The sequence below is a fragment of the Anomaloglossus baeobatrachus genome, chromosome 12 (assembly GCF_048569485.1).
Source record: "Anomaloglossus baeobatrachus isolate aAnoBae1 chromosome 12, aAnoBae1.hap1, whole genome shotgun sequence".
NCBI lineage: Eukaryota > Metazoa > Chordata > Amphibia > Anura > Aromobatidae > Anomaloglossus > Anomaloglossus baeobatrachus.
In genome coordinates this window covers 100,002,858-100,074,946 of record NC_134364.1, presented here as the reverse complement: position 1 = coordinate 100,074,946, position 72,089 = coordinate 100,002,858, and the positions used below count along the sequence as shown (strand labels likewise).

The following is a 72,089-nucleotide window of genomic DNA, read 5'->3' as shown; positions in this document are numbered from 1 at the left end:
AAAATTTTCCTCCAAAGCACTTCGTAAAAGCTTGTGGAACTCTTCAAATGTACAGCGGGTGAAATAAGTGTTGAACACCAATTTTCTAGGTAAATATATTTTTAAAGGTGCTTTTGACATGAAATTCTCACCAGATGTCGATGACAACCCATCCATTCCACACAGACAAAGAAATCAAACCATAGATGTCCATAAATTAACATACATCTGATAAAGAGAAATGAATTGGAAAAAAATATTAAACACATGAAGAAAGAAGTGCAAAAAGGCATGAAAAGTCACGACACCAGCTAAAATCTATCAGTAATTAGAAACTATCCTGCCACATAGTGAAAATTAGTATTCGAGCAGGGCCCTCATTCCTACTGTAGCTGTTGAATTATGTGCCATTTTGTTTTGTATTTGTCTATACAACCCCCACCGGATTGTAAAGTGCTGCGGAATATGTTGGCTCTATATAAATAAACTTTATTATTATTATTATTAGCTTTTTCAACTGATAACCTATAAAAAGGTGTCTCATTACCAAGGTGCCACACAAGAAACATCTCATGATGGGTAAAACCAGTGAGCTGTGCTAAGACCTTTGCAACATTATTGTTGCAAAGCATACTGATGGCATTGGTTACAGAATTATTTATAATTCCTTAGCTCCTCAAGGGTCAAGTGAGCACTGTTTGGGCCATAATCTGGAAGTAGAAAAAACATAATTTCTCCATGAACCATCTACAACCACAAGCTTCCCACAAGTTTTCAGACAGAGAAGTGAAAAGTATTATCAGAAAAGTTGTCCAAGAGCTAAGGGCCACCTGTGGAGAGCTACATGAAGACCTGGAATCAGCAGGTACAATTGTTTCAAAGAAAACAAAAAGTAATGCACCCACCATCCATGGCCTGTATGCACGCTCAGCTCACAAGACTCCACTGCTGAACAAAAAGCAGTTTCAAGAGAATTTAAAGTTGAAAGTAAATAACATTTAGACAAGCCTGTGAAAAACTGGGAGAATATAGTCTGGTCAGAAGAGACCAAAATTGAATTCTCTGAATGCCATAATGCACACTTGAAAACATCAACCACAGTGAAGTGTGGTGGTGGGAACATCATGGTGTGGGGCTGTTTTTCAGCAGACGGCACTGGTAAACTTTATATGATTAAAAGAAGGATGAATGGACAAATGTACCGAGACATTCTTGATAAAAATCTGCTGCCATCTACCAGGATGATGAACATGAAACAAGGGTGGACATTTCAGCAAGACAATGACCCCAAACACACAACCAAGAAAACTCTCAACTGGTTTCAGAGAAAGGAAATAAAACTGGTAGAATGGCGGAGCCGATCACCGCAACTGAATCCAGTGGAAAATCTATGTAATCAACTAAAGCTCTGAGTTCATAGAAAGAGCCGGGACCTGCAGGATGTGAGGAGTGTTTCTGCTAACAATGGACCAAAATCACACCTTAGCAATGCAGGCGACTCCATACAGGAGGCATCTTGAAGCTTTATCACCAACAAAGACTTTTGCAGGAAGTATTAAATACATTTCAATAAGCGTGTTCAATACTTTTTCCCTATGTAATTTCTCATTATTACACACAACTTATTTTATGGACATCTATGGTTTAATTTCATTCCCTGTGTGGATTGAATGGGTTGTTACTGACATCTGGTGAGACCTTCATGTCAATAGCTAATTTAAAAATATATTAATTTGGAAAATTGGTGATGTCTTCAATACTTATTTTACCACACTTTCTTGTTCATATGAAGTATTCGAATTTTTTTACTTTATGAGGTTTTGACAAATGCCTGATGGAAAGACGTGTACGTCACTCACTTCTTATCCTTAAAGAAACAACTGTAAACTAGGTGCTGTCAAATCAAATGCTTGTAAAGTACACTTGAAGGGAAAAAAAACTTTTCCTAAACTCTTTAAAACCTCTTCAAAACTGCTTTGGGAAATAAAATCTCCTCCAAAAATTCTCTAAGGCGGGCTTTGCACACTATGACATCGCAGGTGCGATGTCGGTGGGGTCAAATTGAAAGTGACGCACATCCGGCATCGCATGTGACATCGTAGTGTGTAAAGCCTAGATGATACGATTAACGAGCGCAAAATCGTCGTAATCGTATCATCGGTGCAGCGTCGGCGTAATCCATAATTACGCTGACGCGATGGTCCGATGTTGTTCCTCGCTCCTGCGGCAGCACACATCGCTGTGTGTGAAGTCGCAGCAGCGAGGAACATCTCCAACCTGCGTCACCGCCGCTTCCGTAGGATATGCGGAAGGAAGGAGGTGGGCGGGATGTTTACATCCCGCACATCTCCGCCCCTCCGCCGCTATTGGCCGCCTGCCGTGTGACGTCGCTATGACGCCGCACGACCCGCCCCCTTAGGAAGGAGGCGGGTCACCGGCCAGAGCGGCGGTTGCAGGGCAGGTGAGTGCATGTGAAGCTGGCGTAGCGATAATTTTCGCTACGCCAGCTATCACACGATATCGTACCTGCGACGGGGGCGGGGACTATCACGTGCGACATCGCAGCATCGGCTTGCGATGTCGCAACGTGCAAAGCCCGCCTAAGGCTACCACAGAGTTTCCCAGATGAAGCCACTGTTGCCGGTTGTTTCCCTGAGATGTCCTTGTCGTTCTTGTGGCATCTATGACAATGATGACTTTATCTCTACACCATTAACTATAGAGAGCATGTGGCTTCACAACAAAAGCCACCTGAAGAATGAGTATGTAACGTCTTTTAAATGTTTCAGGGTTGTTATGGGGCAATGCTTTTTCCGGGTGAAATAAGCCTAAAAAGGACATTATGTGCCCATATTCTAAGGATCTGTGCACAAGGAGGTTTTCTGCTCAGTTATCGGAGCAAAAACTGAGTGGAAACTGAACGTCTTTGTAGGAGTTTTGAAATTTGAAGTAGGATTTGGTGAGTTTTTTCCAAAAGGTACTTGAAAAACTCCTTGCACGGACCCCGGTCCGTAAGGCTCCTTGATCCTTCGCCAAAAAGCCCCCGAGTACATTCATAACTTCGGGTAAAGGGTGCGACACTTACTGGTTTCTGCAGACCAGTGTCCATGGCCCCACTGATTGTCCCCATCATAGACAAAATAGTAAAACACACAACACCCAAGTTCTCTTGGCAATCCAAACTTGTCCAGTTTATTCCTCACACCGCTATGACAGACATGACCTCACTTCTCACAGTTCTGCTGTTTTTGTTATTGTTGCATACTCTCTCTCTCTCTCAATCTATCCCTGCTATCTTGGATCTCATCCTCAAGCTGCGAGGGCACTTGTGTTTTTGTGCCCCCTCTTCCTCACACTCATCCGCTTTTGGGCTCTGACGGCTCCCTAATCATACGACTTCCCTGAGCCCGCCGGGGTGAGCTGAAGGATCTGGACCTCTCAAGGTTACCTCAGGGTTTCCTGACTTGCTCTGACACTGTAGCTGTTACGAATCGGCGCCGCCATACCCGCAAGCAGCCTGCTGCGGTTCCAGTTGCGCTCAGGCGCCGGCTGCCGTTTTTGGCCGTGCCTCGGGTCATCCAGCTGGCTGCTTGCACCTCCACGTCTAAGTGTGCAGAGGCGGCTAGTTCTCATGCGTGTGCTGATTTACCCCAGCCGGAGCCTAAGTCCAGTGTTTCGCCTAGTGAGCATGCTCAGCCTGACTGTGCCATTTCTGAGTCTAAGTCCTCGGTTCGGGCTACTGAGCATGCTCCTACACTTAGTGCGAAAAGCCTCTTTGCACAGGTACTTGGACTGCGTCGTGTGTTGTGCCTACTGAGCATGCTCAGGCTGATAGTCTGATTTCTGAGACTGTTGTCCAGGCTACTGAGCATGCTCAGGCACTTAGTGCATTGGAGGCATGTCCGTGAGGTGGTAGACCCTGATAGGCCAGAGGGCATCAGGTGTCCTGATGATGTGGCCACTCCGGACTGGCTCGCGGAGGCCCGGCCCTATGACACGACACCTCACCATTGGTCGTCAGACGATGACTGGTGAAGTGTTTGGGGCGTAGCTGCCATGAGGTCATCAGTGACATGGCTGTTCAGGATAGGCTGCTTGTGACGTCACTGATGACATGACACTCTGCTGTTGGACCCTGGAGGTGCCATTGTGGTCCACCCTGGGTTTGGGGCGGACCCAGGTTATAAAAGGGGCTGGAGACAACATGGAGGTGCGCAGTCTTCACATTTGCTCAGTCACAGCACACCTCCATGTTAGAGCCTCATTGCGGCATAAGCCTATGTTGGGAAGCGGTAGGTAGGGTTAGGCAAACGGTGCCTGTCACGCCAAGATTCGTGGCTCAGCACATCAGGGTCAGGCGCCGTGCTTCCCTCCTGCCGCTCCAGTCTTTCTGTAGCAGCCCAGTGGTGTTAACTGGGCTGCGGCTGCTGCGCCTCCTGTCCGATTGTGCCCCCTACGCACACAGACAACGCACCTGCTGCGCCACCGGTCCGGTTGTGCCTTTTACGCGCACGGACAGCGTACCCCAGGACCCCTGTGGAGTTAACAGGGTGTTCCTTATCCTCCTCGGCTTCCTGGTCAACGCTACTGGTGTAACCATCTGGCCTGACGTGTCCTTCACACACGTGGCCAGTCGAGAGGTGACCAGAAACGCTAATCGGAGGACCGCTCGGCCTGACGTGTCCTACACACATGGCTGACAGGGCGCTTTCGTGGCGGTCTTCTGCTCAACGCTATCGGTCACCACCCGGCCTGACGTGTTCCCTGCACACGTGGTTGGTGCAGCGCAAGGTGCACCAGAACGCTAACCGGGTTGTTATCCGGTCTGACGTGTCCCTACACATGTGACCGGTTCCCAGATTCCCTGGGTTATCTCAAAGCCATCCAGCTCTATAGTCTCCGCCTAACCCTCAGGTGCCAGCAGCTCCTTTGTCATCTGGAGCATGGTGGGCCCCGACTGACGATTAGGATATATACCCCCTGGTCCTAATCTGCCAGTCCCCCCGTAACAGTAGCCACATCTTCTCTTACTCAATCCCTATCCAGATCTGGCACCTCAAGAGAGGTGCACCACGAGCTAACCCACTTTCCATCTATGACTTCTCCTCTACCTTTTACTTAACCCTATACTATCTTATTTGTAATCTACCGCTGCTCTGGCTAGACTGCTTGGTGGCACCCAATGGCAAATGGCCCAGGCTCTACTACATCAAGAATCTACACTCCGCTAGACGTTTTTACATATAACATACCTTGACATCTTTCACTGTACAGGTAGACAACATATAGCATAAAATAGCTTAGGTATTCCACCACCTCTACACACAGCCACAGAAGCACCCCAAAAATGAATATAGTGCACAGCAATGTCAAAACAATATGGCTGTGTAGGTTGTCCGTCTAATGTTACTTCTTTTAACTGCTTCAGGGTTCGGACACCATAAAGCAGTTAACAGCATAGAGTGAAAGTCACCACTGACAGAACCGCTGCAAGAATGATGCCTAAACCACCTCAAGAAAATAGCTACTGGTGGTTTTACTGAAGCAGCTTTGCACGGGAAAACTCGGCGGCTGCGATATCAAAACAATATTTGTGTCCACATGTTCTATCCTAAGTCATTCTTTTAAAAAGAAAAGAGCAGCTTCACCTGTGAAAACTTGGCAACTCGGCACCCTTCTTTTGGTGGCTTCTGGTAGGAAACCGCCCGTTCTCTGTACTTACCAATTTGAAGATTGTACTCTAGGAGCACCATGGAAGTTATGGTATTAGTGAAATTTTGCTAGGGTCAAAATCGCATCACTGCCAATTAATACCGGAGTAGGTATAAATCTAATCATGGACCTTTAAGCTGAAGGCGTAAGATATATAACGAAGCTTACCTCCTCCAGTTCAACGTTCAATCGAATGTCAAAGCAGAGACTATCAATGTAGTGAAGCCAAGTTTCAAGCTTGCCTTAAGGTGAAGAGACTTCTTACAACTTACCTTCTTGAAGGTGAAGAAATATCACGGAAAATAATAAGAAACGATCCATGTTATTCCGTATTAAAGTGCAGATGAGTTTTGCGTCTTTCACTTCTTAGAATTGACTAGACACATTGTTAGTTTCAGTCTGATTTGCTCATGTTCCATCCTCCACGACCTGAGGCTATAAAAAAAACCATCAGACATTGACGATAATAATTTGACCACCACCTCAAGAAAGGAGAAACAGGTGGAGTTTCTACTTCAGTGCAGCATAGTCACATTATGAAGTTATGAAGTGACCGTCATAGGGTTATTTCCTCAACAATTAGGCACAGTTCAGTTAATTACATTTTGTCAGTGGTACCTGGGACAGTTGTTGACTCTTCTGGAAGTCTTGAGGTATTCCTTTCTTCATTGAGCTTCCTTCATGTTGCAAGAGAGGTGGCAAGTAATTAGAGATGAGTCATTTGATTTGCAGGACCCTGGTCCAATAGCCCGGTGAGTATCCAATGGCCACTGAAGGAGAGCTTCACAAACTGCCTCCTATCTGCCGGCGTCTCCAGCTACTGGCACAGACTGGCTAATCGAAAGTAGAACTAGAGTTGCCAACAGGTCGGAAGAAGTTTGCAGGGCTCCTGTCTAGTGGCAATGAAATACTGATGTGGCCTCTGGTCCAGGGTCCTGCAAATTAATTAATTCATCTCTACAAGTAACGGTTCTAAATGTGGACAATAAGGCCACAATGGTAAATATGAACAGTCCAAATTAGTGGGTCCTGTGGTTATGACGTCCCCTATAGTGTTCCGCAGACAACCGTATGCGGTCTTTGTGGTATACACCAACAACATCAACTCATTCTGGGTGACCCAAAGCCTAAAGCTGGTCATTCATAATAGTGTCACACCAGAGCATACAGCCACTCAATATGGAGGGTAAACACCAGGGTAACAGTGGAAATAGTATCATAAGAAGTATCATGGCGGCACAGTGGCTTAGTGGTTAGCACTACAGTCTTGTAGCACTCGGGTCCTGGGTTCAAATCCCACCAAGGACACCATCTGCAAGGAGATTGTATGTTCTCACCGTGTTTGCGTGGGTTTCCTCTGGGCTCTCCAGTTTCCTCCCACACTTCAAAAGACATACAGATAGGGACTTTAGATTTTAAGCCCCAATGGGGACAGCATTCCTGATGTATGTAAAGTGATGCGGAATATGTTAGCACTATATAAAAATAAAGATTTGATTTCTGATAAGAAGGCCCTGGTGATATGGAGAGGGTACACCTCCTGCAGCTCACTTGAGTCTGTACCCTAACATCCATTTATGGGTCCTTGCCCCCGTTGTTGTTACATGCCTAGGCCCTCACTTGCCCTGAGCTCACCCTGGCTAGTGAGAAGGCCGGCAAGAACACTTGTCTCACCACTGCAATAATACAACACAAGGTAAGGCAGATATGGGGAAAGTAGACACAAAAAGGAAAACACTCCAAGCTCCTCCAATACAGCTAAACACAACAGCTGCAATAGTCACAACTCCTCAGCTTCTTCCAGAGACAAGCTGCTTCCAAAGTTGTCAGCACAGAATGAGAATCCCACATCAGATGGTAAGACATGTTACATTTTATATGCAAGGGAAGTGTCATAAAAGAGCTCAAAGCTACAAAGGACAGCCACACAGGTAAGAGTCCTAAACCCTGCATCACTAAAGGAAAGTAGATTCACTCAAATACAAGTTGTAGGCATGCACATAATAAGGCGTTGTGACCTTCTGGTCCCAGACTCGCCAGAGGTCTCTTCAAAACAAGACACACTCATGACAGTTGGATAGCTGTTGTTCACTTGTCTCTCAGTCACCAATTAAATTCCATGCATCTGATTCTTATTTCCTGATATCCAATCTGTATCTGAAGCAGCAATACACATTAGATGGTCCACTGATCTTGTCCAAATTAGCGGGCTTTACCAACTATTGTCAATCTGTATGATCGATTTTAGTTTTCAAGCTCACCAGTTGTAATCACTGTGTCCTCAGATCTTATTTCTACATGGACCTCTCTATTCTTGACATTGGAAGACTCGCTGTCCACTCTCCTTTAAAGGAGACTTTGCACGCACTCCACTTGGTTCAGGTCTCCAAATGATTCTTATCCAAATCTTTGTCTAGATTTACCATGACTTGCCGATAAACCTACCACAACTCAACCTCACTGCCTTTAGGAGAGCTCTCCCACAGTACGAGGACAATGGTCCACTTGAAAGACAACCATCCAACTATAATGTGCTAAATAGAGGAAAAAATACTGTATATTGCAGCATTTTTAATTAGGCCATTTACCAATCGTTATATGTAAAGTGTTGACTGTATTGAACGGGTTGGTATGATTAGAGGAATACAGAATATGTCCATGATATTTACTGATTTATAATGTTTATTTAAAAAAATTGTATGTGTATAGTGTGCTATTATTTTTTAGTAAATTTGTGTGAAAAAATTGACATTTACTTTTTAGCTTTTCTGTACAAATATGTACCAGTACATTATGCCTGTAAGGAAGCGTAAAGGGGGCTTTACACACAACGATATCGCTAGCGATCTCGTTAGCGATGTGACATGCCCAGATCATTGTTACGATTTGCCGAGATCTCTCATAGGTCGTTTTAGAGCAGTCACACGTACACATCTCACAAACGACGCAACATCGTTCAGCAATATTGTTACGAACCGGCGCCGCCATAGCCGCAAGCAGCCTGCTGCGGTTCCTGTTGCGCCCAGGCGCCGGCTGCCGTTCTTGGCCGTGCCTCGGGTCGTCCAGTTGGCTGCTCCTTCCACCACGTTTAAGTGTGGAGAGGCGGCTAGTGCGAATGCGCGCGCCGATTTACTCCAGCCAGAGTCTAAGCCCGGTATTTTGCCTACTGAGCATGCTCAGCCTGATTGTGTCATTTCTGAGACTAAGTCCTCAGTTCAGGCTACTGAGCATGCTCCCACAATTAACCCTAACAGCCTCTTTGCACAGGTACTTGGACTTCGTGCTGTGTCTAAGTTCTGGGATGTGCCTACTGAGCATGTTCAGGCACTTAGTGCATCAGAGGCTAGGTCCGGTAAGGACCTCACTGAGCATGTCCGTGAGGTGGCAGGCCCTGATAGGGCAGAGGGTGTCATGTGTCCTGATGACGTGGCCACTCCGGACTGGCTCGCAGAGGCCTGCCCCTATGATCTGGCACCTCACCATTGGTCGTCAGACGATGACTGGTGAAGTGTTTGGGGCGTGGCTGCCATGAGGTCATCAATGACGTGGCGGTTCCGGATAGGCCGCTGGTGAAGTCGCTGCTGACATGGCACTCTGCTATTGGACCTTGGTGGTTCCACCCTAGGTTTGGGGTGGACCCAGGTTATAAAAGGGGCTGGAGACAACATGGAGGTGCACAGTCTTCACTTAGAGTTCTTGGTGGCATAAGTTTTGTTGGAAGTGGTAGGTAGGGCTAGGCGAACGGTGCCTGTCACGCTAAGATTTGTGGCTCGGCACATAAGGGTCAGGCGCCGTGCTTCCTTGCTGCCGTTCCAGTTGTGCTATAGCAGTCCAGTGGCGTTAACTGGACTGCGGCTGCTGTGTCACCTGTCCGTTTGTGTCTCCTACGCACACGGACAGCATACCTGTTGCGTTACTTGTCCGGTTATGTTCTCTACGCACACGGACAGCATACCTGCTGCGTCACCTGTCCGGTTGTGCCCTCTACGCGCACGGACAGTGTATTCCAGAATCCCTGTGGAGTTAACAGGGTGTTCCTGGATTGGGTGTGTGAACCCTATTTCTCTCCTCGGCTTCCCAGTCAAATGCTACTGGTGTGACTACGTGGTCTGATGAGTCCTTCACACACGTGGCCAGTCGAGTGGTGACCAGAAATGCTAATCGAAAGACTGCTCAGCCTGACGTGTCTTACACACGTGGCCGACAGGGCGCTGTCGCAACGGTCTTCTCGGTCAACGCCCGGCCTGACGTGTTCCCTACACACGTGGTCGGAGTAGCGCCCGCTCCACCGGAACGCTAACTGGGTTGTCCTCCGGTTTGACAAGTCCCTACAGACGTGACCGGTTCCCAGGTCTCCTGGGTTATCTCGGAGTCATCAGCTCTATAGTCTCCGCCTAACTCACAGGGTGCCAGCAGCTCTATTGCCATCTGGAGCACAGTGGGCCCCGACTGGCGAATGGGATATATATCCCCTGGTCCTAATCTGCCGGTCCCCCCATAACAGATATATTGTTTGACCAAGGCGGTCGTGTGGATGTTGTTGGTTGTTGGCAGGGCGTCAAACGTAGCAATATGTCTGCTGCGTCTCAAACGACGAACAATATTTTGAAACTGAACGACGTGTCAATGATCAACGATTTTGACCCTATTTGCGATCGTTAGGAGTCGCATGTAGGTGTCACACGCAACGACGTCGCTAACAATGACGGAAGTGCGGCACGAAAACCGTGACCCCGACGAGTTATCGTCAGATAAATTGTAACGTGTAAAGCGGCCTTATTACATTTAGATCTTTAGGCACAGAAAATTCTCTTATACTTAACACTGCAGCTATTGGATTACTGCTAGAGATCTTAGAGGTTGTAAGTTTGGCTCCTGGACAGGACTAACCTGCAAAAGAATAAGAAATCAGGAAGGGGGCAAACACTTTTTCACACCACAGTATGTTGCTGTGTACATACAACTGTTTTTGTGGTGTTGACCAACTACACTAAGGGTGCTTTCACACATCCGTTTATGCCATCAGGCACAATCCGGTTAGTGCCTGATGCAACGGTTCCGGCACAGATTGTGGTAAAACTGATACAACGGATTCAGTAAAAAAAAACAGATCCTTTGTAGCAGTTTGTACCGAGAATCCAGCTGTGGCCGTGGGTAACCTGAGTGACATCACCGCTGACAGCGCGACTCACTTCAGCTGCTCGGTGGAGCTCACAGCGAGCGGCGGTGTTCTACGGCCGCTCCTGTCAGCTTCCGATGTAGCAGAGCTGAAAGCATCGTGGGACCTCGTGTGGATTAAGCCGGACCTGAAAGAGTATTTGGGGATTTTAATAAAATGGTGAAAGAGGGTGTTAATTTGTCTTTTATTTCAAATAAAGGATTTTTCGATGTGTTTGTGTTTTTTTACTTTCACTACAGTTTAGTGATGTGGGGTGTCTCATAGACACCTGCCATCAGTAAGCTAGGAATTACTGTCAGCTATGGGCTGCAATTAACTCCTTATTACCCAGATTGCCACCGCAGCAGGGCAGTTCAGGATGAGCAGGATAGAATCCCAGGACTGTCGCATCTAATGGATGCAGCATTTCCGAGCGGCTGCTGGCTGATATTTTTAGGCTAGGAGGCTCCCCGTAATGTGGGGCTCCCCATCCTGAGATTACCAGCCTTCAGCCGTGTGGCTTTACTTTGGCTGGTATCAAAATCGGGGGGGGGACCGCACGCCGTTTTTTTTTTTAAATTATGTATTTTTTTACTGTACTGCACAATATAGACCCGCCCACCGGCGGCTGTGATTGGTTGTAGTGAGACAGCCGTCACTCAGCGTAGGGGTGCATCTGACTGCAACCAATCATAGGCGCCGGTGGGCAGGGGAAGCAGTGAATATGAGATGGAATAATGAGTAGTCGGCATTTTCAAATGCAGGAGAAGCCGCCGGAGATTTGTGACAGCTGTGCAGCGCCATGCCGGTGATCGGTGAGTATGAGAGAGAGGTGAGATGAAGAGACCGACTGTCAGAGAGAGACCGACGGAGAGACTGACACGAACAGAGAGAGAGACTGACCGACAGAGAGAGACCGACCAACAGACAGAGAGAGACCGACATCGACAGAGAGAGAGATCGACAGAGACCGACCAACAGACAGAGAAAGAGAGATCGACATCAACAGAGAGAGAGAACAACATAAAGAGAGAGAGAGATTTTGTAACCAGAAAGGAATTTTAACACATCTAAGTATGCTCAGTTAAAAAAAACGGATCCGTCGGTGGAATGCATTTTTTTCCACATTATGACGGATCTGGCGCCCATAGGCTTTCATTTTACAGCACGCCGCCAGATCCGGCACAGTGCGGTTTTTTGCTGGTGACAAAAAACGTTCCCTTGTGCGTCCTTTCGGCAGCCGTTCACAGAAATTTCACTGGATCCGGCGCACACTGGATGAAACGCAAGTGCATCAGGCACTCTTGGTGACCCAAAGCTGGTCATTCATATTAATATCACGCCAGAGAGTACAGCCACTCAGAGTACAGCGCAACAACAGGGTAACAACAGGAATGGTATAGAAGGAAGACATTTAAATTGCAGCTTTCTTTCCAAATATCTACCAGTACATTTTGCCTGTAAAGAAGAAGAATACGATTTCGATCTTTGACATCCTTCTCGAGGTTGTGGGTTTGGATCTTGGGCAACCATTACTACAAAAAAACTAAAAGCTAGTGAGCATGTTTAGATGCTAGGAATGACTATGACATCATAATTCATATGACGAAGCCTCTCCTCTCTATGTCGCGGGCGGGGAGGAGGGTGTCAGCACTGCGCTCACCACAATGCTCGGGTCCAGCGGTTGCTGCTCTTTGGTGGCTCGAGCTGTGGGCCGGATCCCGGGGGTTCTCGAGCGGCACTCCTCGCCCGTGAGTGAAAGGGGGCTTGTTGGGTGTGGGGATTGTTTATTGTCCGTGACGCCACCCACGGTTGTGGTGATTTGTAGACACCACCGCTGCTCTGTATAGGGATCCCGGGAGCGATGGTATGGGGCAGCTGGATGTTAATCCTCCCCTCCGTGGGTAGGGAGTTGGTGGTCCCGGGACCCGGTGATGAGGTGGGTGATGCAGGGCTTGGTGGGATGCAGGGACGCGGGGGCAGCTCTGTGCCTTGCGGCACTGTGGTACTCACTCAGCCTGAGACGATGACACAGTTCTCGGTAAAACACACGGCTGGAAAGACGGTTCCCACGGACGGCTGCACTTGCTTTCCCCAGTAGGTGACAGTGACGGTCCCTCTGTCCTGCACCTATGTTGATGATGGTTGCGATGGGTTCCCACCGGTAACCCGCTCCCCGGCTTGGATATGGGCCGGAGGAGCCCTACTTTGCCCGCAGGCGCTGGCCCTGAGAAACTGGTGCCTTGGCGGTGGCGGTGTCTCTCCGTAACGGTCGGACTGTTGCCTTAAATCGGGACTTGGTTGTTTGGAGACAGACGTCCCCTTCACTGACAGATTTGGCAAATTATGGCGACTCCTAGCCTTGCCGGGGTCCGAGAGGCCCCTGCCCTGGTGCTGACTGTCCTTCGTATACTGCTCCAGACCGCCGGGCCACTACCCGTCCGCGGTCCTTCCAGCAACCTCCGAGCAGTCACCCCTGCGGACAATCACCGCCGTTTGCTGACCTTGCTGTCACTGTCCGGGCACACAGCCGGACTAACTTCAGGGTTTTCTACTCTCACTTTTTCTCCTTTTCTCCACTTCACTGTTTACTCCACTGCTTGTTTACTCCTCACTCAAGCCCTGCCTGGGCTAAACTTTAACTCCTCTCACTTCCTCCTCCAAACTCTATCTGCCTGGTTCCTCCCGCCTCCAGGGCTGTGAACTCCTCGGTGGGCGGAGCCAACCACCTGGCCCACCCCCTGGTGTGAACATCAGCCCCTGGAGGAAGGCAACAAGGATTTTAGGGTTAGCTTAGATGTGCCTAGCTGGGGTGTAGGGTGTGGTGGTGTGATGACCTGTGACCCCTGGCTTGCCCAGGGCGTCACATTTTCCCTTAGCAAAATGCAGACGGTCCACGGGCTGCCCGTCCAACACCGGTTTTATTTTCTGAAAAATATATAAAAGTAAAACGGTAAAATATATACATTTTTATTACATCTTCCCATAACGGGAGGCACTTTTCTTAAACGTTGCAAACGGTTTACGGTTACAGTTTCCGCTCTCTCCCACCCAAGCAACCTGGCCCTGATGCTGCCCCTAAAACCCAGGCAGCACCCCTTGACCCAAGTCCAGCACAAGTTACCCGAGCAGGATCTGTCCTTCCCCTCCAGAGGGTAGCCACCGGTCCCTGTGGTGGTTGGGCCCCAGCCGGCTCTACTGCGGGCCCTCCCTCCAACCTGCCTCTCCGGAGGCGGCAATGCGGAAAATGGTAACGGTAAACAACTATTTACATTCCACTAGCGTCTGTGGTTGCCCTGCAAGTTCACGGGCTTGTCCATGAGCAGTTCCTCATGCAAACTTTTTAAGCGGTCCCCACGGGGACAACAATGCCGGCAACGGCCGGTTCCCAATCACGGTGCAAATCAGGTTAACTTCACGGTTTCATCTTTGCTTATCATCATTTTAAACTTTTCAAACAAAACTCACACAGGTTTGGTCCCAACGGGGACGACTTTTAGGCGGAGGACCGCCGGCTTAGCAGTCCATCCTCAATCGCGGGGCTCCAGTGCCACCTTCACATGGTGCACCGCCGTGGACCCCGATGGTGGCTAGCTGCGGGTCATCTTCTTCCATATTCATGCGGGCATGCACATCCACTCTACACCCCTCTCGGGCATTGATCTCCCTGCGCAGCTGCTGTTGCCGTCGCTCCCAGCCGGGAGCACTTTCTGTTTGCTCCGGTTCAGCGTGTGCGGGGGGACGGGCCCAACCAGAGTCCCTCCGTGTCGGCTACGACCGGCACCTTCAGTAATGAGGGACCCCGCTGTGACATGGCCTGCTCTGCCTTCTGGCAGCTGCATCCCCGCCGTGCCTCCGGTGCATCTTTGCTGACGGCCTCAGCCTTCGGCTTCTTCCATTGAAGCGGATCAGGGTGGTCACGAGCTTCTGCTGCAGGTCGGTCCGCCGGGGCAGATTGGCAGGGTACCGCTACCGGTGGTGGTGGTAGCGGGCCTAGTGGCGGGGCAGCAGCAGCCAACACGGGTAGCGGGGGAGGTAGCAGGGAGAGCGGGTATGGACCGGGTCCCTCAGCCGCGATGACCGACCCACTAGGGGCACAGGGGCGTGGGTCACTTACCCTCCCTTCCAAGACTCCCTCCACCTCGCGTCTCCGTATGGCCGCCACCACTTCCGCCATGTCGGCCTCCCACTCCTCCATGAGGATCTGCATCTTGACCTGCAGACGGCTGCTTAGCTGGACGGTCCGGACTTCCACCCACGCTGCGGGGCCAGGCGCGGGGACCACGGTGTTGTCGGTCGGACTCAGCATCTTTAGCAGCGGCCCCTTCCAGGAACCAGTCAATGGCCGCAGGGTCCTGGCGTCCCTGCTTCTATAGCTGCGCTGACATGCAGCCAGCCGCCATCGCGTCCCCCTTAGCTCTTTCCGGCCCCTCCTCTATCGGGGCGGGGTTTTAGCCTTTGCGCCTCTGCTACTCGATAAGACGCTCGAGCGGGAACTTTTCGCGCCAAAGATGGCGACTTCTGAAATTTTTCAGCCGGATACCTCCGGCGGTCACAAGGCGCACCTCTACCCAACGGCAGAGCGGTAAGATCCTGTTCGTGACGCCAAGTTGTCGCGGGCGGGGAGGAGGGTGTCAGCACTGCGCTCACCCCACTGCTCAGGTCCAGCGGTTGCTGCTCTTTGATGGCTCGAGCTGTGGGCCGGATCCCGGGGGTTCTCGAGCGGCGCTCCTCGCCCGTGAGTGAAAGGGGGCTTGTTGGTGTGGGGATTGTTTATTGTCCATGACGCCACCCACGGTTGTGGTGATTTGTAGACACAACCGCTGCTCTGTATAGGGATCCCGGGAGCGATGGTATGGGGCAGCTGGATGTTAATCCTCCCCTCCGTGGGTAGGGGGTTGGTGGTCCCGGGGCCCGGTGATGAGGTGGGTGATGCAGGGCTTGGTGGGATGCAGGGACGCGGGGGCAGCTCTGTGCCTTGCGGCACTGTGGTACTCACTCAGCCTGAGACGATGACACAGTTCTCGGTAAAACACACGGCTGGAAAGACGGTTCCCACGGACGGCTGCACTTGCTTTCCCCAGTAGGTGACGGTGACGGTCCCTCTGTCCTGCACCTACAGTTAGGTCCAGAAATATTTGGACAGTGACACAATTTTCGCGAGTTGGGCTCTGCATGCCACCACATTGGATTTGAAATGAAACCTCTACAACAGAATTCAAGTGCAGATTGTAACGTTTAATTTGAAGGTTTGAACAAAAATATCTGATAGAAATTGTAGGAATTGTACACATTTCTTTACAAACACTCCACATTTTAGGAGGTCAAAAGTAATTGGACAAATAAACCAAACCCAAACAAAATATTTTTATTTTCAATATTTTGTTGCGAATCCTTTGGAGGCAATCACTGCCTTAAGTCTGGAACCCATGGACATCACCAAACGCTGGGTTTCCTCCTTCTTAATGCTTTGCCAGGCCTTTACAGCCGCAGCCTTCAGGTCTTGCTTGTTTGTGGGTCTTTCCGTCTTAAGTCTGGATTTGAGCAAGTGAAATGCATGCTCAATTGGGTTAAGATCTGGTGATTGACTTGGCCATTGCAGAATGTTCCACTTTTTTGTACTCATAAACTCCTGGGTAGCTTTGGCTGTATGCTTGGGGTCATTGTCCATCTGTACTATGAAGCGTCGTCCGATCAACTTTGCGTCATTTGGCTGAATCTGGGCTGAAAGTATATCCCGGTACACTTCAGAATTCATCCGGCTACTCTTGTCTGCTGTTATGTCATCAATAAACACAAGTGACCCAGTGCCATTGAAAGCCATGCATGCCCATGCCATCACGTTGCCTCCACCATGTTTTACAGAGGATGTGGTGTGCCTTGGATCATGTGCCGTTCCCTTTCTTCTCCATACTTTTTTCTTCCCATCATTCTGGTACAGGTTGATCTTTGTCTCATCTGTCCATAGAATACTTTTCCAGAACTGAGCTGGCTTCATGAGGTGTTTTTCAGCAAATTTAACTCTGGCCTGTCTATTTTTGGAATTGATGAATGGTTTGCATCTAGATGTGAACCCTTTGTATTTACTTTCATGGAGTCTTCTCTTTACTGTTGACTTAGAGACAGATACACCTACTTCACTGAGAGTGTTCTGGACTTCAGTTGATGTTGTGAACGGGTTCTTCTTCACCAAAGAAAGTATGCGGGGATCATCCACCACTGTTGTCATCCGTGGACGCCCAGGCCTTTTTGAGTTCCCAAGCTCACCAGTCAATTCCTTTTTTCTCAGAATGTACCCGACTGTTGATTTTGCTACTCCAAGCATGTCTGCTATCTCTCTGATGGATTTTATCTTTTTTTTCAGCCTCAGGATGTTCTGCTTCACCTCAATTGAGAGTTCCTTAGACCGCATGTTGTCTGGTCACAGCAACAGCTTCCAAATGCAAAACCACACACCTGTAATCAACCCCAGACCTTTTAACTACTTCATTGATTACAGGTTAACGAGGGAGACGCCTTCAGAGTTAATTGCAGCCCTTAGAGTCCTTTGTCCAATTACTTTTGGTCCCTTGAAAAAGAGGAGGCTATGCATTACAGAGCTATGATTCCTAAACCCTTTCTCCGATTTGGATGTGAAAACTCTCATATTGCAGCTGGGAGTGTGCACTTTCATCCCATATTATATATAATTGTATTTCTGAACATGTTTTTGTAAACAGCTAAAATAACAAAACTTGTGTCACTGTCCAAATATTTCTGGACCTAACTGTATGTTGATGATGGTTGCGATGGGTTCCCACCGGTAACCCGCTCCCCGGCTTGGATATGGGCCGGAGGAGCCCTACTTTGCCCGCAGGCGCTGGCCCTGAGAAACTGGTGCCCTGGCGGTGGCGGTGTCTCTCCGTAACGGTCGGACTGTTGCCTTCAATCGGGACTTGGTTGTTTGGAGACAGACGTCCCCTTCACTGACGGATTTGGCAAATTATGGCGACTCCTAGCCTTGCCGGGGTTCGAGAGGCCCCTGCCCTGGTGCTGACTGTCCTTCGTATACTGCTCCAGACCGCTGGGCCACTACCCGTCCGCGGTCCTTCCAGCAACCTCCGAGCAGTCACCCCTGCGGACAATCACCGCCGTTTGCTGACCTTGCTGTCACTGTCCGGGCACACAGCCGGACTAACTTCAGGCTTTTCTACTCTCACTTTTACTCCTTTTCTCCACTTCACTGTTTACTCCAATGCTTGTTTACTCCTCACTCAAGCCCTGCCTGGGCTAAACTTTAACTCCTCTCACTTCCTCCTCCAAACTCTATCTGCCTGGTTCCTCCCGCCTCCAGGGCTGTGAACTCCTCGGTGGGCGGAGCCAACCACCTGGCCCACCCCCTGGTGTGAACATCAGCCCCTGGAGGAAGGCAACAAGGATTTTAGGGTTAGCTTAGATGTGCCTAGCTGGGGTGTAGGGTGTGGTGGTGTGATGACCTGTGACCCCTGGCTTGCCCAGGGCGTCACATCTACATGTTACCGTACAGGATGTGTGATGTACTTGATATGTTGGGACCACCCTCTTCGGTGGGTCTCTGTGCAGCTGAACTGGCTGCCCATGCGGTATCACTTCCATGATGGGAGTGCTTATGTTGATGTTTGCTTTGTGTTTACTATATAGCTTTTTTGTATGATCCACGTTTAGTAATAGGGAAACAAGTATCATTTGTATAGTTTTCTGTCTCTTTAAATGTTGGACGGAAGTGCTGGGTGATGTGGCCGGAGGTGATGGGACAATACTGTTCTCCCTGCCGTGCGTTATAGCCTGGAAACACTACTGTAAAGACAGAAGATTTTGGTAAGTGCCATTACTGTTTCTCTTTTCTACTTATGGTTTATCCAATCTGTACCAATTCTCCCAAATGTTCTGCCCCCGTAGCTGACAGGAGACCACCAAGTGCTACCGGTGAAAAGGGAGAAACACCAATTAACCCTCGTAGCAATACTGTTTAGCTGCAAATAAAGTTAGTAAAGTGCAGGCAGGTAAGTAATAATCCACAGCCGCGTCCACGTCATCGGTAATCACTTGATTAATGGCAGACCTGGCAACTTTTCAGAACTGACTTCATTGAGAACTAGGAAGACGGCAAAAATAGCCATTCCTGTAGTCTGACGCAGGACTGCCAACTTTATTTGAGCAAAAATAATGTAGTAGATGTCACCTGCAGTCCCATGTAACACCACAGATTACATAGTGATAACTCTCCGAGTACAGATAATGTAGTATGTCACCTGCAGTCCTATGTAACATCACAGATAACACAGTGATAACTCTCCGAGTAAAGATAGTGTAGATGTGCCACCCCCGTGTAAGCAGCCGAGCTGCTCAGATACGGGTACGCTGTGGCTCGAGGGTCACCGGACCTGGGGCTCGTGCGGCCACTCAAATATAAGGGGGATGTTTACAGTGGAGTCGGTATGTAGTTCGTGACGCCACTGGTGGTGTACGGTAATTTAGGGAATACCGCCGCTGCAATTGGGAGTACCCGGGGTGATGAAGTGGGGCAGCAAGGTGTTGTAACCCTCCACGGGTAGGTGGGATGCCCCAGGACTCGGTGTGGGATGCCGTGGGGTGCAGGGGTCACTCTCGTACTCACTCAGTTCATAAGCAAAAACTGACAACCGGGTAAACCAAGTCTCTGGGTACCGCTGCCGCTGAGGGGACCTCGTCCAGGTCCTGTCCCCAAGTGGTGCTGCCTGGTGATCCGTGACCTGCCTCCTGGCACTTAGTTTGACTTTAACTTGATGGCCAGGTAGCATGGAACTAGCCGGGCCTCGCTCCCCAATGTGGCTAAGTGTGGGAGCTTGCTCTCCGGTCTCACGCTTGGGATTTTCTGGACCGTTTTGGATTTGGAAAGTCCTATTCCCCTCGTTGCGCTAATGCCCCGATTCTGGAGCGGGTGGGAATAGATCATAAAGGCTCAGTTCTCCTCAGGTGAATTGTCGGGTTGCCTGAAGCTACTCCCCGACCTAGAGTCCGTGTACCCCGTCGTGCCTTCGGTCCCGGACCAGTGATAGTGCTAGGCTGCTGGCTGTCCTCCTCGACAGGTTCGAGCACCTCGCCACAATCCTCTGCGACCGGGGGTCCGACTCCTCTAGGCCCAGACCATCGTCTGCAACCTAGAGCCCTCACAGCTCGAGGGCTACTTCCCAACCAGCCTCCTTCTACTCTCTAGCTCTACTCCACACTTACTGACTACACTCCTCCCCTCCCTGACCCCCTAGGTGGGCGACTCTATTCCACTCAAGCCATCCACTGGTGTGTCTGGTGGGTGTGGTGCAGGGTGTATCTAGGATCTGATTTGCTGTTGGAGGCAACACCATTTAGTTAGGGACCCAGAACCAAGAGGGAGGAGGCGGAATACTGCACGGGAGGGCAGCTTGTGCAGTACCCTGTGACGACCTGATAGTCCAGGGGCGTCACATAGATGTGACCTGCATTCCTATGTAACACCATAGATAACACAGTGATAACTCTCCGAGTACAGATAGTGTAGCTGTGACCTGCAGTCCTATGTAACACCACAGATAACACAGTGATATCTCTGAGTACAGATAATATAGTAGATGTCATCTGCAGTCCTATGTAACACCACAGATAACACAGTGATATCTCTTTGAGTACATGTGGCGCCCCTGAGGCTCAGTCGCCACAGGGTATTGCATCTGACTTAAGGTGCAATAATCATCCCGGGTAAGGAAGAGGTTAACCACTGGTTTTCACTTACATAACACACACACACACACAGCTCAGGTGCTTTCCCTCTGAAACTGGGCTAAAGGTGGTTACCATAACAACGGGTTTTTCCGAGTTTCATTGTTTCCTTGGAACCGGCGCTGTTCAGGGTGCAGATCCCTAGGGGGGAACGTACTCTATGTTGGACCACCAGAATCTGCCTGACAGGGGGATTCCATGTTTCTTTGGCCACCACAAGGTCCCGGAGCACAGTGGCACATTGGGTCCGGAGTCGTGATTGCAGTCAGGCCCCACAGCGGATTCGCGCCACCTGCACATGCGACAGGAACTGTAATACTACACCGGGGTCCCCAAGCACTTCAGGGCATGGGGATCCACACTAAAAAGCGCAAAGAGGAAGGGCCCACAGACTACCGCATCGGTTCTGACCTTTGACTTACAAAGGATCGTCTGGAGCTCAATCGCAGCAGAGACCGGTGCCTCCGGGCAGCCCACGAACTGTGAGTAAAAGACCTGGAACTGCATTTGCTGTGTTACTCCTTCATTGCTCGTGCCATCGCTTCGTGCTTCAGCGCCAGCGGCCACTACCACCTCCATCATCCTCCCTGGGGCCTAGCTTCACCTGCGGGAAGCTGAACTATCCTAGCTGTGACACTATCCGCCCCAGAAGACAGCAACCGCAGAGGCGGCTAATCCCTGGCCGTATACCTCAGGTGGCGTCACAAGACAACTCCCATCACCCATCCTCCATTTTTTAACCCTTTTTATTGTACACCTCAGGGCCACGAAGCCGGGCAGGGCCACCTGTGACATCCCAGACCCGACATCACCGACCCAGCGACGAGTAAAGTTAAACCCTTGCCCCGTGGGTACTGCAAAGTGATAATATAGTAGATGTCACCTGCAGTCCTATGTAACAGCACAGATATCACAGTAGTAACTTTCTGAGTACAGATAATGCAGTAGATGTCACCTGCAGCCCTACGTAACACGACAGATAACAGTGATATCTCTCTGAGTACAGATAGTGTAGTAGATGTCACCTGCAGTCCTATGTAACACAACAGATAACACAGTGATATCTCTCTGAGTACAGATAGTGTAGTAGATGTCACCTGCAGTCCTATGTAACACAACAGATAACACAGTGATATCTCTCTGAGTACAGATAATGTAGTAGATGTCACCTGCAGTCCTATTTTGTCATACCATGCCTGAGGAAGAGACCTGAGATGTCTCGAAAGCTTGCTTTATAACATTATATTTTATTTTAGTTGGCCATTAAAAGGTATCACAACTACAAAATTTTAATTTTGTTTCTCTCACTGAGAGCAATCAATCATTCTGCAGTCCTATGTAACACCACAGATAACACAGTGATAACTCCCTGAGTACAGATAATGTAGTAGATGTCACGAATAAACGACTAGTCTTTACACCCACTATATGGTCCGGCATTTTGTAATATCCATGTGATCCTCACCCTGCGAAATCTTCATATCTCCAGCTCTCATTATAGGAGGTGGCCCCCTAGTGGTACCATTGGATATAACGCCGAATTTAGCTCACTTATAGTTATCTGTATGGCTATTTTAATTTTAGCTTCTAAAATATATAAAAAAATATATTAAAATCAAAAACGAAGCTGTCAATTTTATACTCAAGAACGAGGAGCTCAGTCCACCATGACCCCTCAGAGCTGTCAGGCGGATCATGGATGACGACATAATGATGACTGTGAGGGACAGGACTTGGAAGCCAGATGCTGGTGGTGAGGTGGTGATGGTCTTACTGATACATAACACAGATTGTTACGAACCGGCACTGCCATAGCCGCAAGCAGCCTGCTGCGGTTCCTGTTGCGCCCAGGTGCCGGCTGCCGTTCTTGGCCGTGCCTCGGGTCGTCCAGTTGGCTGCTCCTTCCACCACGTCTAAGTGTGGAGAGGCAGCTAGTGCGCATACGTGCGCCGATTTACCCCAGCCAGAGTCTAAGACCGGTGTTTTGCCTAGTGAGCATGCTCAGCCTGATTGTGTTATGTCTGAGACTAAGTCCTCAGTTCAGGCTACTGAGCATGTGTGAAGCCCCACAGGTGTTGTGTCGGTGCATTACCTTCAGGGACTCCACGTAGCTGGATCTGGTCACAGGTAGGAGATCTTCTTCTTGTCGTGACGCCACTCTCAGTATTGCGGCCAGTAGGGACCGCCACTGCAGGTTGAGGGTCGCCTGGGGCTGATGGTATGTGCAGTTAGTTGGAATAGCCTCCTGAGAGTGAGGCAAGCCCCAGGGCCCGAGGTAGGTGCGTAGTACCACAAGGCGCAGAATAACTCCACACAGGCAGAATGTCTTTCAGGGTTTTTACTCACTTCAGGTGGCAGGGTGAGTAACCCGGGCGTAGCTGGGATGAACCAGGCGGGAACCAGGTGTCCTTCAGGCTGACTTGTGAGGGTGACTACTAACTCGCCTTCCTTAGCCCTTGGTGGTTTGGGGTGACCCCGACTTTGAGTCCCTATGGGGGTCACCCAGGGAAGTTGCTGAAGCCTCACTCCCCTTCGTTTGCCGTGTGCTTGTTGCCTGGGCCAGATCACTCCAGCTTCTTGCCTCCTGTGAGCTATGGGCCCTAACTGTGGCTACGTGGCTGCGGCTTTCGTGGTGTTGTGGCGTGGGCTTTGAGAGCCCCACACCGGCAGGTTTAGCAAAAGACAGCTGGATCTATCTCCGCTTCGGGATCTGCCGCCCGTTTGGGCCTGGTACTCTCTAGCAGTCTCCTTACTTCCCACTCCGTGCTCTCTCTTTAGCTGAAGATGGATTTCGGGTAGCCCTCCTAGTTGACCGTTCTCCCCCGTCAGTAGCCACTGCGCGGGCGCTGTTAGACAGCAACAGCCCCACAGGTCTGCTCCTCACTGAGCCCTAAGGAGTTCTGCTCTAACTGACTCACTGCCCCTCCTCTCCTGTTCTTGCCTACGCCACCTAGCAACCAGATTCTCTTACCACACCCCTTGAGAGGAGATGGAGGCTTTTGGCCCCCTCCACTATTCCAGTGAAGGTCAAGGCTTTTCCCCCTCCTGGGATCCCCAGGGGTCCTCTCATGGGTACATGTGTGAGAGCTGATTACTATGCGCCTGTGTTCCACACCCCGGTCAGCCTTCTGGATTACCTGTATTGTACTGTCCCCAGCATGGGTGCAGTACTCAGTGGTGCCTGACCAGGTCAGGGGCGCCACATTCCCCCTTAGTTATCACCAGCACGTCCTCGGGCTGCAAGACAACATTTTAAAAATGCATAAAACATTAAAACATGTAAAACATTTAAAAGCACCAGGTACCATACATCACCACCCTCCACCCACAAGTCCGTTAACCCACCCAAAACCCTTTCACGTTGGCCGCGGCTTCAGCCACTTCTGGCAGGATGTAGAGGCGGCTTACATGGGCTGGTGGTTTCAGGGTATACCTGGCCTGGTGGATCCGCGCCTTCAGCCTCTTCTGGCAGGATGTAGAGGCGGCCTCCACAGTTGGTGCTGACCAGGTACCCTCTTTGTGGTGGAGAGCCAGGCCCCATAAACAGGCATGCTCTCTGGTCGCAGGTGAGCCAAGGCCCTATATACGGACGGGCTCCTCCTGGTTGCAGACGAGCCAAGCCCCTAAACAGGCTGACTCTGTGGTGGTGGTGCCCTTTTGGTGTAACTATTTACACTGCGAGAGTTTGTGGCTATAGCCAGTTCATAGCCTTAAGGTTTATGGTTCTTCTCACAATAGTTTTTGTGGGCACATGCTTAAACGTAAACGTTGCAAAACAAACTTTTCAAAACTTTAACTTTCTAACTGCTGACTTCTTACTTTCCTTTACTCCTCCATTTCAGGGCTTTGGCCTGTTGGGCTGCGGCACCTGCTGCTTTCTTGCTCTTTGTCGTCGTCTGAGGTAGTTTCATCTGTAGGTTCCTTGTCTTTTCTTTCTTGATCTTCATCTGTTTCTTTATCTCTGTCTTTTCTTTCTTCTTTGGGACATGGTGCTACATCAAGCGCATACAATCCTCTTTCGCCTTCATGCATAGTGAATTGTACTGTATTTCCCATCTTTAAGTTTCTGCCAGGGTGTCCTCTAGGCAGATGAGCGTTCACATCTCTTCTGTTGACAAATATCCCTTCTTTGATACCAGGGGCTACAATGAATCCATATCCACTTTTCAAATTGAAATCCTCCACTACTCCTCTGCAAAGGGGTCCTCTGACCTGGGCTTTGGCTCTTCTCAGGAACCTTTTCTCCTGTAGGTCTCTGGCCGTGACTTCTCTCTGCTCTGGGGATTGTGGTGCAGGGAAAGACTGGGTTCTACTGCGGCGCTGTGTCTTGCGGGCTGGATTCTGCGAAGTGCAGCTTACAAGCTCCCAGGTGAGGCTTTGGGGCAGATCTTCTTCAGCAGACGGTGTCAGATCTTCTTCATCCCAGCGGGAATACGGCAGGATCTCTGGCTCGGGGCATGGATCCACTGCTGGTGGCTCCTGAGTCAGCTCCTCAGTTTCCTGGCCTCCTCTCCCCCTTAGTTCTTCTTGGCACTCCTTTGATGGCAGTGCTGGGGATGGGCTTTCTTCAGCAGGCCCAGGCGGGGGACTCTTTGGCGTGGTTGCTGCAGGGGTTGCTGGAATCCTCTTGGGGGTATGCGGAGGGAGCATGTACCGGTCCACCAACCATTGTGGAAACTTGGCTTCCATGTCAGCCTTCAGCTGCCAGTATGCGGGGTCCTCCCCCAGCGTGGGCTTTCCAGCAGGGACCTCTTTGGACTGGGGAGCGGTGTCTGCTCTGGCCTTGCAGGCCGGGGTAAATGGTGATGCAATCTCTTGGCGGGCCGCGCCTGGCATGGTGGCGGCCTGGTCTTGGCGGGCCGCGCCCTGTATGGCGGCGGCCTGGTCTTGGCGGGCCGCGCCCTGTATGGCGGCGGCCTGGTCTTGGCGGGCCGCGCCCTGTATGGCGGCGGCCTGGTCTTGGCGGGCCGCGCCCTGTATGGCGGCGGCCTGGATCGGCGTCGCAGCTGCGATGGGATCTGTGCAGGCTGGGCTGGGCGTCGCTGCAGGGACCGGGTCTTGGTGGGCCGAGCAGGGCATCGCTGCGGCGGCCGGGGCTTGGCGGGCCGAGCAGGGCATCGCTGCGGCGGCCTGGTCTTGGCGGGCCGAGCAGGGCATCGCTGCGGCGGCCGGGTCTTGGCGGGCCGAGCAGGGCATCGCTGCGGCGGCCGGGTCTTGGCGGGCCGAGCAGGGCATCGCTGCGGCGGCCGGGTCTTGGCGGGCCGAGCAGGGCATCGCTGCGGCGGCCTGGGCTTGGCGGGCCGCACCTGGCGTGGCTGCGGCCTGGCTCAGCGTCGCCGCGCCGGGCGCCTCTTCAGGGACCGCGGGCGTGGCAGCAGGGGTCGGGGCATCCGGGCCGGCAGGGGTAATACTGGACTCACCCATCGGTGGCAGCATCGGGGTCTGAGTCGTCGCCGTCCGGTCTGGCACTCGTCGTGCGGTTCCCCTCTCATAGGCCTGAACCGCGGCAGCCATCTCCAGAACTTCCATGCGTTCTTCCCTGATCTGCTCCACGACCCGGGTCTCCAGTCGGTCGCAGAACTGGGCCAGCTCCCGATACCACCAGGCAGCGGAGCCCGGTTCTGGGTTTCTGCGGTCAGACGCCATTTCTTCTGCGCCCTCTCCTGCACGATTTCCCAGCAGTGGACTCGCCGTTGCCTCTAGTAGCAAGCTGTTCAGTTTCCGCTCTGCCTCTTTCAGCAGCTCCTTTCCCAGCAGCAGGCTTCTGGCTCCCTTTCTGTCCCGACGTCTCTGGACGCTTCCGCTCTCTTCACAAGCGAGGTCCGAACTCTGCAGGGGATCTCTGGGTAGCCACACCTCTTCGTGGGCGGTAACTTCTTCCAGCGCGGGCTGCTGTTGTTTTTCAGCGCGCTTTTCATGGTGGCAATATGGCGGCGCTTCCAATTTTTCAAGCGGACCGCCCAGGCACATGGTCACCTGTCTGGACAGGTCTAGTCCTTATCCTGTTCGTGACGCCAGATGTGAAGCCCCACAGGTGTTGTGTCGGTGCATTACCTTCAGGGACTCCACTCGGCTGGATCTGGTCACAGGTAGGAGATCTTCTTCTTGTCGTGACGCCACTCTCAGTATTGCGGCCAGTAGGGACCGCCACTGCAGGTTGAGGGTCGCCTGGGGCTGATGGTATGTGCAGTTAGTTGGAATAGCCTCCTGAGAGTGAGGCAAGCCCCAGGGCCCGAGGTAGGTGCGTAGTACCACAAGGCGCAGAATAACTCCACACAGGCAGAATGTCTTTCAGGGTTTTTACTCACTTCAGGTGGCAGGGTGAGTAACCCGGGCGTAGCTGGGATGAACCAGGCGGGAACCAGGTGTCCTTCAGGCTGACTTGTGAGGGTGACTACTAACTCGCCTTCCTTAGCCCTTGGTGGTTTGGGGTGACCCCGACTTTGAGTCCCTATGGGGGTCACCCAGGGAAGTTGCTGAAGCCTCACTCCCCTTCGTTTGCCGTGTGCTTGTTGCCTGGGCCAGATCACTCCAGCTTCTTGCCTCCTGTGAGCTATGGGCCCTAACTGTGGCTACGTGGCTGCGGCTTTCGTGGTGTTGTGGCGTGGGCTTTGAGAGCCCCACACCGGCAGGTTTAGCAAAAGACAGCTGGATCTATCTCCGCTTCGGGATCTGCCGCCCGTTTGGGCCTGGTACTCTCTAGCAGTCTCCTTACTTCCCACTCCGTGCTCTCTCTTTAGCTGAAGATGGATTTCGGGTAGCCCTCCTAGTTGACCGTTCTCCCCCGTCAGTAGCCACTGCGCGGGCGCTGTTAGACAGCAACAGCCCCACAGGTCTGCTCCTCACTGAGCCCTAAGGAGTTCTGCTCTAACTGACTCACTGCCCCTCCTCTCCTGTTCTTGCCTACGCCACCTAGCAACCAGATTCTCTTACCACACCCCTTGAGAGGAGATGGAGGCTTTTGGCCCCCTCCACTATTCCAGTGAAGGTCAAGGCTTTTCCCCCTCCTGGGATCCCCAGGGGTCCTCTCATGGGTACATGTGTGAGAGCTGATTACTATGCGCCTGTGTTCCACACCCCGGTCAGCCTTCTGGATTACCTGTATTGTACTGTCCCCAGCATGGGTGCAGTACTCAGTGGTGCCTGACCAGGTCAGGGGCGCCACACATGCTCCCACAATTAACCCTAACAGCCTCTTTGCACAGGTACTTGGACTTCGTGTTGTGTCTAAGTTCTGGGATGTGCCTACTGAGCATGCTCAGGCACTTAGTGCATCAGAGGCTAGGTCCGGTAAGGACCTCACTGACCATGTCCGTGAGGTGGCAGGCCCTGATAGGGCAGAGGGTGTCAGGTGTCCTGATGACGTGGCAACTCCGGACTGGCTCGCAGAGGCCCGCCCCTATGATCTGGCACCTCACCATTGGTCGTCAGACGATGACTGGTGAAGTGTTTGGGGCGTGGCTGCCATGAGGTCATCAATGACGTGGCAGTTCCGGATAGGTCGCATGTGACGTCACTGATGACATGGCACTCTGCTATTGGACCTTGGTGGTTCCACCCTGGGTTTGGGGCGGACCCAGGTTATAAAAGGGGCTGGAGACAACATGCGCAGTCTTCATTTAGAGTTCTTGGTGGCATAAACCTTGCTGGAAGCGGTAGGTAGGGCTAGGCGAACGGTGCCTGTCACGCCAAGATTCGTGGCTCAGCACATGAGGGTCAGGCGCCGTGCTTCCTTGCTACCGTTCCTGTTGTGCTAGAGCAGTCCAGTGGCGTTAACTGGGCTGCGGCTGCTGCATCACCTGTTCAGTTGTGCCTCCTACGCACACGGACAGAATACCTGTTGCGTCACCTGTCCGAGAGTGCCCTCTACGCACACGGACAGTGTACCTACTGCGCCACCTGTCCGGTTGTGCCCCCTACGCGCACGGACAGCGCACCCCACAACCCCTGTGAAGTTAACAGGGTGTTCCTGGATTGGGTGTGTGAACCCTATTATCCTCCTCGGCTTCCCAGTCAAATGCTGCTGGTGTGACTACCTGGTCTGAAGTGTCCTTTACACACGTGGCCAGTCGAGTGGTGGCCAGAAACGCTAATCGGAGGACCGCTCGGCCTGACGTGTCTTACACACGTGGCCGACAGGGCGCTGTCGCAGCGGTCTTCTCGGTCAACGCTAACTGGTTACCATCCGGCCTGATGTGTTGTTACACACGTGGTCGGAGTAGCGTCCGCTCCACCGAAACACTAACTGGGTTGTCATCCGGTCTGACGTGTCCCTACACACGTGACCGGTTCCTTCAGTTATCTCAGAGCCATCCAGCTCTATAGTCTCCGCCTAACCCACAGGGTGCCAGCAGCTCCACTACCATCTGGAGCACGGTGGGCCCCGACTGGCGATTGGGATATATACCCCTGGACCTAATCTGCCAGTCCCCCCGTAACACAGATGATGTGAAAGTGAAAGATCCTTTAGGGTTATATCTTCTTATTCTGTGGTCCGGTGTGGACCAGGTCATGCCACATGTTGGAGGAGGCTCCACAGAGCTGGAAAGCAGTGGTCACGAGCAGTACATGTGGACATCTTGTGTGTGGAAGTTCTCCTTTAGCTTGCCACCAGACAGTTTATTAGGCTAAAGTGAAAAAGGCAGTCCTATATATTTAGGGTATGTGAACATAACATTTTTCAGGCGGATTCTGCCTCTCAAAAAATACTCAAAAGAATGACCCCAGGCATGTCTTCAAGGGGGAATGCGGCAGTATCTCTTTATACAGCTGTTGGGGGAGAACTTTGGGAAGCAAACATAGTACTAGAAAACTGACCCTACCGCTTGAACTGTAAGGATTCTAAATTGTGGTGTTTCATGGTCAGATCCTGAACCATCTAGGTCAGATTCGCCACCTGATCACAGAGTTTATGAACTGGATGCATTGGTGGGGGAAAAAAAAGATAGGGACAGTTGAAATATGATTCTAGTCAGTACATGAACAAGCCGTGAGGCAGGGTAATAAAACATTCTGGGGTTAGACACCAAGATAGTGTGACGCCCTGGACTAGCCAGGTAGTCACAGGTAGACCCCCGCATTACACCTGTCCCTCAATAAGGGAGTTCAGAGGGCCTGAGGCAGGAAACAGAGCAGTGAGTTTTAGTGAGTGAAGTGGAGTGGAGGAGTCTGACAGGTGCCGGGGCAGGAGCCCGGGCACCTTTGGCTAGGAGGCAAATGGTGACCTAGCCTGCAGGAGCCGGGAAGACGGCTCGGTGGAACCGTGGTGGACCCGGACAGGGTAGTGGCCCGCCAGTACCGACCCGGTGAACCGACTGGAAACTGGAGCACACAGGGCGTTACTCAGACCCTGAAACGAGGTCCAGAATCCACTGGACTGAGTTAATTGACTGACTGCGGTATGGCTATAGGTCCTTTCCCACCCAAGTCCCGACTGAAGACAACAGCCCACCGAGGGGGATAGAAAGTCACCGCACAGGCAGAAAGATCCCACGGGCCAGCGTCTGCGGGAAAACGGGCTCTCCCGACATACACACAGCCGGGGAATGGACTCCGGTCGCTGAAGCACAGGCAGTCTACACATACATTACACGGAGCAGGAGAAAGGCAAAGACCACCGAACTGGGAGGGGGTCCAGACGCAGCCGGCTGCGGGCACCGACCACCATCAACTTCGTTTCCCAGAGACTTGTGTGTGTCAATAACAGTGAGTACAACAGTGCCATCCGGCCGCGCACCGCCCAGCTCTCCCCAACAGGTCCCGCCACCACCCCTGCCCACGGAGGGGTTAACACCTTGCTGCATCACCATCTGCCCCGGGTGCCCAGTAACCGCAGCGGTGGTGTCCACCTTCACCACAACCCGTGGGTGGCGTCACGAATTTAAACACGGCTCCGGCCGTACACCTACCTACCACCCCCCTAAGTAGCGCCAGCACCCTTTCAGAGAGAAGTGACCCCGGGTCCGGAGACGCTCGAGCCACCCACCAACGAGCCCGGATCTGAGCGGCTCGGCTGCAGCCAAGTGCGGGGCGGTACACATTGACTCTTCTGGCGTCACGAACAGGATACTCACCTATTCACTTACCTAGTGAAGTGCGCCTTGAAGCGAAGTCAGCGGTGATCCCTTGTGAAATTCTCAGAATCCGCCATCTTGCCGCCATCTTTTGGTGCGATGATTCCCGCCAGAGTCTTCTTCCCTGCAGAAAGGGCGCGAAAAACTGAAGCCCCGCCCCCTGGGAACGCGGCCGTACAGCAAAGCGAGCGGTCGAAAAGCGAAACTGATCGGCCGGAGAAGGCAGTGCCGCGAAAAGACCAGGGGGGAGCGGATGGAAGATGTCGGCGTTCACCGGAGTGGCGGGACCCAGAAGCGGCAGAGGCGAAGTGGCTTTTGATCCAGAGGACCGCAACCCGAACGAGATCCCCGCAGGAACCGCTGCCTGGTTGGAGCGGGAGCTGGGCCGATTCTGCATCCGGGTAAGGGCACAGACCTTGTAGCAGGTGCTCGACTGGAAGGCAGAGGTCCGGAGAATGGTTGCCGTGGTGTGGGCCCATGAGCAGAGGGCTGCCGCAGCTGTGCAGCATCGGGACAAAGCTATGCAGACCCCCATATCGTCCCTGATCAGCTGGGAGCTGGAGCCTGCCAGCACCGTGACAAGTGAGCCTGGAGTAGCGCAACTCATGGAAGAAGAGGTACCGTGTACGCTGCCCCCGCCGCCATTCCCAATTGAGGTCCATAGTCCAGGGATCTATTGCACCTGGAAGGGGAGCCCGATAACCCGTCCGAAGATGGCGCAGTACGGTCCCCTACAATGGTAGCTGCATTTGTAAGTTAACCCCTGAAGTTGAAAGTTAAAAAGTTGAAAAAGTTTTAAGTACAGCACCTGCTCCTGCTAAAATAGACTCTTAACCCTTTGTTGAACGTCCCAAAGTTCCCCGGGAGATGCCATCCAGCACACTGGGTGGAAGGGAAAGAGAAGCTGCCTGACTTGTTGAACGCTTCTGGTGGAGGACGGCAAGCCAGTTAATTGTAGCGAGGACAGTTCCCGTTACAGAGCCCGGTTTACCGTACCCGCACAGCAGGCAGTGGAAGACGGGGTCTTTCTGGACAGTGTCACCGTGAGTGAATGTGGCATTGGGGACCCGTTCTGCCCTGTGGTGGACTGTGGGAAAGTTGCAGAGGAAGCTGCGCCGGCAGCAGAGCTAACATGTAAATAATGCCGGACCACCCTTTCAGGTCCTACAGTCCCCAGGGAGGCTGGTTGGAGGAAGGGCCTGCGGCAGTGGAGGCCGAGGTCCCGTCATCATGCAGACCGGTGACAACACTCCGGGTCAGGGGTCCCTGGACGTGGGGCCTCTGAGAGACTGCCGGGTATGGAACTTTGTACCCGGCCCGTATGGGCAATATCCGGACCTGAACCCGATTCCTGGACTGGGGAAAAGAGGTGCTTACCTGTTTTTAGAGGCATTAACAAGGTTTAGGTTTGCTTGGGTGGGCAACTGAAAGGACTCGGTCCCGTCCCGTTTCCGATTTAATAAAAATGTTGGTAACGTTTAAGCAAAATGCCTCCCGTCAAGGGATGAATCCTAAACCTTCATAACGTAAATATGTTATTATATTTGTAACTGTTCTAAAACTTATCTTTTTCAGTTACAAATAAACGGTGGTGGTCGGACAGCGCGCGGACGGTCTGTAGTTAACCAAGGGGGAATGTGACACCCTGGACTAGCCAGTTAGTCACAGGTAGACCCCCGCATTACACCTGTCCCTCAATAAGGTAACATCAGCCAACCATTAAACCCTAGTCACCTCTCTCAGTGCTTAATGAACACACCAGGGGCCGGAGCCAGGCGGTTGGCCACGCCCACCGAGGAGTTCAGAGGGCCTGAGGCAGGAAACAGAGCAGTGAGTTTTAGTGAGTGAAGTGGAGTGGAGGAGTCTGACAGGTGCCGGAGTTGGAGCCCGGGCACCTTTGGCTAGGAGGCAAATGGTGGCCTAGCCTGCAGGAGCCGGGAAGACAGTTCGGTGGAACCGTGGTGGACCGGGACAGGGTAGTGGCCCGCTGGTACCGACCCGGGGAACTGACTGGAAACTGGAGCACACAGGGGGGTACTCAGACCCTGAAACGAGGTCCAGAATCCACTGGACTGAGTTAATTGACTGATTGCGGTCCTGCTATAGGTCCTTTCCCACCCAAGTCCCGACTGAAGACAACAGCCCACCGAGGGGGATAGAAAGCCACCGCACAGGCAGAAAGATCCCACGGGCCAGCGTCTGCGGGAAAACGTGCTCTCCCGACATATACACAGCCGGGGAACGGACTCCGGTCGCTGAAGCACAGGCAGTCTACACATTGGACAACTGAGCTGTCACGAACCAAACTGACATCTCAGAACAGCACTGATAAGAGACACTGAGTGGAGGAATCGTGACAGCAGTGACTGACGCAGTGCCTCGCCTAGGCTCTAATGTCGAGCAGGATGTCATTGCCAGGGCGTGGTTACAGCCCGCACTCACTAAACACAGAGCAATGACGGAAGCCATGCATTGCCTCACCGATGCTCTAACGCAGAGCCGGCTGTCATTGCCGGGGGTGTGGTTACAGCCAGTGCTCACTAAACACTGAGCGATGACTGAAGCCATGCCTCACTGATGCTCTAATGCAGAACTAGATGTCACTGCCAGGAGCTTGGTTGCCGCTGACTAAATACTAAGTGATGACTAAAGCTGCACCTGTGCCACCCCTATGACTGAAAGCAGAACGTTGTCTGGAGGAAAACAACTAATTTGCTCCTGGCAGTGGGGCTCTCAGTGCAGGTGTAACGGGGGCAGGGGGCGCCTCAGGGGATGTAGTCGCAGTCTCCCGCCCACTGGGCGGCAGGCTGACCCCCGGCCCGGCCGTCACTGTTAAAACAGAGGTGTTGCTTGTGGGGCAGAGTGTAGGTGGCAGGGACACATGCATGTGGACAATTTGCTTCTCGGTGACACCTTTTTCTATCAGCGCGCTGGCTCCTTCATTACTCCCAGTAAAGAGCCACAGGCAGGCAGTTGATGAACCAAGGAACATTTTATTTAACACAGCTTCTATTCTTCGTTACACCTTCCAGCAGAAAGTCACTTCAGTTTACAGGTTACACTTCAGTTTGCAGGTTACACTGCTTGCTGACGGTTTCCTCCTTCCCCGGTAACTTGCCCTTGCCTGCAGGGGACATACGTTAACCCCCTAGTAGCTGTACTCTGAACCCTGTTCCACTTCTTCTGCCACTGCACCACTTACACACTCTGCCCCGTCACCTCAGACTTCTTTCTCCAGTCACATCTCACTGCACACTGGACTCTGCATTCAGAACCCTTCCTTCCCCACCTAGGCTGCCCTGCCCCTTCCTTCCCTGCCACTGTTACCAGGGGAATAGCGGTGCCCGGTCTCCTTACCTTTGTGTTGTATATTATGTAGGTTTCACCTTAATCTCGTCTTGGAAGGGTCATAATCGTTTTTCCTTAGTTCAGCGCAGACACAAACCGAGACTAGACGGGAAATTATTGTCTGGAAGACAGTCTTCAAGATTTTGTTGTTTCTGTAGCTTTAAGCACATGGAATAAGACTTAGCTTAGGGCAATTTTGGGCCAATTAGTGACATGGTCTTAGTGACTAAAAATTCCAAATAAAAAAATTGCAAAATAAATCAAATTATTGTCCAAGAATTAGAATTTACAGTTTTTAAATTGTAACAAATTTTGAAATATTGTAAAGAAACTTATTGCCAAAATTAATTCATATTATTATTTTCCATTTTTGTGCTTTTGTTTTTTCTCCCCTTACTCCGAGAGCCATATTTTTATTCATTTTTCATTTAATTTTTCCATCGACACAGTTGTGTGAGGAGTTGTACTTTTGAGCCCCATCATATATTTATCATGAGATGTACTGGAAATTGGGAAATTCCAAGTATGTTGCAATGGCAAAAAAAGTACAATTTCACAATTGTTTTGAGACTTTTGGGACAATTCTGAATTTTTTTTCTCTGTTTGCTGTTTATCAAATGCAACATATCGAAATATGTGTATATTTTTTTAAATTGTTTTATTTTTAATTGGGCAAAATGGGGGGATGATTTGAACCTGCGATCATCTGATCGTTTTTACTTTACATCGCAGTGTATCAGCATTGTTATGTATAGTGAAGATCATGGTGTCCTATCAATGCCAGTTAATGCTAGCTTTAAAAGTGGAATCAGCATGATAAGCACAGGGGTCTTCAGCAGATCGCTGGCTTTTATGGCAACCTGTCGATGCCCCGCAATCATATCATGGGTGCACCCCACTGGAATGATGTGCCCCCCTGCTATAGTGCATTAAATGGCACTGTCATTTCTAACAGTGATATTCAAGAGCTCCACCCATGCATGTTAGAGGCAGATAATGGCTGAATTAATCAGCCATCATTTTCTGGGAAAGATGCGGATTTGGCATGCAAGCCCGCTTGAAAGTCAGGGAACTGACATACTGTATGACAAATAATGTACATCATATGTCATGAAGACGTTAAACTGCCCTCATTTTTCACAGTGCATCAAGAATGAAAAAAAATCTGTTATTAATGTGCTGTATTGAAGTATATCATAGATCAATTCATAATCACATTGATTCTGCAGGTTCTGCACCTCCCTTTCACTTGTATCTTTGGATAATTATTCACAAACTGAAACTACTCTTATTTTCAATGCAGCAGTAATTTAAAAAACAAAACTTTTTTATATTTTTTAGGAACAGAAACATGGGATCCATAAACCTATTCAGATATCTCTTTTTTATAAGCTTTTATTGCCTCCAAACTATATCCAAGGTGAGTCCTTTTTCCCCCCAAATTTAAACTAAATTTCTTCAGCGCTCTATTGGGAGACCCAGACGATTGGGGTATAGCTACTGCCCTCCGGAGGCCACACAAAGCACTACACTAAAAAGTGCAAGGCCCCTCCCCTTCTGGCTATACCCCCCCGTGGTATCACGGGTTCTCCAGTTTTCAAGCTTTGTGCGAAGGAGGTCAGACATCCATGCATAGCTCCACAGATTTTAGTCAGCAGTAGCTGCTGACTATTTCGGATGGAAGAAAAGAGGGCCCATATAGGGCCCCCAGCATGCTCCCTTCTCACCCGTTGATGGTGTTGTAAGGTTGAGGTACCTATTGCTGGTACGGAGGCTGGAGCCCACATGCTGCTTTCCTTCCACATCCCCCTGGGGGGCTCTGAGGAAGTGGGATCCTGCCGGCCTCAAAGCTCTGACGCCGGGCTCCATCCACAGACCCATTTGAACCTGCTGGATACGGAGCTGGAGTACCGTTCAGGGATTTGGCCCTGCACCATTACAGGTACTCTGTGTCCCCGGTCACACGGACACAGCACACTCCAGACTTGCTGGGTGCGCTAGTGCGCCGGGGACAGTAATGGGTTACAGTCACTGCAGCTTTGCTGAGTGACTTTGTGTTTTGGGAACTACCGCGCCGGACGCTCCGGGAGCGGCGGCGCGGCTGGGACTTGTAGTTCGCCGGGGACTGGGCGCCGACCGCGCTTTTACGGCGGCGGCGCTTATAAATCCAGTCCCCGGCTTCTGCGGCCTAGTGCCGCTTCGTTCCCGCCCCCTCCCTGTCACTCAGGGAAGGGGACAGACGCTGAGCAATCAGCAGCGCCGAGGGCTGGAGCCTTATTTACATGCTCCAGCCCTCTCACTGCACACTGTCGGACGCCGGATTCCCGCTCTGCCTTGGGGCACGCCCACGGCCCGCCCCTCCTCACATGAGCTGGGGAAGAAGCCGGCAGCCATTACTGCAGTCCGAGCTCGGACTTTCGGTATATACGGCAGTGTGTACATGTGTTGTTTTTAACTGCATAGGTCGCGATATGCCCGCTTGGGGAGCGACACATCAGCAGCAGGAAAGCAGGTGTGCTAAGGCACAGGCTTTCTAGGCTGCTTGTATTGCACGACTGAGGTGTTCATTTGTGTTTATGCTTATATGCTATACATTGCACTGTACGGTCGCTAGTCTTAGCTATATTCTCCTGGAATGGCTAGACTACAGCAGCAGAAAACCAAGGGTGCTGGGGCACAGGTTTTTTTCTATGCTGCTTGTATTGCATGGGCTGCAGTGTGCATTTGTACTTGTGCTTGTATGCTATACATTGCACTGTATGGTCACTCTTCTGGGCTATATTCCCCTAGATGACTAGTATACAGCAGCAGAGGAGCAGGGGTGCCAGGGCACAGGCTTCTATGCTGCTTGTATTGCATGTGCTGCAGTGTTCATTTGTACTTGTGCTTGTATGCTATACATTGCACTGTAGGGTCAATCTTCTGGGCTATATTCCCCTAGATGACTAGTATACAGCAGCAGAGGAGCAGGGGTGCCAGGGCACAGGCTTCTATGCTGCTTGGATTGCATGTGCTGCAGTGTTCATTTGTACTTGTGCTTGTATGCTATACATTGCACTGTAGGGTCACTCTTCTGGGCTATATTCCCCTAGATGACTAGTATACAGCAGCAGAGGAGCAGGGGTGCCAGGGCACAGGCTTCTATGCTGCTTGTATTGCTTGTGCTGCAGTGGTCATTTGTACTTTATGCCTGTATGCTATACATTGCACTGTACGGTCACCAATCTTGGCTATATACTTCTAGATAGCTAGTCGGCAGCGGCAAAAAAGCAACACAGATTTTCAGTGCTGTTTTTACTACATGGGATGCTGTTCATGACACCGTCCCATTGTGTGCATGCTCCCCTGTAGCACGTCGTCTGCCGGGGTCTCTAGCACTTTGTCTGCCGGGGTCTCTACTAGTCGTGGCCAAAGAAACCACATGTCAACCCTGTCCATGGACAGGGACGGAGTAGTCATAATATAGAGACTTGCAGTCCAGACAGGCCATGGGCAATCTACTTGACCAAAAGGCAGCTCTTCAGGGCTTTGATACTGACATCGCTCTCAATCCGGATACACCGGGTGGTAACGCCATACGGAATGATCCTATACCGTCCATCAATGGAAGGTTGGATCTTTCTCCCTCAGCTCCCCCAGTGGAGATAGGAGACGAACAGGAGAAGTCCCTTTTCAGTATCTCACACAGATATTGAGTATTTTTCTGGCCACGCTGACTTCAGAGAAGCAGTCCAGGAACACCACGCTTACCAGATAAGCGTCTTCTCCAAACGTTTTTAGGATACACGTTATCCCTTTTCCCCTGACGTGGTCAGCGCTGGACCCAGGGTCCAAAGGTGGATTCTCCAATCTCCAGGCTTGCATCTAGAGCATAGTTGCGCTGGAGATGGGGCTTCACTTAAAGATGCCATTCACAGACAGATGGACTCTGGTTGAAATCTGTCTAGGAAGCTATCGGCGTGTCGGTTGCTCCGGCATCCACAGCCGTATAGGCAACCTAACCTTTTCAGCTGTTCTTGCGCAGCTGGCCTTGAGCACAGGGACATCTGTACCGCAGAGGCGTCCGTAACCCCGCAATGTCTGCACTGCGACTTACCCTGTTAATACTGTCCTAAAAGTACAGTCGAGGTTTCGGTCCTTCCCAAGCTCCGGCAGGTCCCAATTGTCCTCGTGCAAAAGGGCTACAAAACCTCAGACGGGCTCAGATTCCGGCCGGGCTCAATCACGCCCAAGGAAGGCAGTCGGAGGAACCGCTACCAAGGCGGTCTCCTCAGGACTCTCAGCTCTCTCTCTCTCTCCGCATCCGCGGTTGATGGCAGACTCCCCCGCCTTTGGCGACATTTAGCTGCCACAGGTCACAGACCGGTGGGTGACGGACATTGTGCTCACGTGCACAGGACAGTGTTCTGTTCTCGTCCTCCGACTCCATTCTTCAGAACGGCCCCACCCCCCACCGAGCAGATGCCCTGCTGCAGGCGGTGGACGCTCTAAGAGCAGAAGGAGTGGTGATCCCTGTCCCCCCTCAGGAACGAGGGCGAGGGTTTGTACTCCAATCTCTTTGGGGCTCCAAAAAAGGACGGTTCCTTCCGTCCTGTTCTGGTCCTGAAACTGCTCAACGAGCATGCGAACGCCAGGCGGTTCCGGATGGGATCCCTCCGATCCGTCATTGCCTCAATGTCTTGAGGAGACTTCCTTGCCTCAACAGACATCAAAGATGCCTATCTCCACGTGCCAATTGCTACGGAGCACCAACGTTTTCTACGTTTTGTGATAGGAGACGAACATCTTCAGTTCGTAGCTCTGCCATTCAGTCTGGCGACAGCCCCACGGGTGTTCACCAAGGTCATGGCAGCAGTGGTAGCAGTCTTGCACTCTCAGGGACACCCGGTGATCCCGTACTTGGACGATCTACTCGTCAAAGCACCCTCCCTCGAGGCATGCCAACGCAGCCTGAATGTTATGCTGGAAACTCTCCTGACTTTCGGGTGGATCATCAATTTGGCAAGGTCAAATCTGTCTCCGACTCAATCACTAACGTATCTCGGCATGGAGTTTCATACTCTATCAGCAATAGTGAAGCTTCCGCTGAACAAGCAGCGTTCACTGCAGACAGAGGTGCAGTCTCTCCTTCAAGGCCAGTCGCACCCCTTAAGGCGCCTCATGCCCTTCCTAAGGAAGATGGTGGCAGCCATCGAGGCAGTTCCCTTTGCGCAGTTTCATCTGCGCCAACTGCAAGGGACATTCTCCGCCAATGGGACGGGCAGTCAACCTCCCTGGACAGGAAAGTCTCCCTTTCCCAGACGGCCGAGGACTCTCTGCAATAGTGGCTTATTCCCACCTCATTGTCATAGTGAAGATCCTTCCTACCCCCATCCTGGGCAGTGGTCACGACAGATACGAGTCTGTCAGGGTGGGGAGCAGTTTGTCTCCGCCACATGGCTCAGGGGACGTGGACTCAGCAAGGAGTCCACCCTTCAGATCAATGTTCTGGAAATCGGGGCAGGGTATCTTACCCTACTAGCTTTCCAGAAGTAGCTGGAAAGAGAGCAGATCCGAATCCAGTCGGACATCTCCACAGCGGTGGCATACATCAACCACCAAGAAGGGATGCGCAGTCAGCAAGCCTTCCAGGAAGTCCGGCGAATCCTCATGTGGGTGGAGGACACAGCATCCACCATATCCGCAGTTCACATCCCGGGCGTAGAAAACTGGGAAGCAGACTTCCTCAGTCGCCAGGGTATGGACGCGGGGGAATGGTCCCTTCACCCGGACGTGTTTCAGGAAATCTGTTGCCGCTGGGGGGTGCCGGACGTCGACCTAATGGCGTCTCGGCACACCAACAAGGTCCCGGCATTTATGGCACGATCGCGCGATCACAGAGATCTGGCGGCAGACGCCTTAGTGCAAGATTGGTCGCAGTTCCGGCTCACATATGTGTTTCCACCTCTGGCACTCTTGCCCAGAGTACTGCGCAAAAATCAGATCCGATTGCAGCCGCGTCATACTCGTCGCACCAGACTGGCCGAGGAGATCGTGGTACCCGGATCTGTGGCATCTCACGGTCGGCCGACCGTGGTCACTACCAGGCCGGCTAGACTTACTGTCCCAAGGGCCGTTTTCTCCATCGGAATTCTGCGGCCCTGAACCTGACTGTGTGGCCTTTGTGTCCTGGATCCTAGCGTCTTCAGGATTATCCCAAGGGGTCGTTGCCACCATGAGACAGGCTAGGAAGTCCGCCTCTGCTAAGATCTACCACAGAACGTGGAAGATTTTCTTAATCTGGTGCTCTACTCAGGGAGTGTCTCCCTGGCCATTTGCATTGCCTACTTTTCTTTCCTTCCTACAATCGGAGTTAGAAAAGGGCTTGTCGCTCGACTCCCTCAAAGGGCAAGTCTCAGCACTATCCGTGTTTTTTTCAGAAGCGTCTAGCACGTCTTTCTAAGGTGCACACGTTCCCGCAGGGGGTTTGTCATATCGTACCCCCGTACAAGCGGCCGTTAGATCCATGGGATCTGATCAGGGTTCTAGTTGCTCTCCAGAAGCCGCCTTTCGAGCCTCTGAAGGAAGTTTCCTTTTCTCGCCTGTCACAGAAGGTGGCGTTTTCTCGTTGCGATCACATCGCTTCGGCGAGTGTCTGAGCTGGCAGCTCTGTCATCCAAGGCTCCCTTCCTGGTGTTCCACCAGGACAAGGTAGTGCTGCGCCCCATTCCGGAGTTTCTCCCTAAGGTCGTATCCTCGTTTCATCTTAATCAGGATATCTCCTTACCGTCCTTTTGCACTCATCCGGTTCACCGGTATGAGAATGATTTACGTTTGCTAGATCTGGTGAGAGCACTCAGAATCTACATTTCCCGCACGGCGCCCATACGCAGTTCCGTTGCACTTTTTTTGTCCTTGTCGCTGGTACGCGCAGGAGGTTGCAGGCTTCTAAAGCCACCCTGGCTCGATGGATCAAAGAACCAATTCTGGAAGCCTACCGTTCTGCAGGGCTTCCGGTTCTTTCAGGGCTGAAAGCCCATTCACCCAGAGCCGTGGGTGCGTCCTGGGCACTACGACACCAGGCTTCGGCTCAACAGGTGTGCCAGGCAGCTACCTGGTTGAGTCTGCACACTTTCACCAAACATTCTCAGGTGCATACCTATGCTTCGGCGGATGCCAGCTTAGGTAGAAGAGTCTTGCAGGCGGCAGTGATTTCCCCGTAGGGGAGGGCTGTTTTGCAGCTCTAACATGAGGTATTTATTTACCCACCCAGGGACAGCTTTTGGACGTCCCAATCGTCTGGGTCTCCCAATAGAGCGCTGAAGAAGAAGGGAATTTTGTTACTTACCGTAAATTCCTTTTCTTCTAGCTCTTATTGGGAGACCCAGCACCCGCCCTGTTGTCCTTCGGGATTTTTTTTTTGTTGTTTGCGGGTACACATGTTGTCCATGTTGAACGGTTTTTCAGTTCTCCGACGTTATTCGGAGTTAATTTGTTTAAACCAGTTATTGGCTTCCTCCTTCTTGCTTTGGCACTAAAACTGGAGAACCCGTGATACCACGGGGGGGTATAGCCAGAAGGGGAGGGGCCTTGCACTTTTTAGTGTAGTGCTTTGTGTGGCCTCCGGAGGGCAGTAGCTATACCCCAATCGTCTGGGTCTCCCAATAAGAGCTAGAAGAAAAGGAATTTACGGTAAGTAACAAAATTCCCTTCTTGTCAGACAATTATATGTAAAATTATTTAAAAATATAAATGTGCCAATTATATTTAGAATCATAAAAAAGTCTTTGGATAGTTTTATCAAATAAGGTAAAAAAAAATATTTTCTGAATTATGACAATCTTTTAAATTGTTAAATAATCATGTTTTGCAATTTTAGGCTCCATCTCCGGTGGCTCAAGGTAAGATATTGAAAATCAAGAAATTCTGAAATTCATTTTTCTAGTATGTAGATTTCAAAAGTAAAATATACGTAAATTATTATGTTTTTGATTTGCGGATAATTTGACTTTTCCTAATACATTGTATTTCATTCCTGTAGGATATGACTGCTCAGATATATGGGAAAGAAATAATGCCGCTACCAGTGGAATATACACGATAAACCCAAGAAATACTACATTTCGTTTTCCGGTCAATAGAATTCTTGCCCTTTTTTTAAGGATAGAAAATTAGAGTTTAACTCCTTTTAATATTGCGCCTATATCCAATGCTGTCTTTGTGTAAAAGGGGTTGTCCACTACTTGGACTACCCATTCTCAATCTGTTTTGTACTGCTTTATAAAATAATAACACTTATACTGACCTCCAGTGTCAGTGCTGTTCCAGCGGTGCCAGTGCTGTTCCAGCAGTGTCGGAACTCACTCTCCTCTGCCTTCAGATAAATCACTTACACCTGGAGGAAGAAATGAAAAAATGTTGTTATTAATGTGCTGTGTTGAAGTATATCACAGATCAATTCACAATAACACTGATTATGCAGGTTCTGCACCTCCCTATGCCACTCTTTCACTTCCTCCTGATGTATGTGATAAGTCTTAAGGTGGTGAGAGTGAAGCATGCTCATTTGACTCTTCAGCCAAGAAACTTATTCAGGAGCCCTCTGTTGGAAACTGTAAGTCCTACAGGTCAGACCCACCACCCAATTCTCTGATTGACAAGTTATTTTAGCACAATGGTGGTTGTCAATGGGACCAAAACATAGAAATGTTATACTAACCGAATTTTCTAAGCAATTTTATGATAGACATCATTTTTAATTTATCATTCTAAGATTTACAATTAATGATATTTATACTTCCCATTAAGGTTTACTGCAAAATGTCTAAAAATGGAGGCTGGACTCTTATACAAAAGCACAACGGAGAAGATGCTTTAGACTTTTTTAAAACATGGGCACAGTATGTAAACGGATTTGGAAATCTTCTAGGTAATGGAAGAAAACATTAGCAACTCTATGGGAACACTTAAAAGGCTGGCATTGTAGAGAAACAATTGATTCATCGACTACATTTTTGTAGAATTATTTTGTTATTGTTAGAGATAAGTGGATATTTTAAAAATAGGCAATTTTTTTCTCATAAAGTCAAATGGCATTGAATAAATTCATTGCCAATTGCAATACTGAAAAGCTGCTAGTTGGTTGGAAAAAGGAGAGAGCACACCAAGGGGATTAAAATTACCTGCCTTGTTTGAAATATGTGAAGAATAAAAAATATTCAGTCACACTGCTACATCACTTTCCTATATATCACACTGCATGACTATACTGCTACAGAACTTCCCTATATATCACACTGCATAACTATACTGCTACATAACTTCCCTATATATCACACTGCATGACTATACTGCTACAACATTTCTCTATATACCACACTGGGTGACTAAACAGCTCCACTCCTTCTTTATATATCACAGTGGATGGCTAAACAGCTCCAACACTTCCCTGTATATCACACTGAGTGACTATATAGCTACAGCACTTCCCTATATATCACACTGGGTGACTATACCGCTACAGCACTTCCTTATATAACACACTAGGTGACTATATTGCTACACCATTTCCCTATATATCACACTGGGTGACTATACTGCTACAGCATTTCCCTACATATCACACTGGATGACTATACATCTCCAACACTTCACTATACAGTATATGACAATGAGTTACTATACAGCTACAGAACTTCCCTATGTAGCTCACTGGGTGACTATACAGCGCCAACACTTCTCTATATATCCCACTGAGTGACTATACAGCTACAGCCCTTCCTTATGTATCACACTGAGTGACTATACAGCTAAGTACTTCCCTATATATAACACTGAGTTACTATACTGCTACACCACTTCTTTATATATCCCACTACATGACTATACTGCTACAGAACTACCCTATATATCACACTGGATGACTATACAGCTACAGCCTTTCCTTATATATCACACTGAGTGACTATACAGCTAAGTACTTCCCTATATATCACACTGAGTGACTATACAGGTACAGCACTTGTCTATTTATCACACTGGGTGACTATACAGCTACAGCCTTTCCTTATATATCACACTGAGTGACTATACTGCTACAGGACTTCCCAATATATCACACTGCATGGCTATACTGCTACAGAACTTCCCCATATATCACACTGGGTGACTATACAGTTTCAAAACTTTACTATATATCACATTGAGTGACTATACAGCTACAGCACTTCCGTATAGATATCACACTGAGTATACAGCTACAGAATGTTCCTATATATCTCACTGAGTGACTATACAGTTGCAGCACTTCCCTATATACAGTACAGACCAAACGTTTGGACACACCTTCCCATTCAAAGAGTTTTCTTTATTTTCATGACTCTAAAAATTGTAGATTTACATTGAAGGCATCAAAACTATGAATTAACACATGTAGGATGAAATACTTTACAAAAAAGTGTGAAAAAACTGAAAATGTGTCTTATATTCTAGGTTCTTCAAAGTAGCCACCTTTAGCTTTGATTACTGCTTTGCACATTCTTGGCATTCTCTTGATGAGCTTCAAGAGGTAGTCACCGGAAATGGTCCTCCAACAGTCTTGAAGGAGTTCCCAGAGATGCTTAGCACTTGTTGGCCCTTTTGCCTTCACTTTGCGTTCTAGCTCACCCCAAACCATCTCGATTGGGTTTAGGTCTGGTGACTGTGGAGACCAGGTCATCTGGCGTAGCACCCCATCACTCTGCTTCTTAGTCAAATATCCCTTATACAGCCTGGAGGTGTGTTTGGGGTCATTGTCCTGTTGAAAAATAAAGGATGGTCCAATTAAACGCAAACCGGATGGAATAGCATGCTGCTGCAAGATGCTGTGGTAGCCATGCTGGTTCAGTATGCTTTCAATTTTGAATAATTCCCCAACAATGTCACCAGCAAAGCACCCCCACACCACCACACCTCCTCCATGCTTCACAGTGGGAACCAGGCATGAAGAGTCCATCCGTTCACCTTTTCTGCGTCGCACAAAGACACAGTGGTTGGATCCAAAGATCTCAAATTTGCACTCATCAGACCTAAGCACAGATTTCCACTGGTCTAATGTCCATTCCTTGTGTTTTTTAGCCCAAACAAGTCTCTTCTGCTTGTTGCCTGTCCTTAGCAGTGGTTTCCTATCAGCTATTTTACCATGAAGGCCTGCTGCACAAAGTCTCCTCTTAACAGTTGTTCTAGAGATGTGTCTGCTGCTAGAACTCTGTGTGGCATTGACCTGGTCTCTAATCTGAGCTGCTGTTAACCTGCGATTTCTGAGGCTGGTGACTCGGATAAACTTATCCTCCACAGCAGAGGTGACTCTTGGTCTTCCTTTCCTGGGGCGGTCCTCATGTGAGCCAGTTTTTTTGTAGCGTTTGATAGTTTTTGACACTGCACTTGGGGACACTTTCAAAGTTTTACTAATTTTTCGGACTGACTGACCTTCATTTCTTAAAGTAATGATGGCCACTCGTTTTTCTTTACTTAGCTGCTTTTTTCTTGCAATAATACAAATTCTAACAGTCTATTCAGTAGGACTATCAGCTGTGTATCCACCAGACGTCTGCACAACACAACTGATGGTCCCAACTCCATTTATAAGGCAAGAAATACCACTTATTAAACCTGACAGGGCACACCTGTGAAGTGAAACCATTTCCGGTGACTACCTCTTGAAGCTCATCAAGAGAATGCCAAGACTGTGCAAAGCAGTAATCAAAACAAAAGGTGGCTACTTTGAAGAACCTAGAATATAAGACATATTTTCAGTAGTTTCACCTTTTTTGTTAAGTATTTAATTCCACATGTGTTAATTCATATTTTTCATTCCTTCAATGTGAATCTACAATTCTCAGAGTCATGGAAATAAAGAAAACTCTTTGAATGAGAAGGTGTGTCCAAACTTTTGGTCTGTACTGTATCTGTCACACTGGATGGCTATACTGCTACAGAACTTCTCTATAGATCACACTGTGTAACTATATAGCTCGAACAATTACCTATATATCACACTGAATGACTATACAGTTACAGCACTTCCATATATATCACATTCAGTGAATATACAGCTACAGCACTTTCCTATATGTCACACTGAGTGACTTTAGAGCTACAACACTTTTCTATATATCACACTGCATGACTAAACAGTTAAAGCACTTCCCTATATATCACTTGAGTGACTATACAGCTGCAGCAATTCCCTATGTGTCACACTGAGTGACTTTACAGCTATAGCACTTCTTTATATATCACACTACATGACTATACTGCTACAGAACGTCCCTGGGTGACTATACAGCTACAGTCTTTCCTTTTATATCACACTAAGTTACTATTCAGCTACAGCACTTGTCTACATATCACACTGAGTGACTATACTGCTACAGAACTTACCTACAGTACAGACCAAAAGTTTGGACACACCTTGCCATTCAAAGAGTTTTCTTTATTTTCAGGACTCTGAAAACTGTAGATTCACATTGAAGGCATCAAATCTATGAATTAAAATATGTGGAATGAAATACTTAAAAATGTGTGAAACAACTGAAAATATGTCTTATATTCTAGGTTCTTCACAGTAGCCACCTTTTGCTTTGATTACTACTTTGCAAACTTTTGGCATTCTCTTGATGAGCTTCAAGAAGTAGTCACCAGAAATGGTTTTCCAACAGTCTTGAAGGAGTTCCCAGAGATGCTTAGCACTTGTTGGCCCTTTTGTCTTCACTCTGGGGTCCAGCTCACCCCAAACATCTCGATTGGGTTCAGGTCTGGTGACTGTGGAGACCAGGTCATCTGGTGTAGCACCCCATCACTCTCCTTCTTAGTCAAATAGCCCTTACACAGCCTGGAGGTGTGTTTGGGGTCATTGTCCTGTTGAAAAATAAATGATGGTCCAACTAAATGCAAACCGGATGGAATAGCACACCGCTGCAAGATGCTGTGGTAGCCATGCTGGTTTTGTATGCCTTCAATTTTGAATAAATCCCCAACAGTGTCACCAGCAAAGCACCCCCACACCATCACACCTCCATGCTTCACAGTGGGAACCAGGCATGTAGAGTCCATCCGTTCACCTTTTCTACAAAGACACGGTGGTTGGGTCCAAAGATCTCAAATTTGGACTCCTCAGACCAAAGCACAGATTTCCACTGGTCTAATGTCCATTCCTTGTGTTCTTTAGCCCAAACAAGTCTCTTCTGCTTGTTGCCTGTCCTTAGCAGTGGTTCCCTAGCAGCTATTTTACCATGAAGTCAGCACCGGGATCAACCCCAGCCAAGTAGGAAGTGAGTAAACACCACAATAAGTTACAAATAATTTAACTTTTGTTCTCAATCAATTTCATTTAATTACATATAAACACGAGAGCCACCTGGGGGGCGCAATGCAATCCAGATATAAAAAATACATTTGTGTCTACCATTAAGCACATATGGTTAAATCACCTATACAATAAGGCCAATAGACACTACTGCCACCTAGTGTCCACACCCTTTTTTGAGAAAGCGAGCGGTGAAACGTACGTCAGGGGTGGTGGGACGCGCGGCCACAGATTCTCTATCTAGGAATTCATCTATCCAGGTATTTATCATGTATTTAATATGAACGAGATTTGGGAAACATATTTTCAACATCTATGTTAGATTGTGGTATGGAACTTACAGCCGCCACTGCCTGCATTATAATACTAATAGGTTTAATTGATACAATGGACACTAGGTGGCAGTAGTGTCTATTGGCCTTATTGTATAGGTGATTTAACCATATGTGCGGTTTTGAGGCAATTGATTCTTTCCATATAGCCGAATTTACAAAAATGGTTATGGATTAGATATATTTATATAATCCTTTTCCACTATATACAGTGTATATGTCATTCCCCACTAAATACTGGGTATTAGAATCACTAATCTATATACTTACTGATCTTGAATAGATCATAATATGCAATAATAATCTTTGCTGTAGAAGTTTATTGATATATAGTGATTATTATACATATAGATAGAGTGTTCTACTTAATGGTAGACAGAATTGTATTTTTTATATCTGGATTGCATTGCGCCCCCCAAGTGGCTCTCTGTTGCGTCTGGGTGGTGGATCCTCTGGGCCATGCCCCGGACACCTCCGGTGAGGCAGCGCAGAGCTACCCCAAGACTGGGATAATCCAGCAACCTCACCAAAGGGACCAGGGACACGGTTGCCGAAGCACAGAGCGGAATAAGATCAGAGTCCTTTCCAGAAGCTGGAATGAGGAAGTCCCTGGGGACCTAGAGTTCCGGGTGCCAGGTTAGATGACGGTGCCCAGGTACCGGTGCCGGGTAGAGCCGTTAGATGAGAGCAGAGTCCAACCGGTAGAGGAGGCAGAGGTCACCGGGTGAAGCCGAGGTTAGGAAACGGGGTGAGACTGGAGAAGGTGGTGGAGTCTCAGCTGACAGTCCCCATAGGACCACTCGGACGGGTTGTGATTAGGACCAGGTATAGCTTGGCAGGACAGTCTCCGTAGGACCTCTCGGACAGGTTGTGGACAGGACCAGGTTAGGCTTGGCAGGACTGGTTCTTTGGAAGACACAAGATTAGAAGGAGACACAGGAAGGAGGGACCTGGACTCCTAGCTACAGAACTCACAGAACAGACGCAGCCCTCATGGCAGGAAGCTCCTTATATACTCTAATCCTGACTTAGGCAATATCCTGTTTCAGGAGCACTGGCCCTTTAAGAGAAGGTCAATGAGCACGCGCGCGCCCTAATGCGCTTACGCAATACCCGAGTGCCGGCGGCCAGAGCAGGGAGCGGTGCCGAGGATGCAGGGAAGCTAGACAGGGTGTCCTGGGTCGCAGAGGAGCACCTGGAAAGGGAGACCAGGAGCCTGGAGGGTGCCGAGGAGGACGTGTAGCTGAGGGGAACGGATCGGTGAGTGGGGAACGGCGTCGGGGCCCGGGGAGCGTGACTCTCTCGTGTATATATGTAATTAAATGAAATTGATTGAGAATAAAAATTAAATATATTGAAACTTATTGTGGTGTTTACTCACTTCCTACTTGGCTGGGGTTGATCCCAGTGCTGAGTTTATGGTAATCATGTTCAAATGAAGTGTGCACTTAAATTTGGACTTCTAGCTGATTAACCATTTTACCATGATGGCCTGCTGCACAAAGTCTCCTCTTAATAGTTATTCTAGAGATGAGACGGAGTGTCCAAACTTTTGGTCTGTACTGTATATATCACACTGCATGGCTATACTGCTACAGAACTTTCCCATATATCACACTGGGTGACTATACAGTTTCAAAACTTTGCATTATATCATATTGAGTGACTATACAGTTACACCACTTCCCTATATATCACACTGGAGGGCTATACTGCTACAGATCTTTCCTATAGATCACACTTTGTGACTATACAGCTCAACCACTTCCCTATAGATCACACTGAGTGACTATACAGCTACAGCACTTCCATATATATCACATTGAGTGAATATACAGCTACAGCACTTTCCTATATGTCACACTGAAGGACTATACAGTTACAGCACTTCCCTATATATCACATTGAGTGAATATACAGCTACAGCACTTCCATATATATCACATTGAGTGAATATACAGCTACAGCACTTTCCTATATGTCACACTGAGTGACTTTAGCGCTATAACACTTTTCTATATATCACTCTGAGTGACTATACAGCTACAAAACGTCTCTATATATCACACTGAATGACTATACAGTTATAGCACTTCCCTATATATCACATTGAGTGACTATAGAGCTATAGCACATCCCTGGATATCCCACTGAGTGACTATACAGCTACACCACTTCTCTATATATCACACTACATGGCTATACTACTACAGAACTTCCCTATAGATCACACTGGGTGACTTTACAGCTACAGCACTTGTCTATATATCACACTGAGTGACTATACTGCTACAGCATTTCCCTATGTATCTCATTGAGTGACTATATAGTTACAGCACTTCTCTGTATATCACACTGAGTAAAGGGTACTTTACATGCTGCAACATCGCTAGCGATCTCATTAGCGATGTGAAATTCTAGATAGCAAGTGCGATCTTTCGAGATCGCACATAGGTCATTTTACGCATGTGCAATCTCGAAAGATCGTACTTGCGATCTAGAATTTCACATCGCTAATGAGATCTCTAGCGATGTCGCAGCGTGTAAAGTACCTTTATCTATACAGCTACAGCACTTCCCTATATATATCATACTGAGTGACTATACAGCTCCAACACTTCTCTATATATCACATTGAATGACTATACAGATACAGCACTTCTCTATATATCACACAGAGTGACTATACAGCTACAGCACTTTCCTATATATCACACTGACTATGCAGGTACAACACTTCCCTATATATCACACTGAGTGACTATACAGCTATAGCACTGAGGTCTCCTGGTTCCTTGTCTAGCTTATATGATGTGTGTGCCTGGTGGTGTGGTCAGGTACCTTGCAGGTCGTCTAGCACGCAGACCACACTGATGTAAATGATTTGGACTGTCTAATGTGACACTTGGATGCCTCTCACCTCTCTTAAATGTATAAGGTGGCCATAAAATAACCTAAGGTGTTTGTAGCTGTGCGCAGACTGAACCAGCAGACAGAATTGGCTGAAAATTGGTATGTATGCTATTCAATGCAGGATGAAATGGAAGGCATCTTGAAAATTGTTTTATGCTGTACAGTGATCGCGCCTTGCAACTCAGTCTGAAAGATGCCTGTCTCTTTGCCGGATCGTGCACTGTTAGTGCGGTTGTTTTATGAGAATGCCAGGAATGCTACAGCTGCACTGAGAGCCTTTTGTCGTTGAAAGACCTTCACACACACAGTGGTCCAATGGCTGTCAATTCACTGAGACAGATGATGACAACAGGGTTACTGGCTGTTAAACCAGGGTGCGGGCAATGACTGGTAAGCAGAGAGGTTGTGGAGGACATTGCCACTGCCGTCATGGAACAGGGCACGAACAACCCTGCTGGGAACAGCAGAGCACGCAGTTTTTCCAGGCAATTGGGGCTCCCGTACAACACAGTGTGGAAAGTCCTCCGAAAAGTCTTACAGGCATACCCGTAGAAAATTAGCTATCATCAACAACTTCTTCCTCGTGACAATGATACTCGCATGACATTTGCATTCATGTTTCTAGCGAGAGTGGAAGTGGATGGCAACTGGCCATGGATTGTTCTGTGGTGCGACTGTACCGCCCCGGGGCTCAGCCGGCTGCCGAGGCGCTCGGATCCGTGCTCGTCGGTGGGTGGCTCGAGCTCCTCAATGACCCGGGGGTCATGTCGCTCTGAAGGGATGCTGGCGCTACGTGAGGGGTGGTGTTTGGTGTGGAGGTTCACGGCCGAGGCCGCGGTTGTTTGGGGGTTAAGTTTGTGACGCCAACCACGGGTTGTGGTGAATTTGGACACCACCGCTGCCGTTAACTAGGTTCCCGGGGACGGTGTTATGCAGCCTGGTGTTGACCCCTCCATGGGCAGGGTGTGATGGTCCCGGGGCCCGGTGGTTGTGAGGTACGGGCAGGATGGTGCGGTGCGATGCGCTGCCTGAGGGCACTGTTGTACTCACTATTATAAATACACTGGAGTCTCTGGTAAACCAAAAGGATGGTGGTCGGTGCCCGCAGCCGGCTGCGCTTTGCCCCTTACTCAGGTTGATGGTTCCTGCCTTTCTCCTGCACCTCTGTAGTAGAATGCTGACTTCCTTCGCTTCAGCGACGGGAGTCCGCTCCCCGGCTTTATGTGTGTCGGGGAACCCGTTTGCCCGCAGGCGCTGGCCCGTGGGATCTCTCTGCCTGTGCGGTGGCTTTCTATCCCCCTCGGTGGGCTGTTGCCGTCTTTCGGGTCTTGGGACGGGAAAGGACCTAAGGTCCAGACCTCAATCAGTGAATTTGACGTGGTCCAGTGGCTTCTGGACATCGTTCTGGGTCTGAGTACCCCTCCTGGTGCTCCGGTTTCCAGTTGGTTTCCCGGTTCGGTACCGGCGGGCCACTACCCTGTCCTGGTCCCTTACAGTTCCACCAGCCGTCTTCCCGGCTCCTGCAGGCGGCCACCACCGTCTGCCTCTTGGCCACAGGGTATCCGGGCTCCTACCCAGATCCCTGGCAGACGTTACTCCTCTCTACTTCACTTCACCTCCTCTCCTTTTTACTTCCCTCACGGGGCTCTCCAACAGATCTGCTGTGTTTTTCCCGCCTCAGGCTATCCGAACTCCTTGGAGGGCGTGGCCAACAGCCTGGCTCCGCCCCCAGGTGTGAACGTCAAGACCTGAGAGGGGTGACTCAGGGTTTTTAGGTTGGCTGATGATACCTTTTTAGGGGCTGGTGTTTGTGCAGGGGATCTACCTGTGACTACCTGGCTAGTCCAGGGCGTCACACGACAAAGCGCATTTTTATCTAAATGGAACAGTGAATGCACAAAACTGTCGCATATGGTCTACCGAAAATAAAACGGCCGGATGGACGGGTCCCGCAGCCGGCTGCAGTGTTGTTGTGGTCTCCCCGGACGGCTGATGGTGGCTGTCTTTCCCTGCACCTGTTAGAATGTTCTGACTCCTGTGGTTGCCCACCGGTAGTCCGCTCCCTGGCGTATAGGTGCCGTAGGAGCCCGTTTTGCCCACAGGCGCTGGCCCTTGGATCTCTAGCCTGTGGCGGTGGCTGTATATCCTCTCGGTGCGGACGGTTGCCTTCTAATGGGACTTGGTTGTTGGGAAACCCCTGGGGTTCCTGTCACACTCGGATTTGACTATTGTCGGAGGCTCCAAGCCTGGTCGGGGTCCGACGGCCCTGCCTGTGTGCTTAGCTTCACTCCACTCCCCGGTTCGGTACCGGTGGGCCACCTCCCAACCCCGGTCCTACGGCTCTGCAGAGTTCCGCTAACTCCTGCAGATGGCCACCACCGTCTGCCAACCTTGCTGTCAGTGCCTGGGCTCCTACCCAGGCACACGCAGTGTTTCAGCTGTCACCTTCAGCTCCACTCTCCTCAACTCCTAAACTGAACTCTCAACTGACTGCATTTTCCCGCCTCCAGGCCTGTGAACTCCTCGGTGGATGGGGCCACCCGCCTGGCTCCGCCCCACCTGGTGTGGACATCAGACCCTGGAGGGAGGCAACAAGGGTTTTTGGTTGACTATTGTAACTGTCTAGGGTGGGGGGTGTGTATGGTGTTATGTATGTGACTACCTGGCTAGTCCAGGGCGTCACACTCCCCCTTGGTAAAATGCAGACCGTCCGCGGGCTGCCCGTCCATTACCGGTTTTATTTTGTTTTCTGCAAAAGATAAATTAACATATCAACATTCAACATAAGCATGTTTTAGTTCTTCCCTTACGGGAGACACGGTATTTTAACATTTCAAACATTAACATTTTTATTACGGACGGGTTCATTTTCTTCCGCTCTCCCACCCAATTAACCTAAACCTTGATGCTGCCCCTAAGAAATGGGCAGCACCCCTTTACCCCAGTCCTGGTCCAGGTTACCCGAGCGGGAACGGGTACGGTATCTCGCACCCGGCTGTCACTTCAGGGGACCCCACGTCCAGGGGGACCCCTGACCCCCGGAGGATGGCCACCGGTCCCAGTGGTGGCCGGACCCCAGTTTGCTCCGCTGCGGGTCCCTCCTCCAATCTGCCTCTCCGGAGACGGCACGGATGGAAAACGGCCCACAAAACTATTTACAAGCCCACAAGTTCGTGGGTGGCCTGCAAGTTCTCGGCCATGTCCATGAGCAGTTTCTCATGTGGGCGGTAAAACACATAGAGTCCCTCCGGGGACAATTTGCCGGCAATGACCGGAATAATCAGGTGAAACTTCGGATTGATTATTCAACGGAAACACGGTGCTGGGGATCCCAACGGGGACAAAGGCTTTTATTTTCCTCTTCTTTACACAGCAATCCCACGGCACATTTGCTGTTGCTGCCGCTCCCGGTGTGGAGCACCTTCTGCTTGCTCCAGTTCAGGCGGAGTGGGGGATGGGCCTAGACAGAGGCCCTCCGTGCCAGCAATGACCGGTACCTTTGGTAATGAGGGACCCCGCTGTGACGTGGCCTGCTCTGCCTCCTGGCAGCTGCATCCCCGCCGTGCCTCAGCCGAGGCCGGGTGTCTGGGAGCGGTCAGCAGGACTTGCGGTGCTGGCTTCTGTGCGAGGGTCGCCTCCATTGCGGCCGGGCGTGCTGCTGTGGCCGTCGTCATCTCCGTCGCGGCCGGGATGGAAGCCGGGACGGGTGCCAGGGTGGTGACAAAGGTAAGGCCCGGGGGCCCCAGGTATGGGCCCTCTCCCATAGACGCTGCGGGCTCCGCTACCGGTAGCAGGGGTAACAGGTCGGTCGGGGCATTGGCCATGGGCATGGGCAGTGAGGGAGGTAGCATGGTGGACGGCAGCAGGCCGGGCCCCCCAGCCGTAACGACCGATCCCTCAGGGACATAGGGGCGTGGGTCGCTTACCCGTTCCTCTGAGACCACCTCCACTCCGGATGCCCAAACGGTTGCGACCAGGCCCTTCATCTCCTTCGCCAGCATGAAGTGGACTTGGGCCTGGAGCTCCTGGCACATCTTGCGACTAGATCCAGGAACGTGTTTTGGCAGAGTCCTGGCATCCCTGCACGCTGCAGCACTAGTTACATGCCGCCGCGGCTGCGACCGCCGCTCCTCCGACTGCTCTGTCGGGCGCAGACATCTTTTTCCCATCCCTCCTTGGTTCTTTTTTAGCACTTCCTCTTTGGGGGCAGGGCTTCACTTTCGCGCCTTCCCTGCTTGGGGAAGACGCTTGAGCGGGAAATCTTCGCGCCAAAAGATGGCGTAATTTCAAAATTTTCGGCCAGACGCCACCGGCGGGGACTGCAAGGCGCACTTCTACCGGTAGGTAGATTGGTTCTATCCTGTTCGTGACACCAAGTTTTCGCGGGCGGAGGGGACGCGCTCGCCTCGCTCGGGTCGGGGGCTTCTGCTGCTGCTGCTCGGTGGCTCGAGCAGTGGGCCGGACCCAGGGACTCGAGCAGCGCTCCTCACCCGTGCGTGAAAAGGGGTGGTTTGTTTGGGAGATTGTTCGTGACGCCACCCACGGGTCGTGGTGATTATTAGCACCACCGCTGCTGGTGACAGGTATCCCGGGAGAGATGGTAGGGAGCAGCTAGGATGTTGTCCCCTCCGTGGGTAGGGGTTGGTGATCCCGGGGCCCGGTGGTGTAACGGGGAGGCTGGATGGCTGGGGGTGCAGGGTTGCAGGGACAGCGCGGCGCGGTGCCGGCACTGGTGTACTCACTCAGACAATCAATGACAGAGTCTCTGGTAAACCAAACGGCCGGATGGATGGGTCCCGCAGACGGCTGCAGTGTTGTTGTGCTCTCCCCGGATGGCTGATGGTGGCTGTCTTTCCCTGCACCTGTTAGAATGTTCTGACTCCTGTGGTTGCCCACCGGTAGTCTGCTCCCCGGCGTATAGGTGCCGTAGGAGCCTGTTTTGCCCACAGGCGCTGGCCCTTGGATCTCTAGCCTGTGGCGGTGGCTGTATATCCTCTCGGTGCAGACGGTTGCCTTCTAACGGGACTTGGTTGTTGGGAAACCCCTGGGGTTCCTGTCACACTCGGATTTGACTATTGTCGGCAGCTCCAAGCCTGGTCGGGGTCCGATGGCCCTGCCTGTGTGCTTAGCTTCACTCCGCTCCCCGGTTCGGTACCGGTGGGCCACCGCCCAACTCCGGTCCTACGGCTCTGCAGAGTTCCGCTAACTCCTGCAGACGGCCACCACCGTCTGCCAACCTTGCTGTCAGTGCCTGGGTTCCTACCCAGGCACACGCAGTGTTTCAGCTGTCACCTTCAGCTCCACTCTCCTCAACTCCTAAACTGAACTCTCAACTGACTGCCTTTTTCCGCCTCCAGGCCTGTGAATTCCTCGGTGGGTGGGGCCAACTGTCTGGCTCCGCCCCACCTGGTGTGGACATCAGACCCTGGAGGGAGGCAACAAGGGTTTTTGGTTAACTGTTGTAACTGTCTAAGGTGGGGGGGGTGTATGGTGTTATGTATGTGACTACCTGGCTAGTCCAGGGCGTCACACATGGCCACTGCATTCGCCCGATCTCAATCCTTGTGATTTTTGGTTGTGGGGACACTTGAAAGACCGTGTTTATAGGGGAAATGTCGACACCCTGGCTGACCTCAAAACTCCATCATTTTGGAAGTGCACAGCATCCCACCAGACATTTTACATGCAAGCGTCGAGCATGTTCTGCATAGGATGAACATGATCACCATGCATGATGGCAGCCATATTGAACAAGTAAGCTAGTAATTTTTTTTTTTAAGATGCCTTCCATTTCCCCAAGGCTTGAATAGCATACATACCAATTTTCAGCCAATTCTGTCCACTGGGTCAGTCTGCACATGGCTCCAAACACCTTAGGTTATTTTATGGCCACCTTATACTTGCAGTTGTGTGCCATTTATCATCTGGTTCTGCAGGGCATTGTTCATTATGAAGCAGTCATCAGTGTGAGATGTGGCCAAAAGATGTCCAATTCTATGCCTTTCTGTGACTCTTCCAGTCTCTCTGTGTCTCTATACAACCTGCTGATCACATTCTGTGACACTCTAAGCTCAGTGGCCACTTGCGTCTGATAAAATCCTGCTTGAAGCCTCGCAAAGCTGATCAATTGTTGGTTTAGACTTGGTCTCCTGATGTGAAAATGTGAACAGCGTGATGAAAAAGACTGTTTAACATCAATTCTAATTGAATCCCTGAAATGTATTGGGTGCTTCATGGGTCAAACACCTGTTGTGAATTTTGCCATTAAGCTCCTTGTTAGAGAACAAGTTATGCAAAATAGTCCTGAAACATTGAACAGTTGGACATGTGAATCCAAAAGTTTTGAGAAGGTCACATTAAGTTCACCTGAAAAGTTGGAGGGCATTTTAGGATCATTCTGACATTTCACTCGAAAACCAAACATCCCTAACTTTTTGTGAGTGGTCTATATGTTAGACTATGGAATTCACAGATTATGCAGCTACAGCATTTCCCTATGTATCATACTGAGTAATCTTTGGATTACAGTGGAACCTTGGTTTACGAGTAACTTGTTGTGCGAGCATTTCGCTATACGAGCAAAGCTTGCTGTAAATTTGTAACTCAGTTTACGAGCAAGCTTTGCTGTACGAGCAAATACTCACCGCACACACTTCCGGTTCCGTACTTTTACCGCGTTCTGACCCGCTCTTGACGTCCACACAAAAGCACACAAACATGCACAAACACACACAAACACGCATGCACACATACATATTATGCTCACCTTACTTTCATTTCCATCGCCGGCCTCCCGGTTCTTGTTGTCTGCAGGTACATGATGTGTATCGGGTAGAGGAACTTCCGCTGTCAGCTGCTTCACAAAGGCAGCACGCTTAACCAATCAGAGGCAAGCGGCTCATGCCTTTGACGTCAGTGCGCTGGCAGCGGATGCTCCGGCATTGGTCGCGATGGTTACCCGATACACATCCTGTACCTGCGGACTACAAGAATCAGGAGGCCAGCGATGGAATGGAAGGTAAGGTGAGCATAATGTGTGTGTGTTTGTGTGTGTGTGGAATGGCACAATAGGCGACCAGGATGGGACATTGAACAAGTTGTGGAACGATTTGTCTGAGCTTGCATTATTGCCTATGGGAAATTTTGCTTTGCTAGATGGGTAACTTGGTTTACAAGCACAGTCCCAGAACGAATTGTTCTCGTAAACCAAGGTTCCACTGTATTATTCAAAGACGTAAGGGTACTTTACACGCTGCGATATCGGTACCGATATCGCTAGCGAGCGTACCCGCCCCCGTCGGTTGTGCATCACGGGCAAATCGCTGCCCGTGGCGCATAACATCACTAACACCCATCACACGGACTTACCTTCCCTGCGACGTCGCTCCGGCCGGCGACCCGCCTCCTTTTTAAGGGGGCGGTTCGTGCGGCGTCACAGCGACGTCACACGGCAGCCGTCCAATAGCAGAGGAGGGGCGGAGATGAGCGGCCGGAACATGCTGCCCAACTCCTTCGTTCCTCATTGTTGGTGGACGCAGGTAAGGAGATGTTCGTCTTTCCTGCGGTGTCACACACAGCAATGTGTGCTGCCGCAGGAAGGACGAACAACATCGTACCTGCAGCAGCAACGATATTTGGAAAAGGAGCTACGTGTCAACGAACAACGATTTTTCACGTTTTTGCACTCGTTGATCGTCGCTCCTTGGTGTCACACGCTGTGATGTGCGTCACTAACGAGGTGACCCCAACGATATATCGTTAGCGATGTCGCAGCGTGTAAAGCACCCTTAAGACTATCACTCCCATTTTCAATCTACTTGAGCACTGAAAGCAGTGCGCTCTGACGTCTTATCGGCCGAATATTTTATATTGACTGTGATAACTCCCCTTTGCTTTTTCCCTTCTTTTTCCAACTTCTTTTATTTTCCTCTCCACTTAGCATATGAAGGCTGTTTTTTTTATACTGAACTAGTTGCATTTTTGAAGGACATCATTCATTTTATGAATGATACCAAGCATGCTTAGTTTTTTCTTACTTCAAAAGGGGGAAAAAAAGGAAATTCGTACAAAAAGATATTTTCCTGTATAGTATTTATTTTCAGTAGTTTTTGGGGTTTTTTGGGCATTGTTGCCAAAAAACACAAATCAGGCTTTTTGATTTACACCACTTACTAATTGGGTTAATTTTATATTTTGATACGTCAGGCTGAATGGAGCTGTCATCTGCTCAGTTCCTGAGCCCGCATTAAAAACGGGGAGCTGGCATGTCTCGGTAAGGAGTTAAAATTATGGCAAATTACTCAACAAATTGACTTTTTTATTGTTTAAGGTGAACACTGGCTTGGACTCAAGCACATTAATGCCATGACGCACCAGACAGACAGACCCTGCAAACTGCGCATCAGCCTGGGGGACTTTTCTGGGGCTGAAGCCTATGCCGAATACGGATCCTTTACAATTGGAAATGCTAATAATTTCTATAAATTGTCAGCAAAAAATTATTCGGGTACAGCAGGTGAGCGGATTAATCGGTAAAAATTGGGAAAACCATATTTTATAAGGTAAAAAACATTGTCAAGTATGAACAATATATTCCATATTTTCCATTGTAGGAGATGCTTTCCTTGGATCTGCAAAAATTCCCAGACATAACCAGCATGGCAGCTATTTCAGCACTTGGGATAATTACCACGACAAGTGTAACCAAAGGTGTGGCCTTACTGACATAAAGTTTCAGAGCTGCAGTCAACTATACGAAGCAGGCTGGTGGTTTAACGCCTGCGGATTGGCAAATCTGAATGGCGCTTGGCACGCAGCACCAGAACATCTGTACTGGAGGTCATATGTGTCTTGGCCATCGTGGAGAAATTTAGAGTCCTTGAAATTCAGCGAAATGTATCTGATTCACTCACAGAAGAATTAACACTTAACTCTATAAAGTAATTTGTGTCATTAAAATGTTTTAAGGTCAAATATTCTTATTATTTCATTTAAATTTTACATATAAATAAGTCTAAAATATATTATACACTGTGTGCACAATTATTAGGCAAGTGAGTATTTCGACCATATGTCACTGGGGTACTACAACGGAGAGTGGTCTCCTATGTTTCAGATGTCAGAATAACACAAGCACAGTTGGACTGGTTGGATTTGCTTTGATTTCCAGCTCGCTGTGCATATTTTCTTTGGTCCGGTGCTGCAGGGGTTAAGCAGTTCTTTCGGTCTCCTTAGGCTTTCCTTCCTGAGTTACCTCAGCTGCTCTGATTTGTCCACTTCACTCTGCTGTAAGTACTCTTCCTTCAGCTTGGGTTGTTGCCAGTGATAGCTGACTAAACCTTGGTCTTGGTGTGGAGGTGTGAGCTGTGCACAAATGTTGCGGACGGGGGCTGGACCACTGCAAAGGCTGCTCGTATCCGGGTTTGATACTGTGGCTCGAGTGGTAGCCGAACCCGGGCTCGTGCGGCCGTCCATCCTCACAACCGTAGGATGGGTATATATACAGGGGGGAAAGTTTGTCAGTGACGCCACCCGTGGGTTGCAGTGAGAGCTGGTAGCACCGCCGCTGCCTGGATATGGGACGCTCGGGGCTGATAGAGTGGGGCAGCAGGATGATATCCCCTCCACGGGTAGGAGAGATGATGTCCCAGGGCCCAGGTGTGAGGGAAAGGGATGCTGCAGAGAGTGTCATGCAAGGCTGGCCCGAGCCAGAATGGTGTACTCACAGTTCCAAAGAATTTCACACAGAGTCCAATGGTAAACCAAATTGCCAGTGACCGGTAACCTCTGGTGGGTGTATTCAGGTTCCACACCCTGGTACAGCAAACAGGGGTCCCTTCCTCCTGCACTCAGTGTTTGTGTCTTCAACAGGACGACTCCACTTGGAATGGGGAAGTCCACTCCCAGAAACTTTGTATGTTGGGAGCTGTGACCCGCGAAATCTGACCCGTGGGATCTCTGTGGGTTCTGGCGGAAACCCTATCCCCTGCGTTGGGTTTCAGTTTCGCTCTCTGGGCTTGCTGGTGTGACAAGAGGTGGAATCTTGTCCCCGGTTGGCTAATTGACAAGGGGCTTGAAACCTTCCTTGTCCTAGGGTCCAGGCACCCCGACTGTGCATGGCCTCTGGACCGGATTCCCGCTGTTTGCACCGGCGAGCTACAACCCTGCCCGGTCCACTTAAGGTCTCCCGCTACTGGATCTCCGTCGCCTGTGGTCCTGCTTGCCTTCTGCCACCTAGTCAGTAGTCCAGTAGTCCAGGGGCCCCAACCCCTGACTCCGCTGTCACTCCACACTCCTCTCACTTCAACTGTCAGAACACAACCGTCTTGTTCTCTCCCAGAACACATCAGGACCCCTAGGTGGGCGCTCCCATTTGCCTGGTCCCGCCCACTGGTGTGTCCCTATTGTCGTGGGGGTGACTAGGCTTTGCTGGCTGGTGTCATGTACCTGGTTGTGGGTTTGTGTTGGTATGCCATGGAGGATGGAGTCCTGCACCTGGAAGATTTGTGCAGCCTCTGTGACAATCTGGTTTTGCCAGGGCGTCACACAAACAAGTTGTTTAAGGAGCCGTATCTGGAGATTGCTGCTTGGAAGTTTGTTTGGTGTCTTCCCTACCTTTTATCCCTTTTTAGTTTGTTTCACTTATCCTTTCCCTTTACTCTTTCCTGTTGTCTGGTGTTCTTTGTGAGATTGCTGTTTCTTTTATCCTTGTCTATATTTTCCCCTTTGTGTCTTTATCCTAGAGCGGGATTAGTGTTCCCGCTTCCCTTCGCAATAAACAGGATTGTTCTCAGGGAAAGACAGGGATAGGAACGTGATCACCATACGGGGTGAAAGAACCCGTCTAGGAATGTCAGGGAGCTTTGGAAAAATGTCAGGGGTTGTCCCTCCCTATTCTTCCCTAGTGGCAGTTCATCCTTCTTCACATCACGTCATGTGCCGACCAGCCCCTTGGTGGAGCACAACAACTAGGAGCTTCCCTGGAGTGGTACCTGGTGCCTATCATCAGACAAGTCCAACCTCACCATCAGAGGCTCTGGTGAAGACTGGGTAGGTACTTACTCATGCCCCTCCAAGGAAAGCCTGGTTCAGGCAGCAGTGGGTTTATGCCCCTCTCTCCTCTCCATCTTGTAGCGTGATACCATATCATTATTTTTATGCAGATTTAAGCTACACAGCTTTGAGATGGAATTATTAGGCAGCTTGTTTTCCTCAGGCAAAATGGGCCAAAAAAGAGATTTAACTGGCTCTGAAAAGTCACAAATTTTAGTCTTACAGAGGAAGGCAGCATTTTTTAAATTGCTAAGATAATGGTGCGTGATCACAGAGCCATCCAAGTTTTATAGTCAACAGGGTGGCAAAAACGTGTTGAGAAATAAAGGAGAACAATAACTGACAAAGATTTGAGAAGAATCAAGCGTGAAGCAACCAGGAAACCATTATCATCCAACACTGTCAAATTCCAGAAATGCAGCCTCCCTGGAAGCCCAGAAGTACAAGATATTCAGTTCTCAGAGATACAGTGCTGGCCAAAAGTATTGGCACCCCTGCAATTCTGTCAGATAATACTCAGTTTCTTCTTGAAAATGATTGCAATCACAAATTCTTTGGTAATATTATCTTCATTTATTTTGCTTGCAATGAAAAAAACACAAAAGAGAATGAAACAAAAATCAAATCATTGATCATTTCACACAAAACTCCAAAAATGGGCCAGACAAAAGTATTGGCACCCTTAGCCTAATACTTGGTTGCACAACCGCTTCCGGTAACCATCAATGAGTTTCTTACAATGCTCTGCAGGAATTTTAGACCATTCTTCTTTGGCAAACTGCTCCAGGTCCCTGAGATTTGAAGGGGGCCTTCTCCAAACTGCCATTTTGAGATCTCTCCACAGGTGTTCTATGGGGTTCAGGTCTGGACTCATTGCTGGCCACTTTAGTAGTCTCCAGTGCTTTCTATCAAACCATTTTCTAGTGCTTTTTGAAGTGTGTTTTGGGTCATTGTCCTGCTGGAAGACCCATGACCTCTGAGGAAGACCCATCTTTCTCACACTGCACCCTACATTATGCTGCAAAATTTGTTGGTAGTCTTCAGACTTCATAATGCCATGCACACGGTCTAGCAGTCCAGTGCCAGAGGCAGCAAAGCAACCACAAATCATCAGGGAACCTCCGCCATGTTTGACTGTAGGGATTGTGTTCTTGTCTTTGAATGCCTCTTTTTTTTTCCTGTAAACTCTTTGTTGATGGCTTTTCCCAAAAAGCTCTACATTTGTCTCATCTGACCAGAGAACATTCTTCCAAAACGTTTTAGGCTTTCTCAGGTAAGTTTTGGCAAACTCCAGCCTGGCTTTTTTATGTCTCGGGGTAAGAAGTGAGGTCTTCCTGGGTATCCTACCATACAGTCCCTTTTCATTCACACGCTGACGGATAATCCTACTTGACACTGCTGTACCCTCAGACTGCAGGGCAGTTTGAACTTGTTTGGATGTTAGTCGAGGTTCTTTATCCACCATCCGCACAATCTGACGTGGAAATCTCTCGTCAATTTTTCTTTTCCTTCCACATCTAGGGAGGTTAGCCACAGTGCCATGGGCTTTAAAGTTCTTGATGACACTGCGCACCGTAGACACAGGAACTTTCAGGTCTTTGGAGATGGACTTGTAGCCTTGAGATTGCTCATGTTTCCTCACAATTTGGATTGTCAAGTCCTCAGACAGTTCTTTGGTCTTCATTCTTTTCTCCATGCTCAATGTGGTACACACAAGGACACAGGACAGAGGTTGAGTAAACTTTAATCCATGTCAACTGGCTGCAAGTGTGATTTATTATTGCCAACACCTGTTAGGTGCCACAGGTAAGTTACAGGTGCTGTTAATTACACAAATTAGAGAAGCATCACATGATTTTTTCAAACAGTGCCAATACTTTTGTCCACCCCCTTGTTATGTTTGGTGTGTAATTATATCCAATTTGGCTTTATGACAATTTTTTTTTTTCATTGAAGACAAATTAAATGAAGATAATAATACCAAAGAATTTGTGATTGCAATCATTTTCAAGAAGAAACTGAGTATTATCTGACAGAATTGCGGGGGTGCCAATACTTTTGGCCAGCACTGTATGGCTGAGGTGGGAATGCTGAAGCTCAACCAGCACATTTTCCCCTCACACAGTTTAATCCTTTTATGACCTAGGACGTCCTAAATCATGCAGGGGTGATCACTGCTGGCTGCTGCGGTGAGTCAGCCGGTGGTGATCCTCGCACATGTCTGCTGATTTGTACAACAGACATGTGTGCCTCGCAGGTGAATCCGCGATCCACCTAAGCCTGTTAAACCCCTTAAATCGCGCTGTCAAAATGTGACAGGATGATTTAAAGTGCTGCAGCAGGGAACGCGTCTCTCCCTGCCACAATCGGAAGCCCATGATGTGATCACAGGAAACCAATGGTTGACATGGTAGCACTGCTGATCCTTATTCTCCTCATTGAAATTAAAGGGTTAAAAAAATAAAAATATACACTCATTTGGTATCGCCGCAATCAGAAATGCCCGATCTATGAAAAATTAATTATACTGGTAAACGGTAATTAAATCGGTAAACGGAGTAGCGGCAAAAAAATTCCAAATGCAAAAACAATGTTTTTTGGTCTCCGCAAATTTTGCACAAAATGCAATAGCAGGCGATCAAAACGTAGCATGTGCGAAAAAATGCGAAAAAATGGTACTGTTAAAAACGTCAGCTCGAGACACACAAAATAAGCCATCACTGAACTCATATCACAAAAAATGAGTATGCTACAGTTTGCAGAAAATGGCGCAAAACGTGCACCATGTTTTTTGGACAAGGTTTTTAATTTTTTTTAACCCCTTAGATAAAAGTAAACCTATACTTGTTTGGTGTCTACGAACTCGCACCGACCTGAGGCATCACACTGATACATCGGTTTTACCATATGGTGAACACGGTGAATAACATACTCCAAAAACCATCATGTAATCGCACGTTTTGCAATTTTTCCGCACTTGGAATGGCGTTTTCCAGTACACTATATGATAAAACGTATGGTTTTGTTTAAAAGTACAACTTATCCTACAAAATACAAGCCCTTCTTTGGCAAGATTAACGTAAAAATAAAAAAAATTACAGTTCTCTGAAGAAGAAGAGCAAAAAAAAACAAAACGGAAAATCGCCTAGGCGTGAAGGGGTTAATGTCCCCACAGTTCCCCCACAAACTATTATGCCCCAGAGCCCCCAAAACAAAATATACTTCCCTTAGAGTCGCCCCAAAAAATATGAAGAAGAGATTCCTTGGCTCCCTGCACCGCCATTAGCATTGGTTAGCCACAGATTAAGGCCTCAGGCCAACTACGGCTCAAGAATACACGGAAGAAGTTATAGGCCGCATGATGATGTCATGATGAGGGAAGTGTGAATTAATTTGCTAAATTAAAGAAGATACTATAGCAGGGCACACGGGGGGGTCATCGGTAGTCTGTTACGGCAGAAAGGGAAAATTACTTGTGTATGAAGTCAAGGGGGGGGGGTCATTATTATTATGGTATAGGGTTGTAAAGGGAGCATTATTATTGTATGGGGCCATAAAGGGGGACATAAATATTAATTATATGAGAGTACAAAGAGCACCATGATCATTGTGTAAGGGCACAGAGACCATTATTGTATGGTGCCCAAAGATGGATATACTTATTTATAGGGCAGCAAAGAGGGGCATAGATATTGTATGAGGTCACAAAGAGTGATACATTTTTGTATAGGGCTGCAATGGGGAACATAATTATGGTATGGAGGGACCACAAAGGGGAAAAATTATGGTATGGGGCCACAAAGAGGGACATAATTATTGTATGGGGGCACAAAGGGGAACATAATTCTTATATTAAGCCACAAAGATGGCATAATTATTGTATGGGGACACAAAGGGGGACGTAATTATTATATTAAGCCACAAAGATGGCATAATTATTGTATGGTGGCACAAAGGGGGACATAATTATTATATTAAGCCACAAAGATGGCATAATTATTGTATGGGGACACAAAGGGGGACGTAATTATTATATTAAGCCACAAAGATGGCATAATTATTGTATGGTGGCACAAAGGGGGACATAATTATAGTTTGGGGCCACAAAGTAGATCATAATTATGGTATGGGGCCCACAAAGGGGGACATAATTATTGTATGGTGGGCACAAAAGGGGACATAATTATGGAATGGGGCAACAATGTGGGTATAATTATTGTATGGGGGCAGAAAAAGGGACACATTATGGTATGGGGCCACAAAGAGGGACATAATAATTGTATGGGGGCACAAAGGGGATACATTATGGTATGGGGCCACAAAGGGGGACCCTATAGAGATCCGCAGACAACCGTATACTGGCTTTGTGGTGTACACCAAGTATACCAACTCATTCTGGGTGACCCAAAGCCTAAAGCTGGTCATTCATATTAGTGTCATGCCAGAGCGTACAGCCACTCAATATGCAGTGCAACATAAGGTTAACAGTGGGAACGGTATCATAAGAAGGGCCTGGCGAAAGGGAGAGGGTACACCTTCTGCAGCTCACTTGAGTCTGTACCCTAACATCCATATACGGGTCCTTCCCCCCGTCGCTGTCACATGTCTAGGCTTTCACTTGTCCTTAACTCACCCTGGCTAGTGAGATGGCTGGCAAGAACACTAGTTTCACCACTTCTATAATACAACACAAGGTAAGGGAGTCAGACATGGGGAAAGTAGACACAAAAAAGGAAAGCACTCCAAGCTTCTCCGATGCAGATAAACAATACAGCTGCCATAGTCACAACTCCTCAGCTTCTTCCAGAGACAGGCTGCTTCCAAAGTTGTCAGCATAGATTGAGAATCCCACACCAGATGTAAGATATGTTACATTTTATATGCAAGGGGAGTAGTCATAAAAGAGCTGCACCTGAAATTAAGGCTACAAAGGACAACCACATAGGGAAGAGTCCTAAATCCTACAGTACTAAATGAAAGTAGAGTCACTCAAATACTAGTTGTAGGCATGCACATAATAAGGCGTTGTGACCTTCTGGTCCCAGACTCGCCAGAGGTCTCTTCAAAATAAGACACAATTAGATACAGTGCCTTGCGTATTCAACCCCCTTGAATTTTTCAACCTTTTCCCACATTTCAGGCTTCAAATATAAAGATAAAAATTGTAATGTTCTGGTGAAGAATCAACAACAAGTGGGACACAATTGTGAAGTTGAACGAAATTTGTTGCTTATTTTAAACTTTTTTAAAAAAGAATAACCTGAAAATTGGGGCGTGCAATATTATTCATCCCCTTTACTTTCAGTGCAGCAAACTCACTCCAGAAGTTCATTGAGGATCTTTGAATGATCCAATGTTGTCCTAAATGACTGATGATGATAAATATAAGCCACCTGTGTGTAATCAAGCCTCCGTATAAATGCACCTGCTCTGTGATAGCCTCAGGGTTCTGTTTAAAGCACAGCGAGAATCATGAAGACCAAGGAACACAACAGGCAGGTCCGTGATACTGTTGTGGAGAAGTTTAAAGCCGGATTTGTATCATATCATATTCGGAAAGGAGTATCATACCACTGCAAATCTACCAAGACCCGGCCGTCCCTCAAAAATTTAATCTCAAACAAGGAGAAGACTGATCAGAGATGGAGTCAAGAGGCTCATGATCACTCTGGATGAACTGCAGAGATCTACAGCTGAGGTGGGAGAGTCTGTCCATAGGACAACAATCAGTCGTATACTGCACAAATCTGGCCTTCATGGAAGAGTGTCAAGAAGAAAGCCATTTCTCAAAGATATCCATAAAAAGTGTAATTTAAAGTTTGTCACAAGCCACCTGGGAGATACCAAACATGTGGAAGAAGGTGCTCTGGTCAGATGAAACCAAAATCGAACTGTTTGGGCACAATGCCAAACGATATGTTTGTTATAAAAGCAACACAGCTCATCACCCTGAACACACCATCCCCACTGTCAAACATGGTGGTGGCAGCATCATGGTTTGCACCTGCTTTTCTTCAGCAGGGACAGGGAAGATGGTTAAAATTGATGGGAAGATGGATGGAGCCAAATACAGGACCATTCTTGAAGAAAACCTGTTGGAGTCTGCAAAAGACCCAAGACTGGGACGGAGATTTGTCTTCCAACAAGACAATGATCCAAAACATAAAGCAAAATCTACAATGGAATGGTTCACAAATAAAGGTATCTAGGTGTTAGAATGGCCAAGTCACAGTCCAGATCTGAACCCAATCGAGAATCTGTGGAAAGAGCTGAAAACTGCTGTTCACAAACGCCTCCATCCAACCTCACTTAGCTCCAGCTGTTTACAAAGGAAGAATTGGCGAGAATTTCAGTCTCTCGATGTGCAAAACTGATAGACTCATACCCCAAGCGACTGCAGCTGTAATCGCAGCAAAAGGTGGTGCTACAAAGTATTAACTTAAAGGGGATGAATAATATTGCTCGCCCCAATTTTCAGTTTATTATTTTTTATAAAAGTTTAAAATAAGCAATACATTTCGTTCAACTTCACAATTGAAGTTTTGTTTGCTGATTCTTCACCATAAAATTTAATTTTTTTATCTTTGTTTGAAGCTTGAAATGTGGGGAAAAGTTGAAAAATTCAGAGGGGCCGAATACTTTTGCAAGGCACTGTAACTGTTGTTCATTTGTCTGTCAGTCAACTTCTCTCCCTAACCAGACACACAAACTCCCTGCTTATCTTCAAGAGAACAAAACCATAAGGCAATTAAATTCCAACCATCTGATCCTTATTTCCTAATATCTAATCTGTTGGGAGGCACCGATACACATTAGATGGTCCACTGATCTTGTCCAAATTGGCTGGTTCTACCAACTTTTGTCAATCTGTATGATCGATTTTAGTTTTTCCAGCCCACCAATCATAATCACTCTGTCCTCAGGTCTTATTTCTACATGGACCTCTCTATTCTTGACGTTGGAAGAATCGCTCTCCACTCTCATTGCAGGGAGGCTTTGTTCTCCACTTGGTTCAGGTCTCCAAATGGATCTTATCCGAATCTTTCTCTATATTTACAGTGACTTGGCGATACCTCTACAACAATTCAATCTCGCAGCCTGTAGGAATTTCTCCCACATTACGGGGACAATGGTCCACTTGAAAGACAACCATCCAACTACAATGTGTAAATAGAGGAAAAAATATATTGCAGCATTTTTAATTAGGCCATTTACCAATCATATGTAATATGAGGACTGTAAGGTAAGGGTTGGTATGATTAGAAGAATACCGAATATGTCCATGATATTTACTGATTTATACTGTTTATTTAAAAAAATTGTATAGTGTCCCATTATTTTTTGTAACTTTGTAGGAAAAAAAATATGACATTTAAGCGGGCTTTACACGCAACGACATCGCTAACGAGATGTCGTTGGGGTCACGGAATTCGTGACGCACATCCGGTCTCGTTAGCAAAGTCGTTGCGTGTGAAACGCACAAACGACTGTTAGCGATCAAAATTACTCACCTAATCGTTGACACATCGTTCTAATCCCGATTATCGTTGCTGTTGCAGGACGCAGGTTGTTTGTTGTTCCTGCGGCCGCAAACATCGCTATCTGTGACACCGCAGGAACGAGGAACCTCACCGTACCTGCAGTCGCCCACAATGAGGAAGGAAGGAGGTGGGCGGGATGTTCTGCCCACTCATCTCCGCCCCTCCGCTACTATTGGGCGGCCGCTTAGTGACGCCGCTGTGACGCCAAATGAACCGCCCCCTTAGAAAGGAGGCGGTTTGCCGGCCTCAGCGACGTTGCTAGGCAGATAAGTACGTGTGACGGGTCTTAGCGATATTGTGCGCCACGGGCAGCAATTTGCCCGTGATGCACAATCGACGGGGCAGGTGCTTTCACCAGTGACATCGCTAGCGATGTCGCTGTGTGTAAAGCCCGCTATACTTTATAGCTTTTCTGTACAAATATGTACCAGTACATTTTGCCTGTAAAGAAGAAGAATGCAATTTAGATCTTTAGGAATAGAACATTCTCTTATATTTAACACTGCAGCTATTGGATTACTGCTAGAGATCCTTTTAGAGGTTGTAAATTTGGATCCTGGGCAACAGGACTAATATGCAAAAGAATAAGAAATCAGGAAGGGGGCAAACATTTGTTCACAAAACTGTATATTGCTGCGTAGATACAACTGTCTTTGTGTTGTTCACCAGCTACACTAACTCAGTCTGGGTGACCCATAGCTGGTCATTCATATTAATATCACACCAGAGTGTACAGCCACTCAGAGTGCAGCGCAACACAAGAGTAACAACAGGAATGGTATAGAAGGAAGGCATTTAAATTGCAGCTTTTCTTTACAAATATCTACCAGTACATTTTGCTTGTAAAGAAGAATAATACAATTTTGATCTTTAGGCAGAGAAAATTCTCTCATACGTAACATTGTAGCTATTGAATTACTGCTTGAGATCCTTTTAGAGGTTGTAAGTTTGGATCCTGGGCAACCATTGCTGCAAGAAAACTAAAAGCTATTAATCACATTCAGATGCTAGTGTAGCACCCCACGGCACCTGCATGGCATAACTCGTCACCGGGCCAGTGGTTTTGTGGGGTTGCTGTGAATGGCCTGACCTGGCTCCGTGGCCCCATTAGCTACAGGCAAAAAGATAGTCAAAAAGGGGGAAATGGGGATTTGCTTTACAGCGCCACCCATGGTGCGTGACCAGGGATTAGCCGCCGCTTTGAGATGTTGCTCTCCTCCGGGGCTGATGTTACCGCAGCTCAGATAGTCCAGCTCCCCATAGGTGAAGTGAGCCCCAGGGGGGACGATGGTGACATGGGATGGGTTATTGGTGCCAAAGCACGGGGAGGCGGCACCGGCAAATCAGAATCTCACACAGGAGCTGCGGTTCCAGGTGTTTTTACTCACAGTTCGTGTGCTGCGCCCGCAGAATACCGGTCATTGCCGTGATGGGCAATCCCGGATGAAGCAGAGGTCACCACTAGTGTAGTGAAGCGTGTGAGACCTTCCTCCTTGTGCCCTGTAGTGTGGATCCCCATGGCGTGAAGCTGCTTAGGGACCCTAGTGTCCTTGGCTTTAGTTGCCATCCTGTACACAGGCAGCGCGAAACTTGTTATGGACCCGACTGTGACCGTGATTCCTGTCTCTATCTGCTGCTGTGCCCTAGGACTTTTGGTGGTGGGAAATGGGACGTGAAATCCCCTTTCCCTGCAGATTTGTTAGAGTCCATGAAGGTTCCCCTAACCGAGGGCTCTGGTCCCGAAGGAGCTGTTGGGGGCTCACCCTCCAGCTACCGAGTTGCTCCTCTGTCTCACAGCTCCACTTGGTTGTCTCCTGCTTCTCCCAGTCTGTCCTGTGCAAACTCAGTGTGGTGTCATGGACCCTGGTCCTGGGACTAATTCCTCCAGCCTCTCGTCCCAAGACCAGTCTGCTAAATGCTGCTTTCCTAAGGCTGTCTGCTCTTTTCTGTGGCCAAACTGTTCTCCGGTAAAACTACTTCTAAAGTGAAACTAAGTGTGTTCACTCACTTCCCAGGCAGCCCCCACCTTTTTGATGATTCATCCAGCCCTGGAATTTTTTAGCCTGGCTTCCTGAGTAATGTAAGTGCTGGCTCACTAACTGGGTGTTTATGTAAGTGTATTGTGTAAGCTCCAAGCACCAGCGGTTAACCCTCTCTTACCCAGGATAAGCATTACACCTTAAGACAGATGCAATACTCTCTGGCGACTGAAGCCTCAGGGGCACCACACTAGCTCTTAGGCACATTCAGATGCTAGGAATGATTGTGTCTTCATATGAGGATGAATTCAGATGACGAGGGCCTCTCCTCTCTGTCTACATGTTACCGTACAGGATGTGTGCTGTACTTGATATGTTGGGACCACACTCCTGGATGGGTCTCTGTGCAGCTAAACTGGCTTCCCATACGGTATCACTTCCATGATGGGAGTGCTTATGTTGATGTTTGCTTTGTGTTTACTATATGGCTTCTTTGTATGATATGTTTAGTGTCGCGGGCGGGGAGGGCGCCACTGCCGCACGCTCGCTAACGCTCGAGTCCGGCGCTGCTGCGGCTGCTGCTGCTCGGTGGCTCGAGCGGTGGGCCAGATCCGGGGACTCGAGCGGCACTCCTCGCCCGTCAGTGAAAGGGGTGGTTGGTTTGGGGGATTTAGTCCGTGACGCCACCCACGGGTCGTGGTGAAGATGGGCACCACCGCTGCTGGTGACGGGGATCCCGGGAGCGATGGTAGGGATGTTGTTTCCCCCTCTGTGGGTAGGGGTCGGTGGTCCCGGGGCCCGGTGATGTGACGGGGAGGCAGGGTTGGTGAGGTGCAGGGTTGCAGGGACAGCGCGGCGCGGTGCCAGATGGCACGGGTGTACTCACTCAGGAAGAGATACACAAAGTCCTCGGTAAACCAAACGG

At 49.3% G+C, this 72,089-nt stretch overlaps 1 protein-coding gene across 1 annotated transcript; it reads left to right on the top strand.

The window, feature by feature from the left end:
• Positions 1–18,409: 18,409 nt before the first annotated feature.
• Positions 18,410–59,559, top strand: LOC142257819 (angiopoietin-related protein 5-like). The gene is made up of 7 exons (XM_075330051.1): positions 18,410–18,685; positions 35,365–35,443; positions 41,882–41,903; positions 42,044–42,135; positions 42,811–42,931; positions 58,922–59,107; positions 59,205–59,559. The coding sequence occupies exons 2-7, from the start codon at positions 35,375–35,377 to the stop codon at positions 59,513–59,515; spliced, it is 801 nt and encodes a 266-aa protein (XP_075186166.1). The 5' UTR covers positions 18,410–18,685; positions 35,365–35,374; the 3' UTR covers positions 59,516–59,559.
• Positions 59,560–72,089: the final 12,530 nt, after the last annotated feature.

Coding starts and splice junctions, on each gene's coding strand:
- LOC142257819 (XM_075330051.1), top strand. CDS start 35,375: ATGGGATCCATAAACCTATTCAGATATCTCTTTTTTATAAGCTTTTAT. Junction 35,444..41,881: donor GCCTCCAAACTATATCCAAG/GTGAGTCCTTTT, acceptor TTGCAATTTTAG/GCTCCATCTCCGGTGGCTCA. Junction 42,136..42,810: donor ATACTACATTTCGTTTTCCG/GTCAATAGAATT, acceptor CTTCCCATTAAG/GTTTACTGCAAAATGTCTAA.